We start from the raw sequence: 60,948 nt of genomic DNA, 5'->3' as shown, positions 1-60,948 counted from the left end.
ATAAGAGCATCACTCCTCAGCAATTTATATATAATTTATTTCTGTTACTGTCATGTAATTGAATTTTGAATATGCAAATTGCTCACAAATTTATAAGTAGCATAAATACATAAGTAGTGAATTTTCAGCAATATCTTCTGAAATATATTATGTCTAAGTTAGATATTGTGAGGGAATCATTTATTTTAGTTTAAAGACACTTTTATACATTTCATAAAACATCTTGAGAAGCAAGTGAAAATTTCAACTTTTTACTTTACTAAAGGGTTATTATGAGAAAGACTTAGTATATTTGTCAAAATTATCTGTTTTTCTGGATTGTGTTTTGTTCTTGTAACACTTCAAAGAGTTCTTATCAGGTCTTAGAAGAATTATGTAGCACTTAGGGAAAAAGATGCACCCTAGCAACCCTGCACTGGAGGCCAAGATGGAGAAGACCTCCACAGCCACCATGGCCTTGTCCTTGGTGCTGTGGTAGACAGGGAGAAAGGTGACCCAGACACTGCAGAACATCACCATGCTGAATGTCAGCAATTTGGCTTCATTGAATGTGTCAGGCAGATCCCTACCCAGGAAAGCCACAGTGAAGCTCCCCAGGGCCAGGATCCCCAAGTATGCCAGCACACAATAGAAAGAGGTGACTGAGCCCTTGTTGCACAAAATGATGATGTAACTATATGCAGAGTGTGCATCTGCTTCAACATAGGGAGGTGAGGTTCCCATCCAGACTCCCAGGAGAGTAAGCTGGATCAGGACACACAAGGGGATGACAGAGTTATAGATGCCAGAGACAAACAGTCTTCTCATTGTTCTCCCTGGTTTTACAACGCTAAAGGCCAGAATTACAGTTATACTTTTGGCCAAAACAGTGGAAAGAGCCAGAGTGAAAGCAAGTGCAAATGTGATTTGTTGCAATATGCAGGAGGCTGTGCTTGGCTGGCCAATGAAGAGAAAGGAGCACAGGAAGCAGTGGAGAAGGGAGATGAGCAGGATGAAGCTGAGAGTCCTGTTATTAGCCTTAACGATGGGTGAGTATTGATGCTTGAGGAAGATCCCCAAAACTACAGCTGTGCTGACAGTGAAGCACAAAGCTGTGCAGACCAGAGCCTTTCCCAGAGAATCCTTCAAGGACAGGAATGTCACTGACTTGGGAAGGCAGTTGTTTCTCTCGGTGTTTGGGTACTCTTGAATTGGGCAAGGCATGCATTCTTGCTGATCTATGAGAGAAAATGAACCAACATTTCAGCTTCTACAATTATTTACTCATTCCCTATTCACTGCACTATGAGTGTCTTCCACTGCACTATGAGTGTGTAGCCAGGCACATTCTACTTTACTATAGTGCCAAGGATAATAACTGTTTAGAAATCCCCTTACTAGCCCCCGGCCTGAACTCCCTGGTTTGGCCCCTGATCATGCTGCTCCTGTGTCCTGTCCCCATCGAGAGCATCCTTGGAGCTCTGATATATCCCCACCCATCCCACCGTGAGCCTGCCCCCTCTACCCGTGCCCTACCCTACCCACTGTCCTGCCACTCTGGTTGAGCACTGGGACAGAGGGTGGAGCCTATAGTCCACTCTACTTCAGGGACTTCTCAGAGCAACTCTGAACAAAGGAGACCTGCCTATCCACATAGGACCACCTGTAATTTCCACCTGCTTGGTCTCTGACCCCCACCTACAGTCCTCTGCTGGAGTCCCGGGCCTCTCCCAGAGATCGGCCTATCTCTGTGGGTCCACTCTGAGTTCCCACAGGCAAGAACCTTGACACGCAAAGCAGGGCCTCTGCTAAAGAAAGAGGCCTAAGCCGGAGAGTACCAGTTCCCAGTGAGATCTGACTATCCTTCAGAAACATCCCAAGTATCAGCCCAGCCATTGCCCTCTTCTGCCAGCCATTGGCTAGAGCCATTGGCTAGAATCCACACTACTTCGGGGGACTTCTAGGAGTGAATCTGAACACAGGAGACCTGCCTATCCACTTGGAACCACCCATAATTCCCACCTGCTTGATCTCTGACCCCTACCTGCAGTCCTCTGCTGGAGTCCCGGGCCCCTCCCAGAGACCTGCATATCTCTGCGGGACCACTCTGAGTTTCTGCAGGCATCTTCTACTGGATCCTCATCCTTGACCCCATCCCTGGCCCCTGTCTGTGGAGAGACCTCCTATAGAGCTTGGACCACCCAGAGTTACAGATATTGACCCTCTAACTCACATAAGCCCACCGGGGAAGTACCATAGAGAGAGGGGGAGACCCCACCAACACCTACTGGAAGAAGCTATGGGAAGACGGCAATACAAGAAAACACCTAACAACAGAAAGACAAGCATGACACCACCAAAATCTAGGGAATCTACACCAACTAGAACGGAACACAACAACAAAGCAGAGGAAGCAGAAGGTAATGACTTAAAAATTACCAGCATAAAAATGATAGAGGCCCTCAAAGAAGATGTGAGAAAATCCCTTAAAGAAATGGAGGAAAAAACAAACAAAAAACTGGAAGAAATGAACAAATTCCTTAAGGAAAGTAAAGAAAGTACAGAAAGCCAAGGAAAAACAATTAAGCAGGTGAAGGAAACGGTTCAAGACTTGAAACATGAAATAGAGAAAATAAAGGCAACACAAACCAAAGGAATGCTGGAAATAGAAAAACTGGACAAAAAATCGGGAACTACAGATGCAAGTATAACCAACAGAATTCAAGAGATGGAAGAGAGAATCTCAGGCGCAGAAGATAAGCTAGAAGAAATAGATTCATCGACCAAAGAAAATCATAAATCCAACAAATCCTTAACACAAAACATCCAGGAAATGTGGGACACCATGAAAAGGCCAAACCTAAGAATAATAGGCATATAGGAAGGTGAAGAAGCCCAGCTCAAAGGTGCCGAGAACATATTCAGCAAAATCACCGAGGAAAACTTTCCCAGTCTGAAGAAGGACAATGCCATGAAAGTAAAAGAAGCATACCGAACCCCAAATAGGCTGGACCAAAGAAGAAAGACTCCTCGACATATAATAATGAAAATACCTAGCATACAAGATAAAGAAAGAATATTAAAAGCCCTGATCCTGCTGCTCCTGTCTCTGGTCCCCATCGAGAGCACCCTTGGAGCTCTGATACACCCCCACCCATCCCCACCTCCAGCCTACCCCCCCTACCCTGTGCCCTACCCCACCTATGGTCCTGCCGCTCTGGTTGAGCACTGGGACAGAGGGTGGAGCCAACAGTCCACCCTACTTGGGAGACCTCTCCGAGCAACTCCGAACAAAGGAGACCTGACTATCCACGCAGGACCACCTGTAATTTCCACCAGCTTGGTCTCTGACCCCGCCTCCAGTCCTCTGCTGGAGTCCCGGGCCCCTCCCAGAGATCCGCCTATCTCTGCAGATCCACTTGGAGTTCCTGCGGGCAAGATACTTGACCCCCAAAATCCGGGCCCCTGCCAAAGAATGAGGTCTCAGCGGGAGAGCACCAGTTTCCAGTGAGATCCCACTACCCTACAAAACCTTCTCAAGTTCAAGCTCAGCCCTCTTCTGCCAGTTATTGTCCAGAGGACCACTGTGAGTACCTGCTGGCATCTTCTTCTGGATCCTTGACCCCATCCCTGGATCCCTGTCTGCGGAGAAACCTCCTAGAGAGCTTGGAACACAGAGCTACAGATATTGAATCTCAGATCCATATAAACCCATCAGGGAAGGACCATAGAGAGAGGGAAGAGACACCACCAACACCTACTGGAAGAAACTATGGGAAGAAGGCAAGACAAGAGAACACCTAACAACAAAAAGACAAACATGACACCACCAGAATCTAGGGAATCTACACCAACTAGAATGGAACACAATGACAAAGCAGAGGAAGCAGAAGGGTACGACTTAAAAATCACCATCGTAAAAATGATAGAGGCCCTCAAAGAAGATGTGAGAAAATCCCTTAAAGAAATGGAGGAAAACACAAACAAAAAACTGGAAGAAATGAACAAATTCCTTAAGGAAAGTACAGAAAGCCAAGAAAAAACAATTAACCAGGTGAAGGAAACGGTTAAAGACTTGAAAACTGAAATTGAGAAAATAAAGGCAACACAAACCAAAGGAATGCTGGAAATTGAAAAGCTGGGCAAAAAATCGGAAACCACGGACACAAGCATAACCAATAGAATTCAAGAGATGGAAGAGAGAATCTCAGGTGCAGAAGATAAACTAGAAGAAATAGATTCATCGACCAAAGAAAATCATAAATCCAACAAATCCTTAACACAAAACATCCAGGAAATGTGGGACACTATGAAAAGGCCAAACCTAAGAATAATAGGCATAGAGGAAGGTGAGGAAGCCCAGCTCAAAGGTGCTGAAAACATATTCAACAAAATCATCAAGGAAAACTTTCCAAATCTGAAGAAGGACATGCCCATGAAAGTACAAGAAGCATACCAAACCCCAAATAGGCTGGACCAAAGTAAAAAGACCCCTCGACATATAATAATGAAAACACCTACCATACAGAATAAAGAAAGAATATTAAGAGCAGCGAAGGAAAAAGGACAGGTAACATATAAAGGCAGACCTATCAAAATTACACCTGACTTTTCCATGGATACCCTCAAGGCCAGAAGGTCCTGGATAGATGTTCTAAAAGTATTAAGAGAACACGGATGCCAGCCTAGGCTACTATATCCAGCAAAACTCTCAGTCAATATAGATGGAGAAAACAAGATATTCAATGACAAAACCAGATTTTCCCAATACGTATCTACAAATCCAGCCCTACAGAAAGTATTGGAAGGAAAATTCCAACCCAAGGAAGGTAACTACGCCCACAAAAATGTAGGCAACAGATAATCCAACTACACCAGAAACCTAGGGTGAAGCAGAACAAATATATTGACAACACCACTGCCAACAACAAACCTAAATCAAACAAGCATCAACAATCAATGGTCCTTACTCACCCTCAACATTAATGGTCTTAACTCATCTATAAAAAGACACAGGCTAACAGAATGGATACGAAGACAGAATCCATCCTTCTGCTGCATACAAGAAACACATCTAAGCTTCAAAGATAGATATTACCTCAGGGTAAAGGGTTGGGAAAAGATATTCCAATCAAATGGAAATAAGAAGCAAGCAGGCGTAGCTATCCTAATATCTAACAAGTTAGACTTCAAACCAAAACTAATCAAAAGAGATGAAGACGGTCATTTCATATTCATCTCAGGAGAAATCCATCAACACAAAGTCTCAATTCTGAACATCTATGCCCCTAATACAAAGTCACCCACATTCGTAAAAGAAACACTACTAAAACTCAAAGCTCATATAAAACCTCACACAGTTATAGTGGGAGACTTCAATACACCACTCTCAACACTAGACAGGACCACAAATCAGAAACTCAACAAAGAAACAAAAGAATTAACAGAAGTTATGTCTCAACTGGGGCTAACAGACATCTATAGAACATTCCATCCAAAGACAAAAGAATATACCTTCTTCTCTGCTCCACATGGAACCTTCTCTAAAATCGACCACATACTAGGAGACATAACAAACCTCAACAGATACAAGAGAATAGGAATAGTCCCCTGTATCTTACCAGACCACCATGCTTTAAAATTGGAATTCAACAACAACACAAATAGCAGAAAACCTGCAAACTCATGGAAACTTAACAATGTGCAATTGCACCACCCCTGGGTCAAAGAAGAAATAATGAAAGAAATTAAAGACTTTCTAATGTTCAACGAGAATGAGGATACAACATACCCGAACTTATGGGACACCTTGAAAGCAGTGCTAGGAGGGAAGTTCATTGCACTAAGTGCAATGAAGAAAACAGAGGATAGTCACATAAGAGAATTAACAGCACAACTGAAAACCTTAGAACAGAGAGAAGCAAATTCACCCCGCAGGAGTAGACGCCAGGAAATAATCAACTTGAGGGCTGAAATCAACAAAATAGAAACCAAGAAAACAATACAAAAAAATCAATGCAACAAAGAGTTGGTTTTTTGAGAAAATCAACAAGATAGACAAACCTTTATCCAAATTAACGAAAAAGTAGAGACAGAACAAGCAAATTAACAAAATCAGAAATGAAATGGGGAACATAACAACAGACACAGAGGAAATCCATACAATGTTCAGGTCATACTTTGAAAATCGGTATTCCACAAAAATTGAAAATTCAAAGGAAATGGACAAGTTTCTGGATAACTATAACTTACCATAATTAAATCAAGAACAGACAAACAACTTAAATAGACCTATAAACTGCAATGAAATAGAAGCAGTCATCGAAAGCCTTCCAACGAAAAAAAGTCCAGGGCCAGATGGATTCAGTGCAGAATTCTACCAGACATTCAAGGAAGAACTAATACCACTACTCCTCAAACTGTTCCACAAGATAGAAACAGAAGGTTTATTGCCAAACTCTTTTTATGAGGCCACAATAACTTTGGTACCCAAGCCTCACAAAGACACAACTAAGAAAGAAAACTACAGACCAATATCCCTGATGAACATCGATGCAAAAATACTCAATAAAATACTGGCAAACCGAATTCAAGAATACATCAGAGAAATCATCCACGATGATCAAGTAGGCCTCATACCTGGATTGCAGGGATGGTTTAACATACGAAAATCTATCAATGTGATCCACCGTATAAACAAACTTAAAAAGAAAAACCCATATGATTATCTCCCTAGATGCGAAAAAAGCCTTCGACAAAATTCAACACCCTTTCATGATAAAGGTATTAGAGAGGTCAGGGATAACAGGAACATACCTAAACATAATAAGAGCAATATACAGCAAACCAACTGCCAACATCAAACTGAATGGAGACAAACTTAAGCCAATTCCTCTAAAATCAGGAACAAGACAAGGTTGTCCTCTCTCTCCATATCTCTTCAGTATCGTACTAGAAGTTCTAGCTAATGCTATAAGACAACAAAAGGAGATCAAGGGCATCCAAATTGGAAAGGAAGAAGTCAAACTGTCGCTATTTGCAGATGATATGATAGTTTACATAAGCGACCCAATAAACTCTACCAGGGAACTCCTACAGCTGATAAACACCTTCAGAAAACTAGCAGGATACAAGATAAACTCAAAAAAATCAGTAGCCCTATTTTTTTCAGATGACAAAGAAGCAGAGAAAGAAATCAGAGAAACATCACCCTTTACAATAGCCACAAGCAACATGAAGTATCTTGGTGTAATGCTTACCAAACAAGTAAAAGACCTATATAATAAGAACTTTGTGACTCTAAAGAAAGAAATTAAAGAAGATACCAGGGAATGGAAAGATCTCCCATGCTCTTGGTTAGGTAGGATAAACATAGTAAAAATGGCAATCTTGCCAAAAGCAATCTACAGATTCAATGCAATCCCCATTAAAATCCCACCACAATTCTTCACCTACCTTGAAAGGATAATAATCAACTTTATATGGAAAAACAAAAGATCCAGGATAGCCAAAACAACCCTAAACAATAAAAGAACTTCAGGAGGCAACACCATTCCTGACTTTAAGCTCTACTACAGAGCTATAGTTCTGGTATATATGCCTGGTATTGGCATAAAAATAGACAGGTACACCAATGGAATCGAATTGAAAATCCTGATATTAATCCACGCACCTATGAACACCTGATTTTTGACAAAACAGCTAATATTATACAATGGGGCAAAGACAGCATCTTCAACAAATGGTGCTGGCACAATTGGATGAGTGTGTGTAGAAGACTGCAGATAGACCCATGTCTGTCGCCATGCACAAAACTCAAGTCCAAATGGATCAAAGACCTCAACATCAATCCAGCCACATTGAACCTCTTAGAAGAGAAAGTCGGAGGTACCCTTGAACAAATTTTTATAGGAGACTGCTTCTTGAACATAACTCCAGAGACACAGACACTGAGAGAAACAATTAATAAATGGGACCTCTTCAAACTTAGAAGCTTCTGTAAGGCAAAGGACACAGTTGACAAGACCAAACGGCAGCCCACTGACTGGGAAAAGATTTTCACTAATCCTATATCCGACAAAGGGCTGATCTCCAAAATATACAAAGAACTCAAGAAACTAGTCAACAAAACACCAAATAACCCTATTAAAAAATGGGGTACAGAACTGAAGATAGAATTCTCAATGGAGGAAATCAAAAAGGCTGAAAGACACTTAAGAAAATGCTCCATATCCTTAGCTATCAGGGAAATGCAAATAAAAACAACTTTGAGATACCATCTTACCCCTGCCAGAATGGCTAAAATTAGAAACACCAGTGATGACTTATGTTGCAGAGGATGTGGAGAAAGGGGAACATTCCTCCACTGCTCGTGGGAGTGCAAACTCATACAGCCATTTTGGAGATCAGTATGGCGTTTCCTCAGGAAAATGGGAATTAGTTTACCACAGGACCCGGCAATCCCCCTCTTAGGCATATACCCAAAGGATTCACATCCATGCAACAAAGACATCTGTTCAACTATGTTCATAGCAGCGCTATTTGTAATAGCAAGAACCTGGAAGCAACCTAGATGCCCCTCAATTGAAGAATGGTTAATGAAGATGTGGCACATCTACACAATGGAATACTACTCTGCAGAAAAAAATAATGGTATCTTGAAATTCGCAGGCAAGTGTATGGCACTTGAAGAAACCATCCTGAATGAGGTAACCCAGTCACAAAAAGAGGAACACAGTATGTACTCACTCATATATGGATTTTAGACCTAGATCAAAGGATCACCAGCCTATAATTCACACCACTAGAGGAACTAGGATACAAAGTGTATTCTAAGAGATTCATATAAAGTCCCTCACAGAACCGGGAAGGGACAAGTCCCCCAGAGCTCAGGTGAAGTGGGGGGGCAGCAAATGGAGAGAGAAGTGGGAGAATATGAGGGGGAGGAAAGGAAAACATGTGTGACCAGGAAGATTGAGCCTGGTTAGGAATAGAAGATAGGAGACAGACAGACAGAGAGAGAGAGAGAGAGAGAGAGAGAGAGAGAGAACATAAAAGAGGGAGCCAATATTGGTTTGAAGATAAAATTGAACACAAAGAAAGGTCTAGAGAACTACAAGACTGCTCCCAACTAACAATTTGAGCTTCTGTGGAAAGCCTACCATAAATGCCCTTCCCGGAGAGTGAGATCAACAACTAACTTCTCCATGGAGCCCTCAACTAATGCCTGTTGAAAACAGGAGCAAACACCCATACATAAACACTGAGTCGAACTAGAACCCAGATGCAGATGGAGAGGACAAGACCATCCGGAAGAAACACATACAGACAGCTTACCTGAACAAGGAGGAGCTAAAGGCCACTAGACTGATAGCTGGGAAGCCAGCATGGGACTGACTCAGGCCTCCCTGAATATGGGTCTCAGCCAGAAGGACTGAGCAGTCTGAGAGACCTCAGACAGTGGATCCAGGATGTATCCCTGGTGCATAAAAGGACTCTGCAAACATATCCCCCATGGAGGGATAACTGCCTTAATCTAGAGACAGGAGAGAAGCCCTAGTCCCTACCTCACATGACCTGTCAGATCTACATGACCCCAACTGGATAGCATTCCCCTACATATGGAATTGTGGTGGGGGGATAGGAGGGGAGGGTGGTTAGACTGCATGTGAGAGGGTAGAGAGGGTAAAAGGGAGGAAAGGAGAGAGGGAGGGAAGAAGCGAGGAAGGGAGGGAAGGAGGGAAGAAGGGAGGGAGGGAGGGAGGGAGGGAGAGGGAACTGGGATTGACATGTAAAATAATAAATTAAATTTAAAAAAAAATGCTTTGACTCCAAAATTTAAGTTGAAGGACAAGTTACTGCGGAAAAGATTTCTATTTTTGTTTCCACAGAAAATGAAAATTCCTTCCAGACTAATGTGGTTTGATCATGCCAGACCACCTGAAACAGAGTACAAGCTGATCCTACATTCCAAACAGCTGGACAAAACAGCCCTACAGACTACAGCTAGGATATCTGAATCTTCTTCGAATCCCCCAAGACAGCGCCCCTTATCAGCAGGAAGTAGATTGGAAAGAACGATGCCCAAATTCCTAAATATTGTGTATAAATGTTTGTTTTCATTTAATTGGACTTTGTTATATAAAATTAAATAAAAAAATTATATAAAAAAAGAAAGAATATTAAGAGCAGCGAAGGAAAAGGGACAGGTAACATATAAAAGCAGACCTATCAAAATTACACCTGACTTCTCCATGGAAACCCTCAAGGCTAGAAGGTCCTGGATAGATGTTCTACAAGTATTAAGAGAACACGGATGCCAGCCTAGGCTACTATACCCAGCAAAAGTCTCTATCACTATAGATGAAAAAACAAGATATTTAATGACAAAACCAGATTTTTCCCAATACATATATACAAATCCAGCCCTACAGAAAGTATTGGAAGGAAAATTCCAACCCAAGGAAGGTAACTACGCCCACAAAAATGTAGGCAACAGATAATCCAACTACACCAGAAACCTAGGGTGAAGCAGAACAAATATATTCAAATACCACTGCCAACAACAAACCTAAATCAAACAAGCATCAACAATCAATGGTCCTTACTCACCCTCAACATTAATGGTCTTAACTCATCTATAAAAAGACACAGGCTAACAGAATGGATACGAAGACAGAATCCATCCTTCTGCTGCATACAAGAAACACATCTTAGCTTCAAAGATAGACATTACTTCAGGGTAAAGGGTTGGGAAAAGATATTCCAATCAAATGGAACCAAGAAGCAAGGAGGCGTGGCTATTCTAATATCTAACATGTTAGACTTTAAACCAAAATTAATCAAAAGAGATGAAGACGGTCATTTCGTATTCATCGCAGGAGGAATCCATCAACAGAAAGTCTCAGTTCTGAACATCTATGCCCCTAATACAAAGGCACCCACATTCCTAAAAGAAACGCTACTAAAACTCAAAGCTCATATAAAATCTCACACACTTATAGTGGGAGACTTCAACACACCATTCTCAACACTAGACAAGACCACAAAGAAACAAAAGAACTAACAGAAGTTATGTCTCAACTGGGGTTAACAGACATCTATAGAACATTCCATCCAAAGACAAAAGAATATACCTTCTTCTCTGCTCCACATGGAACTTTCTCAAAATCGACCATATACTAGGTGGAAAAAAGGAAGTATATCCAAATAATGGTGCTGGCATAAATAGATGCTGGTGTGTAGATGTTTGCAGATAGATCCATATACATTGCCATGCAGAAAACTTAAGTTGTAATGGATAAAAGTCCTCAACATAAATCCAGCCACACTGAACCTCTGAGAAAAGACATTGGGAGTTACCATCAAATGAACTGCTACAGGAGACTGCTTCCTGATCATGACACCAGATATACAGACACTGAGATCAACAATTAATGAAAGAGACTGTCTGAAACTGAGAAGCTTCTGTAAGGCAAAGCACACAGTCCATAAGACAAAATGGAAGCCCACAGAATGGGAAAAGGTATTAAGCAACCCTACATCTGACAGAGGGCTGACATCCAAAATATACAAAGAACTCAAGAAGCTAGTTAAAAAACACCAAATATTCTGATTAAAAAGTGGAATACAGAACTAAAATAAGAATTCTAAGTGGAGGAATCAAAAATGGCTGAAAGACACTTAAGAGAGTGCTCATCACTGTTAGCCATCAGGGAAATTCAAAGCAAAACAACTGTGAGATACCATCTTACTCCTTTCAGAATGACTAAAAGTAAGTACATCAGAGACAGTTTATGCTGGAGAGGATGTGGAGAAATGGGAACACTCCTCCACTGCTGGAGTGAGTGAAGACTTGTAGGCCTTTGAAAATCAGTATGGCGGTTTCTCAGGAAAATGGTAATAAATCAACCTCAAGATCCTGTGATTCCACTGAGGCATATACCCAAAAGATGCATATTCAAATAACAAGAACATCTGTTCAACTATGTTCATAGCAGCAGTATTTGTAATTGTCATAATGTGGAAGCAACCTAGATGCCCTCAGATGAAGAGTAGATAGAGAAAATGTGGTTCATAAACAAAATGGAGTACAACTCATTAGAAAAACACAATGGAACCTTGAAATTTGCAGAGAAATGGATGGAACTAGAAGAAACCATCCTGAGTGAGGTAACCCAGTCACAAAGAGACAAACACAGCATCTTATCACTCATATATGTATTTTAGACCTAGAGCCAAGAATTACCAGCCTACATTTCACCCTGCCAGAAAATCTAGGAGACAAGGGGGACCCTAAGAGAGAGATACATGGTCCTCTGGAGAAGGGGAAATGGACAAGATCTCCTGAGCAAATTGGGAGCATTTAGGAAGGGTAGAGGGAGTTAGAAGAAATAGGAGGGTAGAAGAGGAGAGGAGACGAGTATGTGAGGGAGCAGAAAGATTGAGTTGGGAGAAAAATAGACAAGAGCAAGAGAAGAGATACCATAATTGAGGGGAGTCATTATTGATTTAAAGAGAAGTCTGGCACTAGGTAAATACCCAGAGATCTACAAGGATGAACCCAACTGATAATCTAAGCAATAGTGGAAAGGCTACCTTAAATGGTCTTCCATGATAATGAAATTGATAACTACCATATATGGGATCCTAGACCCCTCGTCCATTAGCTAATGGAAGCAGAAGCAGACACCCACAGCTAAATACTAGCTAATCTCCTGGAATCCAGTTACAGAGAAGGAGGAGTAATGAGCAAAGAGCTCAAGACCAGGCTGGAGAAACCTACAGAATCAGATGACCTAAACAAATGTATCCCATGGACCACAGACTGATAGCTGGGAAACCATTACAGGACCAACCCAGACCCCTTGAAATGGGTGTTTATTAGGAGGACATAGCAGTCTATAGTGCCTCTGATAATAGATAAGTATTTATCCCTAGTATATGAATGGATTTTGGGAACCCATCACACAAAGAGGGTTACAGTCTCAGCCTAGACACATGAGGGAGGGCCTGTCCCCTTCCGCAAATGATATGACAGACTTTGAAGGCTCCCCATGGTAGGCTTTACCCCTCCCTGGACAGCAGAAAGGATATGGTCTCAGGTATTCTCTGTGTTATAGGGGAGGATAGGAGGATAGTGAGGGAAATGGGATTGACATGTAAAACAACCTTGTTACAAATTTAAATTTAAAAAAGGGAAAAAATACACATAGCACAAAGAAACTGCTGTGTGAATCCTGATTTAAAGTGGATTTTAAAAAACAGAGCATTCTATCCTAACACAAAGAATATACAGTGTTATCAGCTCCACATGGAACCTTCTCTAAAATCGACCATATAACAAACCTCAACAGATTAATAAATAAATAAATAAATAAATATGGAATAACATCCTGTAGCTTATCAGACCACCATGGTTTAAAGTTAGTATTCAACAACAACACAAATCTCTGAAAGCCTACAAACTCATGTAAACTGAACAATGCACAGTTGAACCCTTCATAGTTCAAGGAAGCAATAAAAAAAAAAAAGAAATTAAGCCTTTCTAGAATTCAACAAGAATGAAGACACAACAAACCCAAACTTATGGGACACTTTGAAAGCAGTACTAAAAGGAAAATTTATTGCATTAAGTGCCACATGGATAAATTGGAAGATAGTCACAATACAGAATAAAAGCACAACTATACACAGTAGAACAAAAAGAAACACACTCACCCAGGAGGAGTCGACAACAGAAAACAATCAAATTGATGGATGAAATCAATAAAGTAGAAACAAAGAGAAAAATTTAAGGAATCAATATAAAGTTATTTCTTCCAGAAAATCAACAAGATGACAAACTTTTATCCAAAGTAACCAACAAGCAGAAAGAGAACAAGAAAATTAACAAAATCAGAAATGAAAAGGGGAACATAACAACAGACACTGAGAAATTTCAGAGAATCTACAGATCATACTTTGAAAAGCTGTACTACAATAAATTTGAAAATTCAAAGAAAATGGATGAATTTCTGGATAGATAATCATTTACCAAAATTAAGTCAAGAACAGATAAGCAATTTAAATACACCTATATCCTCTAGTGAAATAGAAGCAGTCATCAAAAGACTCCCAATCAAAAAAAGCCCAAGGCCAGATTGTTTCTGTAAAGATTTCTACCAGAAATTCAAAGAACTGCTATTAACCATATCCCTCAAATTTTTCCACACAATAGAAGCAGAAGGTCATTGCCAAACTCTTTTTACAAGGCTACAAATACCTTGGTACCCAAGCCACACAAAGACATACGTAAGAAAGAGAACACAGACCAATATCCCTCAAACATTGTTGCAAAAATACTCACTAATAAAATCAAATCCAAGAAAACATTAGAGAAATCATCCCCCAGTACTAAGTAGGAAAAATAATGCAGCTATGAACATAGTTGAACAGCTGTGTTCATTGCATGTATGCGGATCATTTGGATATATGTGTAACAGTGGTATTGCCAGGTTCTGTGGCAGACGGATTCCCATTTTCCAGACTAACTGCTATAATGATCTCCAAAATGGCTGTACAAGTTTACATTGCCACCAGCAATGGAGGAGTGTTTCGCTCTCTCCACATCCTCTCCAATATAAGCTGTTATTGGTGTTTCTCATTTTAACCATTCTGATAGTATCTCAGAGTTGCCTTAATTTGCATTTCCTTAATGGCTAAGGATGTTGAGCACTTTTTTAAGTGTCTCTCATCTATTTTGGATTCCTCCATTGAGAATTCTTTATTCAGTTCTTTGACCCACATTTTAAATGGATTATTTGGTGTTTTGATGACAAGTCTCTTGAGTTCTTGTCAGATGTGGGGTTGGTGAGGATTCTTTTTTTTCTATTCTATAGGCTGCCATTTTGGTTTGTTGACTGTGTCTTTTGCCTTACAGATGCTTCTCAGTTTCAGGAGGTCCCATTTATTAATTGTCCATCTTAGTGTCTGTGTTACTGGAGTTGTGTTCAGGAAGCAGTCTCCTGTTCCCATTTGTTCAAGGGTACTTCCTGCTTTGTCTTCTAAGAGGTTCACTGTGGCTGGATTTGTGTTCAGGTCTTTGATCCATTTGGACTTGACTTTTGTGTGTGGCAATAGTCATGGGTCTATCTGCAGTCTTCTACACACCATCATCTAGTTGTGCCAGCACCATTTGTTGAAAATGCTTTCCTCCTCCCATTGTATACTTTTAGCTGTTTTTTCAAAAAATCAGGTGTTCACAGGTATCTGTTAATATCAGGATTTTCGATTTGATTCCATTGACCTACCTGTCCGTCTTTGTGAGAATATCATGCTGTTTTCAGGACTATAGCTCTATAGTATAGCTTGAAGTCGGGGATGGTGATGCCTCCTGAAGTAAGTTCTTCTATTGTACAGGGTTGTTTTGGCTATCCTGGGTCTTTTGTTTTTCCATATAAAGTTGATTATTATCCTTTCAATGTCAGTGAAAAATTGTGTTGGGATCTTGATGGGGATTGCATTGAATCTGTATATTGTTTTGGCAAGATTGCTATTTTACTATGTTTATCCTACCTAACCAAGAGCATGGGAGATCTTTCCATTTTCTGGTATCTTCTTTAATTTCTTTTTTTAAAGACACAAAGTTCATGCTATATAAGTATTTTACACAGTTGGTAAGTGTTACCCCAAGATACTTTATGTTGTTTGTGGCTATTTCTTTAGCAGTCCCTTTGTCATTTGTATACAGTAGGGATACTAATTATTTTTTTAGTTTATCTTGTATCCTGCTAGTTTCCTGAAGGTGTTTATCAGCTGTAGGAGTTCCCTGATAGAGTTTTTTGGATCGCTTATGTAAACTATCATATCATCTGAAATATTGAAAATTTGACTTCTTCCTTTCCAGTTTGTATCCCCTTGATCTCCTTTTGCTGTCTTATTGCTTTAGCTAGAACTTCAAATACAACATCGAAGAGATAGATAGATAGATAGATAGATAGATAGATAGATAGATAGATAGGTAGATAGATAGAGATAGATAGATAGATAGATAGATAGATAGATAGATAGATAAGCATTATCTTGTTCCTGGATTTAATCAAAGGCTTTTTCAACATCTAGTGAGATGAGCATATGGTTTTTCTTTTTCAGTTTGTTTATATGATGGATCACATTGATAGATTTTCATGTGTTGAACCATCCTTGCAACCCAGGGATGAAGCCTACTTGGTCATGGTGGGTGATTTCTCTGATTCTTAGATTGCATTTGCCAGTATTTTATTGAGTACTTTTGCATGAATGTTCATGAGGGATATTGGTCTGTAGTTCTCTTTCTTAGTTGTGTCTTTGTGTGGCTTGGGTACCAAGGTAATTGTGGTCTCGTAAACAGAGTTTGGTAATGAACCTTCTGCTTATATTGTCTGAAACAATTTGAGGAGTATTAATATTAGCTCTTTTTTGGATTTCTGGTAGAATTCTGCACTGAAGCCATCTGGCTCTAGGATTATTTTTGTTTGGGAGTCTGTTGATGACTGTTTCTATTTCATTAGAAGTTATAAGTCTATTTAGTTGCTTATCTGTTCTTGATTTAATTTTGGTAAATGATAGTTATCCAGAAATTTGTCCATTTCCTTTGAATTTTCAAATTCTCTGGAATACAGGTGTGTATATTCTTGAATATTATTGTTAAGTCCATGCAATATGATATTAGGGCTGAACAAAAACCTAGACCTAGATCTATAGGCAGCTGGACCTTCCTTAACAAAGACTTGTGTTTCATACTAGATTTGCTATTCCAAATGACAACTATAATGTTGTAAACTTAATTATGTGTGTGATATATTTAGGAAACACCCCCACATGTACATGCCCTGAATGTATTTTCAAAAAGAATCATTGGATACATTTATTCAAGGAAGACACATGTACCCTGGACATTGGCACACCACATAATGCCTGGGCAGGCTATAGCATGGGTACTGCAATATCTGTGGGGACAGTGTCATGTAAACAAAGGCAGTTTTTGGAAGTAGTGACACAGGTGACACAACATCATGAGGCTGCCAATCAAATGTCCCCACATTGTGTGCCACAGCAATGATTATTAATGGATACAGAAATGAGTGAAAGAGACATGGACAACAGTGCTGCATTACAACACTTTGGTCACTTCTTGGCTTTCTCCCTCTTCATTCACATGAAGTTTGGGGAAAGGTATTATTTTTCTACCTGTCTGGTTGGAAATGTGCCTCTCTGGACAAAACACACAAGAAAAACAGCAGACAGGTCTTTCTTCTTCTATAAGTTTCCAGAAACCCGGACCACAGCTCTGTGTACATACAGATTGAGGAGTCTGAGGAACACACAGAAATTCTCATCATAATTTTGCACATCCATTACAGGGTGAATATTTTTAAGCTAAACAATTTAAACTTAACTTAGACTATGAGAGCTGTATGAAATTATGTGAGACTGTGAAGACTCTATATGGTGTGTAGAGTGTAGAGTTGAAGTTACCACACTTCCAGATACTAAACTAAAGGTTCAAAGTTTCTTTATGTTGAGTAAACTGTGACTAACTTCTGCTATCTTTATTAAATGTCTTTAATAACTGAATTTTCCCTTCTGGGATAAAAACAACCCAGAATTCCTTCCTTGTATGAACTGTGGAGCAGTTGAAGTCAGACAGAAACCAAGTCACTGTTGCCAATCTCTTTCCCCGGCCTGTAGTCCAACTATTCACTCTGATTCCCTTTCCATAAGAGAGGGTTTGGCCATTGGTGGATGGTCAAGGCTTCTCCTGACTCCTTCATATGTAGATTTTCCTGTGATGTTCACTCTTGACTCCCCATGATGCATATAGGGTTCTAATTTTTCTTCCAAACATTAGTGATGTCATCATTTAAGATTTTCATGAATTGGCTCCTTAGTTAACCACATTAACCACTGTATTCTAACACAACTTCAGTATGCTAATACTTTTAGAATTTGTGAATGCTAAGAAATTTTATTACCTTTCCTTAAATATGCTTCTTGCTATAAGTTAGACTCAGTTTCTGTCTTATAAATATACACATATTAACTGGTATATGGGGTTGGAGAAATGGCTCAGCAATTAAGAGTACATACTGCTCTCACAGAGAAACCCGTGATCACCTCCAGAACACAAATCAGGCAGTTCACAAACATTGGTTATAAAGAAGATTTGTATAAAATCCACAATTCATTTATTTGTTTGAAGGAGTATGGGCTTGTTTGTGTAGGAGTTGTGTTAAATGAGAGCATTAATGTATAATAAACCTGTGTATATGTATACACACATTTATGTGCATATGTATGAACACAGAAACACACACATGCAGACTCCTTTATAAAGTCTTGAACACTGATTTATTCATTCATTGAAGCATGAAAACACACATGAATTCAAATTCAATCAAACTCATTCTATCTAGAGGAATTAGCTAATGATATGTGTTTGCTTTGTTTATATGAATATGTTTAATTATCAAAGTGAAATTTTAAAGATTGATTTATTTCTGAATTAAAGACATCAAAGTAAACTAAAGAGATGGCCCAGTATTTAATGTGCTTGCCCCATAAACATGAGGTCCTAAACTTGATCATGGAGAAGGGAAGTGTAGAAAAGTAAGGGGCAAAACTATATGCCTGTAATCCCAGTATGGTAGTCATGGAGACAGGGAGAATGCCTGGGAATACTGTCCAGTAGGTACAGCTAAACCCAAAGAGAGATTATGTTTATAATAAAATGGACAAAACAAAGGAATGTAAACAGTGCTGACCATTGCCTCAATAGAAACATGCACTCACATGCATGAGCATGCACACACATGCTCACAGCACAGATAAGAACTTAGAATCTATAAATTATTTTAAAATTCAAAGACACATCACACAATGAATTTTCATAACTCTTTTCAGATATTTGATGACATATGAAATGTTTATATTCAACCAGACCTTATTAAAGTTGCTTGGCCACTTGATCAAATCTTCATTGATGAACAAGCCTTGATCTTGTGGACTCTTGGAGACAAACTCTCCTACTTTAACTAGAAATGAATCATTATTAGTATATCCCAAAAAGTTTTGTATATCATAATTTTCCACATGATTCTTGTTCTCATCAAAGCATATTTGATCTCCAGCTGCATTTGCAAATTGTATTTTCCTCAGAAATGGATGAAGCTGTGGAGAGATATCATTTGGGTATGAGCGGTGAATGCAAGTTTCTCACTGGATGTTCCTAAGAGCATCCCTCTTTCTCTCACCTTACTCTGGCTTTCTTGGTAGAGTCTTCATTTGAGTAATTGTCTTCGCTGTTGTTGCAGTTAGATGTAATTTTCTCCCCATTAAATTCACATAGGAGTTACCTATGGGGTGGAACATACCACAATGTGCAGCATGTTCTTAGTGAGAACAATGCCTTGTGTCTCTCCCCAGCAAAAGAAAAATGTCTACAACTAGAAAATATAGATGTTTTCAGAGTGAAACTGGAGTAAAAAATGGAAGCATCCTTATGTCCATGGCTTTATAGGTGCTAAGGTATTTACCTCCCTTATGGCATACAATGAACACATGTGTGTATTGCTATGTAGGTAGATATGTGTACTCTTATATATACAGAGTTTCTTGACACAATAATTTTAGGAGGAGTTTCTCCTAAGCTCTAAATTCATGAAAAATGCATATTAAATATTTGTGTGCCATTTATACTTCAGGAAAATATATAGACACCTTCTGCAGCCATCCATTTTTTCCATTTGCATTGGGTCCTTCTCAACTTCGATATGAACAATATTGGAGAAAAATTAATATACAATGTTCTGCGTTGTAACTAGATATTTAAAAATAATTCTTTATTGTTTAGATTAATTTATTTTTGTTTTGTATATGACTTTCCTTCCTACATGTATATATGTGCACTAAACATTTGTGTTTTGCCAGTGAAGACCAAAGAGGGTTCTGGGTTTCATGGAAGTGGTGTAAAGATAGTTTTAAGCTGCCTTGTAGATACTGGGAACTTAACCTGGGTTTTCTCAAGGGCTTCAAGTACATCTATTTACATAGTCATCCTGGCTCCTATGTTGTTTTATTTATATTAGTGTGTACTGCCTACATAAATGTATGTGGTGTTATTTTTGCCTATGATCTAACAAAGCCTGCCTGAAGATCAGAGTGCAAAGCTAAAAACAGCCATAAAAACCAGGCAGTGGTGTTCACTATCTTTTATTCCAGAAGTCACATTTGTTAACCATAGAAGCTAGACAGTGGTGGTGAACACCTTTAATCCCTGCACTAGAGAAGAATCTTAGGTGCATGGAGATAGGAGTGCAGTATATTCAGTCTGCAATCATGCTAGGAGAGTATTGCCCCAGTCTTGATAGACCTGAGAACTCTAATTTGGTTGGCTGCTGTGCTTTTTGATCTTCAGCTCGAACCCTAATATCTGTCTCTGTTTTTATTAATTGAATAATGTTCTGTGTTCAACTTTTGGTGTAAGAATTCATGAAAAATCCACTTGTCTGTGACTTTGAAACCATCAGTCCAGGATGGAGCTTCACATGATGCACCTATCAGAGTCTCTGCCCAGCTGGCTAGGTTTTCTTTTGTTTTTTTTTCCCCAAGCCTCTGACCAAGTTCAGAATTTACTGACATGGCCTCTCTAAACAGTTTTCAGCTGACACTCAGACTCCAGAAATACCTGGATTCCAAACACCATGGGAGTTACCCCCCCCCCCCCCAGACAGGCTGCCTTTGCATTCAGGCTGCACCCAGCCACACGGTGTATTTTTTCCACACAATTCTGTGTGTATGTGTGTGTGTGGTTTTTTTTTTTTTTTTTTTTTTTTTTTTTAGACAGCCGGCTCTCTCTGTCTCTCCCAATCACACTGTGGGATGCAGGCTTTCCCTATAGTCCTTCCCCTCAGGCAGCCATTCTCAGCTCACAGCCACATGCTATAATTCTCTGATTAAACAAGCTATGGTTCAGACTTCACTGTCACTGTAGGCAGATTTGGAAAGAAAATCAAGAATACTTAAAGGAAGATATTAGCTAAAAGGGAGAGATTTTCCCACATTAAAAAAATAGGAAAGGTCCTCTTCCACCAGCCATTGGCTAGAGGTGAATCTGAGCACAATTGGGGCGGCCTCTACCCTACAACCCCCCCTTAACTCCCTGGGTTGGCCCTGGATCCCCCTGCTCCTATGTCCTGTCCCCATTGAGAGCACCCTTGGAGCTCTGATACACCCTCACCCATCCCCACTGCGAGCCTTTTTCCCCTACCCTGTGCCCTACTCAGCCCACTGTCCTGCTGCTCTGGTTGAGCACTGGGACAGAGGGTGGAGCCAACAGTCCACACTACTTCAGGGACTTCTTGGAGCAACTCTGAACAAAGGAGACCTGCCTATCCACGTGAAAACATCCGTAATTTCAACCTGCTTGGTCTCTGACCCCCACCTCCAGTCCTCTGCTGGAGTCCTGGGCCCCTCCCAGAGATCCGTCTATCTCTGCGGGACCACTGTGAATTCCTGCTGGCATTTTCTACTGGATCTTCATCCCTGACCCCATCCCTGGGTCCCTGTCTGCAGAGAGACCTCCTATAGAGCTTGAACCATCCAGAGTAACAGATATTGAACCTCTGACCCACATAAGCCCACCGGGGAAGTACCATAGAGGGGGGGGAGACCCCACCAACACCTACTGGATGAAGCTATGGGAAGATGGCAATACAAGAAAACACCTAACAACAGAAAGACAAGCATGACACCACCAGAATCTAGGGTATCTACACCAACTAGAACAGAACACAAAAACAAAGCAGAGGGAGCAGAAGGGAATGACTTAAAAATTACCAGCATAAAAATGATAGAGGCCCTCAAAGAAGATGTGAGAAAATCCCATAAAGAAATGGAAGAAAAAACAAACAAAAAAGTAGAAGAAATGAACAAATTCCTTAAGGAAAGTAAAGAAAGTACAGAAAGCCAAGAAAAAACAATTAAGCAGGAGAAGGAAACAGTTTAAGACTTGAAACCTGAAATAGAGAAAATAAAGGCAACACAAACCAAAGGAATGCTGGAAATAGAAAAACTGAACAAAAAATCGGGAACTACAGACACAAACATAACCAATAGAATTCAAGAGATGGAAGAGAGAATCTCAGGCGCAGAAGATAAGCTAGAAGAAATAGATTCATCAACCAAAGAAAATCATAAATCCAACAAATCCTTGACACAAAACATCCAAGAAATGTGGGAGACCATGAAAAGGTCAAACTTAAGAATAATAGGCATAGATGAGGATGAAGAAACCCAGCTCAAAGGTGCCGAGAAAATATTCAACAAAATCATCTAGGAAAACTTTCCCAGACTGAAGAAGGACAATGCCATGAAAGTACAAGAAGCATACCGAACCCCAAATAAGCTGGACCCAAAAAAAAAGACTCCTCAACATATAATAATGAAAACACCTACCATACAGAATAAAGAAAGAATATTAAAAGTAGTGAAGGCAATAGGACAGGTAACATGTAAAGGCAGACCTATCAAAATTACACCTGACTTCTCCATGGAAACCCTCAAGGCTAGAAGGTCCTGGATAGATGTTCTACAAGTATTAAGAGAATACCATGCCAGCCCAGTCTACTATACCCAACAAAACTCTCAATCACTATAGATGGAGAAAACAAGATATTTAATGACAAAACCAGATTTTTCCCAATACATATCTACAAATCCAGCCCTACAGAAAGTATTGGAAGGAAAACTCCAACCCAAGGAAGGTAACTACGCCCACAAAACTGTAGGCAACAGATAATGTAACTATATCAGAAACCAAGGGTAAAGCAGAACAAATATATTGACAACACCACTGCCAACAACAAACTTAAAACAAACAAGCATCAAAAATCAATGATCCTTACTCATCCTCAACATTAATGGTCTTAACTCATCTATAAAAAGACACAGGCTAACAGAATGGATACGAAGACAGAATCCATCCTTCTGCTGCATACAAGAAACACATCTAAGCTTCAAAGATAGATATTACCTCAGGGTAAAGGGTTGGGAAAAGATATTCCAATCAAATGGAACCAAGAAGCAAGCAGGCATGGCTATCCTAATATCTAACAAGTTAAACTTCAAACAAAAATTAATCAAAAGAGATGAAGATGGTCATTTCATATTCATCGCAGGAGAAATCCATCAACACAAAGTCTCAGTTCTGAACATCTATGCCCCTAATAAAAAGGCACCCACATTCGTAAAAGAAACACTACTAAAACTCAAAGCTCATATAAAACCTCACACACGTATAGTGGGAGATTTCAATACACCACTCTCAACACTAGACAGGACCACAAATCAGAAACTCAACAAAGAAACAAAAGAATTAACAGAAGTTATGTCTCAACTGGGGTTAACAGACATCTATAGAACATTCCATCCAAAGACAAAAGAATATACCTTCTTCTCTGCTCCACATGGAACCTTCTCTAAAATCGACCACATACTAAGTGGCATAACAAACCTCAACAGATACAAGAGAATAGAATAGTCCCCTGTACCTTATCAGACCACCATGCTTTAAAATTGGAATTGAACAACAACACAAATAGCAGAAAACCTGCAAACTCATGGAAACTTAACAATGTGCAATTGCACCACCCCTGGGTCAAAGAAGAAATAAAGAAAGAAATTAAGGACTTTCTAATATTCAACGAGAATGAGGACACAGCATACCCGAACTTATGGGACACCCTGAAAGCAGTGCTACGAGAGAAGTCTGTTGTACTAAGTGCCCATATGAAGAAAACAGAGGATAGTCACATAAAAGAATTAACAGCACAACTGAAAACCTTAGAACAGAGAGAAACGAACTCACCCCTTAGGAGTAGACCCCAGGAAATAATCAACTTGAGGGCTGAAATCAACAAAATAGAAACCAGGAAAACAATACAAAAAAATTAAGGCAACTAAGAATTGGTTTTTTGAGAAAATCAACAAGATAGACAAACCTTTACCCAAACTAATGAAAAAGCAGAGACAGAACATGCAAATTAACAAAATCAGAAACGAAAAGGGGAACATAACAACGGACACAGAGGAAATCCAGACAATTTTCAGGTCATACTTTGAAAATCTATATTCCACAAAAATTGAAAATTCAAAGGAAATGGACAAGTTTCTGGATAACCACCACTTACCAAAATTAAATCAAGAACAGACAAACAACTTAAATAGACCTATAACCCGCAATGAAATAGAAGCAGTCATCGAAAGCCTTCCAACGAAAAAAAGTCCAGGGCCAGATGGATTCAGTGCAGAATTTTACCAGACATTAAAAGAATAACTAATACCAATACTCCTCAAACTGTTCCACAAAATAGAAACAGAAGGTTCATTGCCAAACTCTTTTTATGAGGCCACAATAACCTTGATACCCAAGCCTCACAAAGACACAACTAAGAAAGAAATCTACAGACCAATATCCCTGATGAACATCAATGCAAAAATACTCAATAAAATACTGGCAAACCAAATTCAATAATACATCAGAAAAATCATCGACCATGACCAAGTAGGCTTCATCACTGGATTGCAGGGATGGTTTAACATACGAAAATCTATCAATGTGATCCACGATAGAAACAAACTGAAAAAGAAAAACCCATATGATTATCTCCCTAGATGCTGAAAAAGCCTTTGACAAAATTCAACACCCTTTCACGATAAACGTCTTGGAGAGATCAGGGATAACAGGAACATACCTAAACATAATTAGAGCAATATACAGCAAACCAACTGCCAACATCAAACTAAATGGAGACAAACTTAAGCCAATTCCTCTAAAATCAGGAACAAGACAAGGCTACCCTCTCTTTCCATATCTCTTCAATATCGTACTGGAAGTTTTCACTAATGCTATAAAACAACAAAAGGAGATCCCGGAATCCAAATTGGAAAGAAAGAAGTCAAAGTGTCTCTATTTGCACATGATATGTTAGTTTACATAAATGACCCAATAAACTCTACCAGGGAACTCCTACAGCTGATAAACACCTTCAGCAAACTAGCAGAATACAAGATAAACTCAGAAAAATATCAATAGCCCTACTTTTTTCAGACAACAAAGAGATAGAGAAAGAAATCAGAGAAACATCACCCTTTACAACAGCTACAAGCAACAAAAAGTATCTTGGTGTAATGCTTACCAAACAAGTAAAAGACCTATATAACAAGAATTTTGTGGCTCTAAAGAAAGAAATTAAAGAAGATACCAGAAAATGGAAAGAGCGTCCATGCTCTTGGATAGGTAGGATAAACATAGTAAAAATGGCAATCTTGCCAAAAGCAATCTATAGATTCAATGCAATCCCCATTAAAATCCCACCACAATTCTTCACCAACCTTGAAAGGATAATAATCACCTTTATATGGAAAAACAAAAGATCCAGGATAGCCAAAACAACCCTAAACAATAAAAGAACTTCAGGAGGCATCACCATTCCTGACTTTAAGCTCTACTACAGAGCTATAGTTCTGAAATCATCCTGGTATTAGCACAAAAATAGACAGGTAGACCAATGGAATCAAATTGAAAATCCATCTGCACCCACTAAAAGAAGCGATAGGAAGACAGCAATAAAAGAAAACACCCAACAATAGAAATACAAGTATGACACTTACCAGAAAAAAAGGCCCCTCACCAAGTAAGAATCAAAACACCTAACATAGACAATAAAGAAAGAATATTAAGGGCAGCGAAGGAAAAAGGACAGGTAACATATATTGGCAGACCTATCAAAACTACCTGACTTCTCCATAGAAACTCTCAATGCCAGAAGTCCTAGATAGATGTTCTACAAATATTACGAGTCCACAGATGCCAGCCCAGGCTACTATACCAAGCAAAACTCTAAATCACTATAGACAGAGAAAACAAGATATTCAATAACAAAGGCAGATTTTCACAATAAATATCCACAAATCCAGCCCTACAGAAAGTTCTAGAAGGAAAACGCCAACCCACAGAAGTTAACTATACACACAAGGACATAGACAATAGATAAATCCACTTTACCAGAACCCAAAAGAAAAAGCAAGGCAAATATATTCACAATACCACAGTCAACAACAAATCTAAAACAAACAGGAATTAACAAGCCAATGAGCCTTACTTTAGATTATAAAAAGACACAGACTAACAGAAACAAATACAAAGACAGAATCCAACCTTCTGCTGCATTCAAGAAACACATCTAAGCTTCAAAGACAGATATTACCTCAGGGTAAAGGGTTGGGAAACGATCTTCCAATCAAATGAACACAAGAAGCAAGCAGGTGTAGCTATCCTAATATCTAACTAGTTAGATTCAAACCAAATTCAATCAAAAGAGATGAAGACAGTCATTTCATATTCATCACAGGAGAAATTCATCAGTACAAAGTCTCAATTCTGAACATCTATGCCCCTAATACAAAGGCACCCATATTCGTAAAAGAAACACTACTAAAATCAAAGTAAAATAAAGCCTCACACACTGATAGTGGGAGACATCAGCACCCCACAACAGATCGGCTTTTGACTACATACTGATCAGAACAATGTTGAGATGGGTAGCTGAGATGATACAGGCTCACAGACACTGCTCAAAACAGTTCCGAGGTGGTTAACTGAGATGATTCAGTCCACAGACACTGCTCTAAACAATTTCAAGTTAGTTAGTTGAGATGATCAGCCTCATACACTACTCTAGCCAGGACTTGAGACAAGCCCTACAGAGAGTGGACAACAAATAATAGAGCTACCTCTCCAAGGACCTGACAATTAACCCTAATTTTTTCTTTTCAGGATCCCCTAAAAATGCCATCACCCCCCCCAGAGAGCAGGAAGCAATTTAAGATCATGATGTCCACATGCCAAAGGGGAGGAGTGGATAGATTTGATTGTTCATTGGGTCATGGATATTTGCCATTGTTTATGGGGATATTATAAAGTGGTTATTGGTCATGGTCAGAAAAATTTTTAAAAAAGGAGATTAGATAAAAGGTTCTTCTTTTGAAAAGAGAGAAGGGAAATACAGATATGATAGGATAAGACGAAGCTTATTGAATCTACTTCTAAAGAGCAACTAATTGTTTTAAATATTTCACATTGAACTAGACTTTTATATGTTGTATTCAAATTTTGTAATTGATACAAATTTGAGGTTAATTTTGTTAACACGTATTGTACATATATTTCTAAACTTATTGAAGGTTTTGTACCAATACAACTCATTTAAAAATGTAGTAGAAAGTGTTCTTGAAAGTTATTCTTACCAACTGTTTAGGATAACAAGAAAATGTGGGTTAATAATTAGTCAGCTATTACAATTAAACTTGTAGTCATGATTGATATGTTTACAAGGTCAAACAAATATATTTTAAATAGACATGTCATCTTCAAACACTTAGAGATCTACATAATATGCCATTTAAGATGCTATAATAACATTCGTTCTTGGTTTTTGTTTGTTTGTTTTTTGACAGTGAGATTGGTCTTCTCAAGGTAGCACCAATCTACTTAGAGAAGATGATGACCACTGAAGAAACTCCACATGTAGTTTACTTTGTTGCAAAAGTAAGTAACTGGGTCCCCCTCTTAGGTATATACCCAAAGGATTCACATCCATGCAACAAAGACATCTGTTCAACTATGTTCATAGCAGCACTATTTGTAATAGCAAGAACCTGGAAGCAACCTAGATGCCCCTCAATTGAAGAATGGTTAATGAAGATGTGGCACATCTACACAATGGAATACTACTCTGCAGAAAAAAAAATAATGGTATCTTGAAATTTACAGGCAAGTGGATGGCACTTGAAGAAACCATCCTGAATGAGGTAACCCAGTCACAAAAAGAGGAACACAGTATGTACTCACTCATATATGGATTTTAGACCTAGAGCAAAGGATCACCAGCCTATAATTCACATCACCAGAGGAACTAGGATACAAGGTGTATTCTAAGAGATTCATATAAAGTCCCTCACAGAACTGGGAAGGGACAAGTCCTCCAGAGCTCAGGTGAAGTGGGGGGGGGCAGCGAATGGAGAGAGAAGTAGGAGAAAATGAGGGGGAGGAAAGGAAAATATGTGTGACCAGGAAGATTGAGCCTGGTTAGGAATAGAAGATAGGAGAGAGAGAGAGAGAGAGAGAGAGAGAGAGAGAGAGAGAGAGAGAGAGAGAGAGAGAGAACATAAAAGAGGGAGCCAATATTGGTTTGAAGATAAAATTGAACACAAAGAAAGGTCTAGAGAACTACAAGACTGCTCCCAACTAACAATCTCAGCTTCCGTGGAAAGGCTATCATACATGCCCTTCCCGGAGAGTGAGATCAACAACTAACTTCTCCATGGAGCCCTCAACTAATGCCTGTTGAAAACAGGAGCAAATACCCATACATAAACACTGAATTGAACTAGAACCCAGATGCAGATGGAGAGGACAAGACCATCCGGAAGAAACACATACAGACAGCTTACCTGAACAAGGAGGAGCTAACGGCCACTAGACTGATAGCTGGGAAGCCAGCATGGGACTGACTCAGGCCCCCCTGAATATGGGTCTCAGCCAGAAGGACTGAGCAGTCTAAGAGACCTCAGACAGTGGAGCCAGGATGTATCCCTGGTGCACAAAAGGACTTTGGGAACATATCCCCCATGGAGGGATAACTGCCTTAATCTAGAGACAGGAGAGAAGCTCTAGTCCCTACTTCACATGACCTGTCAGATCTACATGACCCCAACTGGATGGCATTCCCCTATATATGGAATTGGGGTGGGGGGGATAGGAGGGGAGGGTGGTTAGAGTGCAGGTGAGAGGGCAGAGAGGGTAAAAGGGAGGGAAGGAGGGAGGGAAGGATGAAGGGAGGGAGGGAAGGAGAGGGAACTGGGATCGACATGTAAAATAATAAATTAAATTAAAAAAATGCTTTGACTCCAAAATGAAACTACCTGAAAGGTGTAAAGTGTAAAAGGTTGACTGACATTACAAGATGATTTGATGACACAAATTAGAATAGAAATTGAATTAGGTACAACCATTTGGACTCACCAAGATAGGATATGTAATTAAGTATTTTCTCTGAATTCTCAAATGCAAATGGAGTGGACATTATTTATGTGCTTATTTATTGCCTATATATTGTATATATGTATTTTACTTATTTAATACAGTTTTTCTTCTATTAGCTATAACCTTCTTTTATATTTTAGACAAATATGGGGAATGTGATGATGTTTTGTTTATGACCTAATAAAGCTTGCCTGGAGATCAGAGTGCAAAGCTAGCCACAGACATAGAGGCCAAAGGTGGCGGTACACACCTTTATTCCCAGCAGCCACACACGTGGGCAGTGGTAGTGCACACCTTTAATCTCAGCACTAGAGAGGAATGTAAGGCGGGTGGAGACAGGAGTACAGCTCATTCAGTCTGCAGTCATGCTGAGCATAGAATTGCCCCAGGCTTGATAGACATCAGAACTCTCTAGTGGCTGGCTGCTTTGCTTTTCTTACCTTCAACTTGAATTTCAATATCTGTCTCTTGGATTTTATTAATTATGTAACATATGCATGTTCACAAACAGCATGACTGAATTATTCAGTGGGCAAAAGATTCTGTCACATTCCTTAGAATAAAGTTATAAAGAGTTGCGAGCCACAATGTGAGTGCTAACAACCAAACCTGACTGTATAGGAAGTGCTCCTATCTGCTGCATCATCCCTCCAGAATTACTTAATTGCATATTTAAATTAATACAATGGGTTTATACTTCAATTTCTGAGATTCAATGTTGCATAGCCTAATTATCAACTCATGATTTAAAGAACTGTTGCTTACGTATTGTGGTATGTACAAGAAAACACTAACTTTTCTTATAGCACATCCCTGGAAATCATATTCACAAACTGTTCCAAAGTCTATGTCAAATATTACTTCTATCCATAATAACAAAAACTACATTAAACAGTAACCATTCAGAGTTCATCTTTTATTTATCTGTGTTTGACTAAATGAAAAATTCACTTGACTTCTTCAGTAACCTTCCTAATCAAAACCTATTTGAAAGTGAACATCAATTCTCATGAGTTAGTGAGTCCTAAATTTATATCAGGATGGTTTAAACACAAACATATCCACTTATCACTAATGTATGGAAATATGGCCTAGGCTCTGGGTACCAAAGTGTATATTAACATTTAAAAATGGAAGCACAGGGGTTCACAATCATTTTATCTTCCAGCTAATTAATTGTTATTGTTAAGTCTTGATTTCCAAAGTCATTTTGTATATGGGAAAGAGCTACATGAATGGGCCAATAAGACATTCCTAGCCTGAGAGAAACTACCTGACTTAACACGTGTTATGAATATGGGTTGGGTCCTGAAAAATGACTTGTAAGGGATGCAGAAGGCAGAGGCAGAGAATGAGGCAGAGGGCAGAGGCAGCAGAGACAACAGACAGGAGTACCAAAAGAAAAGAAAGACAGCAGCAAAAGGCAGCAAAAGAGAGAGAACTAGAGAGGAAAGGAAAGGATAAACTAATAAGGAGAAAGCTGATGAATTGAGAGGAGAGACAGAGTTTTCAGAGAGGATTTTTTTTTAATGAAGTAAAGTGAAAGTTACCCTCAGAAAGCATCTGTGTTTCCTTGTTTTCTCCCAAGCTAAAGGAGTCTAGTAGGCTTCAGAGAAGTATCTTTCCTAGCTTCCCTCCACGTATTTCCTTATTTAAGCTTGTGCTGACTGGGGTAAGACCCTCGAAGTCAGCAATGCTTTGCCTTATTCTTTTAATTATAACATGAAAACGTGTTGTGTGTTTGACCACAGTGAAATACTTACTAATAATATAAGTACTGATTGCCTGCTCTCCTTATGAGGTAGGCTTACCTGCCAAGGTAGAAGCCTGTCCTGGTTTGTATCTTTGTGAGATGCTATTTCTGTTTTTCTCAAAAGCATTTCATGGAGGGCATGGGCCACTGCATACACTGCATTCCATATGGAAATGTTGGACTCAGAAGTGATCATTATATCTTTTTCTTGCTTAGTCTTTAGAGATACATTCAGCGGGCAGGGTATATTATTTCTACATAGTAAAGGAGGAGGTGAACAGAAAAAATTGTCCAGCCAGAATTTATGGAAGTAAAGATCTCCTGGATACTGGGAGGGTGTAAGTGCCTCAAGAAAGTGTTTGAAACCAGGGATATTTCTCGTCTTTGAAAATGAGAAGCTTCCTTCAAAAAAGGACATCATAATATTCCACTCATAAAATACAGTCTCTAAGAAAACAAAGTGGGGCTTTGCCATGATCCACACCTTCTTTCTCTTTGACATAATTCCATTTTTGATGCAGAAAAATAGTACATCATCTCTGTCCCCATAGAATACATACACATTTACTTTTGTATGTTGGTTCAAATTCAGCAAACCACCCCCAGACATCATCTGTAGGTTCCAATTAGTTGGGAGTTTTTCCATAAAAGCCACACAGATATCTACTGATGCAATCTCTGCTTTCAGCTCAGAGAGGAATTCCATTCCTTTCAGATCTTCAGCCACAATGAGCCCCACCCATTTCCAGCCAAAGTGTAGCAATAAAGAGATCACTCTTTTGGTTAGAGCTGTGTGTTTAGGAGACATCTGGTACAGGGATGGGAATGTATCTTTGTCACTTAGAACAGAATCAAATACTCCATATGAGACCTGGAGAAGCAAAGCAAAGAAAAAAAAAAGGTGATGTTGGGTTTCTAGGTTGTCAGGGCTAAGAGAGCATCAGCTCCAGCCCCTAACCAGGGTTCCAAATGTGAAGTGCTTCTCAGAAGTGAATAAGGGGGTCAAATATTTCTATAGTAACTTCACACACACTCTGAGATAGGCTCTTTATTTTTCTGTCATGCTGCATAAGTTTCCAATTTATATACACTTAAAATCATCAGTTCCCTGGCTACAGCTAGGTGGAAGAGTTTTTCAGAGTCGTAGAAACACATAATCAAATAGGTAACTGTCAGACTTAATTTATTGCTCAAATTGGAAGTGGTTTAAGCTTCCAAGGACTTTTTAATCTAAAAGAGTTTAATTAAGCAGTAAAGACTAGGTCATTAAGGAAATTTACTAGAGGAATATGTATCTTTTGCTATTTACTTAAACGTGATTAGGTAAATAATCTAAAAGTTATCATCAGTGAAAATCTGGAGCAAGGAGAGTATCATCTTTTTCTCAGCATGCCACTTTTCTCCAGCCAATGGAGGGAGTTTTGGGTAACTGGGCAACATATGTAAACATGGAAGCATGAGAAGTTTGGTTCCTGTTAGCACTTTCCCCAGATGGTAGCTGGCTGAAAGGAGCCCATTGGTTCTAAGGATTGCATCCTGTGCCATCTCTAAGGATAAATGCAAGCAGCAACTTCTTGCTTCAACAAACTGAGGTGAAAATAGGTACAAAGAGTTAAGGATTGGCTTTAAGGTTACTTCTAGGTTAGCTTTGGAGCGCACTTTTCTATCTTCTGCCAGAGTGAATTCAGGGTATTGACTGCGATTACCTTCTTGATAGAACTTCACATTGCTGCAGGGAGTCATACAATACACCAATTCTTAGGGGAAACTATAACACATTGTAGTGCTGTGGGAAAATCCTCAAGCAGTCAGTAATGTGAGGGAAAGTGCTCATCACACAAGAAGTCGACAATGAGGAAAGCAAATACTCAGAAGGCAGTATTCCTTATTGTCTTAACGATAAAGGCAATGAGAAGTGCATCTCTGGTGATAATATCACTTCACTCATCAACTTGCTAAAAGAGGTCTATCACCATGAGATATTCATCTCTGATGGGTTGACCTCTAATGTATTTTCTGAGATCTCCCTGCATAATTGTGTGGTCCATAGAAATAGGAATTTTGAGTCACCACCATAGATAGGAAGTGAGTTAATTATTCACTTCAGAGAAGCAGGGAACTTAATATTGGTGAGGAGAATGTCTCCTGTAAGATGAGCTTCATTTTTCACTATGTGATAAAATATGGGTTTTGCTAATAATATGGGCTATAAAGTTATTAAGAGATCTGAAGAAGCTAAAAGGTGATGAATATTCTGTTAAGGGTACATTGGAAAGTTACCACAGATTTCTCTTGTTCCAATAGCAATGGGACAGAGCATAAGGTATAGAGAAGAACTACAAGAAATATTACCAAGTGCTTTACTGTGATCATATGACATCATATTTCTTAGCTTTAGGAAGGTAAAACACATTTGTTCTTAGATTTAGCTCCTGTGATTAGGAAAGAGCAAGGCATGAAGATCTGGGAGAACATCACCAAGTACAGTTGCCTCATCCCTCCCTAATGATAGTTTTGATGAAGTCATCACCTAGTATAAAGTATAAAATGCAAGTCTGTGAGAAAGACTGAAATTATCATGTATATCATGATTTCTCACATTTGGATGCAATACATATATGAATTGTTTTACTGGGTAAAAATAATCAGTTACACTGTTTGTTTTTCTAATTTTGATTAATTCCCAAGCATGGGGCTCACCTAATGCTTTCTCTGTTTGTATTGATGCCTTATGATGCTTGTTTTGCCTCAGTAGTGCCTTGTAAGAACCAAATGTGGTTATTCTCTGTGAGTGCTAGTCAGAGATCTGTTTTCTTGAAAGATCATTAATTCCTTCATCATTTTCAGTAGTGAGGATTGTTACACAATTACTTACATGTCTGGACTCTCTCTTCCTCTATCTATCCATCATTGACCACTGGATGAACTATGAGATGTTTATAACGTTGAGCAGTTAGTTATATGACTAGTGAGCAGCACTCATCTAGGAAGCATCCTGGTACATCTTGCCAATAACTGAAGATAGAATGAATACTACTAAGTGATCTTCTTAGGAATCCAAGTACTTACTGCTCATGTTTTCACCACATTCATTTCACTTTTGATCCTAGCAGTATACAGGTAATTCATTAACTTCTATTTTAATTCACAGGCAATAAAAAGACTATTCGTTTTCTTTTGTTCAAGTATCTTACATGGCTATGTATATCAAAATTTTACTAACTTACTTGTGGAATTTTATAGAGCTCCAAAAGTGTTCCTATTGCAGCAGAAAATTCAGGCCTGATTCCTACAATGATTCCAAGAGCTTTATGTTGAGTTCTGCATTTGTAGTTAGGAACAAAGTCACTCCTTCCAGACAGCCACATCAGAGGGCCTTCTAAGGTTTTGCGGTGAGAGTTAAGGGCATTGTAAAGGTGGAATCCCAAAGTCACATTGGGGAGCAGGTTGGCATCCTTATTGATCTCCTCAATGGCAAAGTATAAAGTCAGCAAATATTGATAGTTTTTCCATCTCTCTCTAAACATGAGGGACATAATGATGAGCACAGTCAGGCCATTATTGTCAAACTCCTAGCAAAGTCAGGAAATTAGAGAATTTTAAGCCCTGACTTCTTTACTGACATGTAAGTTTGAATGAGCCCTTAACAGCTCAGGAGCATCATGGAATGGTTGACAAAGTCTCAGAATTTGAGACATAGGAAAACTCATGAGCCACATGTTCTCATGAGTTCTCAGAGCCATGGGTTCTGTTGAAGCATAGATTCTGCTTAGAGAGCTATGGGCAGCAGGAAGATCTGTGTTACATTGAGATTTATGGCTAGATGCCTTGTTAAGAGAGAATCTGTTGTTCAGAAAACTGGCAATTAGCAACCATTAGGAGAGGGAGGAATTACTCTGCCCTGAGAATTCTCAATATCAAGTGTTCAGCAATATAAATTAACATGTATATAAATTTATATGTTTGTTTAAATGTGTACATGTGTATAAATGCATGATCAATACATACACATGGAGTATTATGTACATTGTTTAAATGCATATATAATACATGTATGCATATATATGTATATAAATGCATAATGTGTATAAATGTAAACATGTATATGAATGCATACATAATTTAATGTATAGGTATAAATGCATACATATGTTTTTTTATTTTATTTTATATAACAAAGTCCAATTAAATGGTAACAAACATTTATACATAATATTTGGGAATTTGGGCGTCGTTCTTTCCAAACTACTTCCTGCTGGTATGGGGCGCTGTCATGGGGGATTCGAAGAAGATTCAGAAATCCTGGCTGTATTCTGTAGAATACACATGTATTGATGTATGCATAAGTATAAATGTGTATACTTGTATAATTGCACACATGAGAAGTCCTGGACAAAGTCATGTCTGCTCTTTAAAACTCAGTGGTGCAGAGAAGTTGTAATGTTGCAGTTCTAGAAACTCATTACCTAAATCCAGGTTAACTGTTGCACCATGAACAGCCATTTCTTGGACACCTCTTCAGGTGAGCTAATCCCCTATAATAAAATCTAGTAACTTAGCAGAGCACTGGCTTCCACAACTTAAAATATAAGAATGACATCAGATAATATCTTTGGCCTTTCCCATCTTTCCTGTGACCTCCTCACTCATAATTCCACCAATCTATTTGAATTACATCTTTCTTTATATCTGACTATGAAATCTTCATGAATCTGCCTCCCTAAGTAATCATGGAATCTTGGCTCACCTAAGTTTGTGTTCACTGGCCATGATCACTCAAATTTGATTCCAGAATAAATTATTTCTTTTTCAATTTGAGCTGAGGCTAAAGGTTTTCCAATGACACAAAGCAGTACTGAGCAATATTTGTACATTTATTTATTTATGTATGTATGAATATTTCCTTATAATAATAATAATAATAATAAACAATGGATCTGAGAGGTAATGGGGTTGTGGAGTCAGGATAGAGTTAGAGGTAGGAAAAGAAGGAGGAATTGTAGAATTATCTTTTAAATGTGGATGTATAGGGAAGAGGATATCATCAAAATATGTTGTATGTTGATTTTTTAATTAAAAAGTAAAAATATAAAAAATTCAGTATACAAAAAGTTTTAAAGTTGACAATATAACACATTGAAATCATGAAAATTCCACAGGGTATTTATACTATATTTAGTCTGCCACAAGTTCTGGATGATAGAAAGAACAAAACATAGATTTTAGAGAACAGGAGTATAGGAAAATTATTCACCAGAGGGATCAGGCAACAGGTAATCTCATCTAGGAAGGATTTCAGAAAGAGAGCTAAGCCCTGGGCATCCACAAGCCAAGTGTCTCCCCAGAGGGTTATCCTGAAGTTTGACTGAAACCCCTGAGCCTTAGTCTATGGGGTTGGTTAAAAAAAAAAAAATACGGAATTGTGAATCTGTTGATTATTGCAGAGAGACCCAAGATTGTGAGGTTCCTGCATTCTGCCTGAGACCCACACAGCAGCCCCCTGCCTGGTGATTAATACCCAACAGGTTTTCAATTGTCAGTGTGTGTATTGGTCCCATGCTAACAAGCCACACCAAATCCAGTAGATTCTGTGTGACAAGTTCCACAGACTGAGGTGAAAACTTCAAAAGAAGGAGTTCTCCTTGAAATGGTTGTGAAACTCTTGGCCTAGAAAAAACATTGACTGTAGTTTTCATGGCAATTTCTATTCTTCTATTCTTTTCTCGTATTAATGAAATGTTCCTGAAAGCCTTTGATGACTTTTCAAACAAAAGAAATAAATGAGAAATCATTTCCTGAGATATGGTCACTGACCATGACTGCATTCATCTCCAGGAAAATCAGTGCTTTTGGAATCACTCACATCATTCATACATGTAAATAGTAATAAAATTGATTAAAAAAAACTTTCCCAACAACTTCTTCCCCCCACCATTGGTCCTGCTAGACACAGTGCTCGGGGTGAGTGTTGGGACAGAGTGCAGGTCCAATTGGAACTTCCTGGGTTGGCTCTGAACACAGTGGACCTGCCTATCAATGCAGAACCACCTTGAGCCCACACTCATCTGATCTTTAGGCCCCATAACGGCTCCCTCTGCTTTAGTGCTTGAGACCATCCTGAGCCTGCCTTCCCCACATCATTGACCTTTGTGTGGCTGCTGCTTGAGACCTCCAAGGGAGTTTGGATCATCCAGAGTTATAGATATCCAACTCCTGACCCACCTACACCAACCAGGAGAGCAAGAGAGAGAGAGAGAGAGAGAGAGAGAGAGAGAGAGAGAGAGAGAGAGAGAGAGAGAGAGACTCCATCTGCACACACTGGAAAAGTGATGGGAAGACAGCAATACAAAAAATACCCAATAATAGAAAGACCGGTATGACACCACCATAATCTAAGAACTCTACACAAACAAGAACGGAATATAACACAGCAGATGAAGCAGAAGAGAATGACTAAAAAAATAACTTCATGAAAATGATAGAGGCCCTCAAATATGATATGAGAAAATCCTAAAAAGAAATGGAAGAAAGAACAAACAAAAAATTGAAAGAAATAGAGGAAAAGACCAAACAAAAAATGCAAGAAATGAACAAATATCTTAAGGAAAGCTAGAAGCTTCTGTAAAGCAAAGCACACAGTCGACAAGACCAAATGGAAGCCCACAGACTGGGAAAAGATTTTCACCAATCCTATATCCGACAAAGGGCTGATCTCCAAAATATACAAAGAACTCAATAAACTAGTCAACAAAATACCAAATAACCCTATTAAAAATGGGGTACATAACTGAAGAAAGAATTCTCAATAGAAGAAATCAAAAAGTCTGAAAGACACTTAAGAAAGTGCTCCACATTCTTAGCTATCAGGGAAATGCAAATCAAAACAACTTTGAGATACCATCTTACCCCTGCTAGAATGGCTAAAATTAGAAACACCAATGATGACTTATGTTGGAGAGGATGTGGAGAAATGGGAACACTCCTCCACTGCTCATGGGAGTGCAAACTCATACAGCCATTTTGGAGATCAGTATGTCGGTTCCTCAGGAAAATGGGAATTAGTTTACCACAGGACCCAGAAATCCCCCTCTTAGGCATATACCCAAAGGATCCACATCCATGCAACAAAGACATCTGTTCAACTATGTTCATAGCAGTACTATTTGTAATAGCAAGAACCTGGAAGCAACCTAGATGCCCCTCAATTGAAGAATGGTTAATGAAGATGTGGCACATCTACACAAAAGAATATGACTCTGCAGAAAAAAATAATGGTATCTTGAAATTCGCAGGTAAGTGGATGGCACTTGAAGAAACCATCCTGAATGAGGTAACCCAGTCACAAAAAGAGGAACACAGTATGTACTCACTCATATATGGATTTTAGACCTAGATCAAAGGATCACCAGCCTATAATTCACACCACCAGAGGAACTAGGATATAAGGTGTATTCTAAGAGATTCATATAAAGTCCCTCACAGAACGGGAAGGGACAAGTCCCCCAGAGCTCAGAGGAAGTGGGGGGGCAGAAAATGGAGAGAGAAGTAGGAGAAAAAGAGGAGGAGGAAAACACGTGAGACCAGGAAGATTGAGTCTGGTTAGGAATAGAAGACAGGAAAGAGAGAGAGAGAGAGAGAGAGAGAGAGAGAGAGAGAGAGAGAGATCATAAAAGAGGGAGCCAATATTGGTTTGAAGATAAAATTGAACACAGAGAAAGGTCTAGAGAACTACAAGACTACTGCCAATTAACAATTTGAGCTTCTGTGGAAAGCCTACCATAAATGCCCTTCCCGGAGAGTGAGATCAACAACTAACTTATCCATGGAGCCCTCAATTAATGTCTGTTGGAAACAGGAGCAAACACCCATACATAAACACTGAATTGAACTAGAACCCAGATGCAGATGGAGAGGACAAGACCAGGCGGCAGAAACACATACAGACAGCTTACCTGAACAAGGAGGAGCTATTGGGCCACCAGACTGATAGCTGGGAAGCCAGCATGGGACTGACTCAGGCCCCCTGAATATGGGTCTCAGCCAGAAAGACTGAGCAGTCTAAGGAGCCTCAGACAATGGAGCCAGGATGTATCCCTGGTTCACAAAAAGACCTTGGAGGGATAACTTCCTTAATCTAGAGACAGGAGAGAAGCCCTAGTCCCTACTTCACATGACCTGTCAAATCTACATGACCCCAACTGGATGGCATTCCCCTACATATGGAATTGAGGTGGAGGGATGGGAGGGGAGGGTGGTTAGAGTGCATGTGAGAGGGCAGAGAAAATAAAAAGGAGTGAAGGAGGAAAGTAGGGAGGGAGGGAGGGAGGAAGGAAGGGAGGGAGGGAGGGAGAGGGAATTGGGATCGACATGGAAAATAATAAATTAAATTAAAAAAAAATGCTTTGACTCCAAAATTTAAGTTCAAGGACAAGTTACTGCGGAAAAGGATTTCTATTTTTGTTTCCACAGAAAATGAAAAGATGTGGATTCCTTCCAGACTAATGTGGTTTGATCAAGCCAGACCTCCTGAAACAGAGTACCAGGTGATCCTACATTCAAAACAGCTGGACAAAGCAGCCTTACAGACTACAGCCAGGATTTCTGCATCTTCTTAGAATCCCCCATGACAGCGCCCCTTAGCAGCAGGAAGTAGTTTGGAAAGAACGACGCCCAAATTCCCAAATATTGTCTATAAATGTTTGTTTTCATTTAAATGGACTTGGTTGTATAAAATAAATATATGTAAAAATTAAAAAATCAAATATCTTACCATTTCTAACCTCCAAAAAAAAGAAAGTAAGGAAAGCCACACCCAAAAAAAAAATATATCAAAGAACTGAAAGAAACAATTCGAACAGTTCAAAACCTGAAATAGAGACAATAAAGAAAACAGAAATTGAGGGAATGTGGGAAATAGAAAACCTGGGTAAACAATCAGGAACTACAGATGCAAGCATAAACAACAGAATACAAGAGACCAAAGAGAGAATCTCGGGCACTGAAGATAAATAGAGTAAATAGATTCATGGACCATAGAAAATCTTAAATCCAACTAATCCTTAAAACAAAACATTCAGAAAATGTGGGACACCGTGAAAAGGCCAAACCTAAGCATAAGAGGCATAAAAGAAGGCGAAGAAGCCCAACTCAAATGTGCAGAAAGCATATTCAACAAAATCATTGAAGAAAACTTTCCCAATCTGAAGAAGGACAAGCCTATGAAAGTACAAGAAGCATTCCTAACACCAAATAGATTAGACAAAAAAAAAAAGTCCCCTCACCACATAATAATCAAAACACCTAACATACAGAATAAAGAAAGAATATTAAGAGCAGTGAAGGGAAAAGGCCAGGTAACATAAAGGCAGACCTATCAAAATTACACCTGACTTCTGCATGGAAACTCTCAAGGCCAGAAGGTCCTCCATAGATGTTTTAAGATACTAAGAGAACATGGATGCCAGCCCAGGCTACTATACACAGCAAAACTCTCAATCACTATAGATGGAGAAAACAAGATATTCAATGACAAAGCCAGATTTTCACAATACATGTCCACAAATCCACCACTACAGAAAGTTCTGGAAGGAAACTCTAAACCAATAAAGTTAACTACACTCACAAAGAAATACACAATAGATAATCCCACTTTACCAGGACCGAAAAGAAAAAGTGGGGCAAATATACTCACAAAACCACTGCCATCAACAAATCTAAAACAAACAAGAATTAACAATCAATGGGCCTTACTTTCCCTCAATATTAATGGTTTTAACTCACATATAAAAGACACAGGCTACTTTTCGCCAAGATGGCGCCGAAAGCGAAGAAGGAAGCTCCTGCCCCTCCCAAAGCCGAAGCTAAAGCTAAGGCCTTGAAAGCCAAGAAGGCAGTGCTGAAAGGCGTCCACAGCCACAAAAAGAAGATCTGCACGTCACCCACCTTCCGGCGGCCCAAGACCCTGCGGCTGCGGCTCTGGAGGCAGCCCAAATACCCTCGAAGAGCGCTCCCCCGAGAAACAAGCTTGACCACTATGCCATCATCAAATTCCCTCTGACCACTGAGTCAGCCATGAAGAAGATAGAAGACAACAACACACTTGTGTTCATTGTGGACATCAAGGCCAACAAGCACCAGATCAAACAGACTGTGAAGAAACTCTATGACATTGATGTGGCCAAGGTCAACACCCTCATAAGGCCTGACAAAGAGAAGAAGGTGTATGTTCGGTTGACTCCTGATTATGATGCTCTGGATGTTGCCAACAAAATTGGGATCATTTAAACTGAGTCCAGCTGGCTAATTCCAAATACACACTTTTTCACCATAAAAAAAAAAAAGACACAGGCTAACAGAATGGATACAAAGACAGAATCCATCCTTCTACTGCATACAAGAAACAAATCTATGCTTAAAAGACAGACACCGCCTCAGGGTAAAGGGTTGGGAAATGATCATCCAATTTAATGAACCCAAGAAGCACGCAGGTGTAGCTATCCTAATATCTAACAAGTTAAATTTCAAACCAAAATCAATCAAAAGAGATGAAGAAGGTCATTTCATATTCATCACAGGGGAAGTTCATCAGTACAAAGTCTCAATTCTGAAAATCTATGCCCCAAAAACAAAGCACCCACATTCGTAAAAGAAACATTACTAAATCACAAAGCTCACATAAAACCTCACACACACATAGCGGGAGACTTCAACACACCACTCTCACCAATAGATAGCTTCTGTGAGGCAAAAGAAACATGACCAAACTGCAGCCAAAAGACTGAGAAAGATCTTCACCAACACCATATCTGACAGAGGGCTAATCTCCAAAATATACAAATAACTGAAGAAACTAGTCACCAAAACACCAAAAAAAAAAAAACTATTAAAAAGTGGGTACAGAACTGAAGATAGAAGATAGAGTTCTCAATAGAAGAATCTAAAATAGCAGAAAGACACTCAAGAAATTGCTCAACATCCTTGGTCATCAGGAAAATGCAAATCAAAGCAACTCTGACATGCCATTTTACTCCTGTCAGAGTGGTTAATACAAAAAAAACACCACCAATGACAGCTTATGCTAGAGAGGATGTGGAGAAAGGGGAACACTCCTCCACGACTGTTGGAAGCGCAAACTTGTACAGCCATTATGAAGATTATTCTGGCAGTTCCTCAGGAAATTGAGAATCAGTCTGCCACAGGACTAGACAATTCCACTCTTAGGCATATACCCAAATGATCCATATCCATGCAACAAACACATCTGTTCAACTAAGTTCATAGCAGCATTGCTTGTAATATTAAGAACCTGAAAGCAATCTAGATGTCCCTCAAGTGAAGAATGGATAAAGAAGGTGTGGTACATTTACACAATGGACTACTACTCAGCAGAAAAAAACAATGGAATCTTGAAATTTGCAGGCAAATGAATGGAACTAGAAGAAAGCATTCTAAAAGAGGTAACCCAGTCACAAAAAAAGGAACATGGTATGTACTCACTCATGTATGGATTTTAGACATAGAGCAAAGGATTACCAGCCTATAATTCACACCACCAGAGAAACTAGTATACAAGGAGGGACCTAAGAGATTCATACCAGGTCCATCACAAAAGGGGAAATTAATAAGATCTTCTGGGCATATTGGGAGTGGGGGGAGCAGTGAGTAGAGAGGTAGTTAGGAGAAAGAGAAGAGGAGGAAAAGAGAATATGTAGGACCAGAAAGTTTGAGTCTGTGGACAAATAGACAAGAACAAAAAAAGAGATACCATAATAGAGGGAGCCATTGTAGGTCTGAAGGGAAAACTGGCCCTAGAGAGATTTCCAGAGAACTACAAGGATGACCACAACTAACAATCTTAGCAACAGTGGAGAGGATACCTTAGATACCCTTTCTTGATATTGAAATTGAAAGCTAACTTATATGCCATCATAGAGCCCTCATCTAGTAGTTGATGGAAACAAAAGCAGACACCCACAGGTAAATACTGATCCAAATTCCAAGAATCCAGTTGTAGAGAGGGAGTAGTCATGAGAAAAGGGTTCAAGACCAGGCTACAGAAACCCACAGAGACAGCTGACCTAAACAAAGGGGAGCTCATGGACCCATAGACTGATAGCTGGGAAACCAGCATTGGACCAACTCAGACCCCCTGAACATGGGTCTCAGTTAGAAAGCCTGGGCAGTCTAAGGGACCTCTGACAGTAGAACCAGGATGTATCTCTGGTGCATGAAAGGACTTTGGGACCACATTACCCATGGAGGGTTACTACCTTAGTCTGGAGACAAGAGGGAGGGCCTAGACCCATTCCAAATGATTTGACAGATTTTGATGATCCCTCCTGGAAGGTATCACCCTCTCTGTGGAATGGGATGTGAGGGGGATTCTAGAGGGTGGCATGAGAGGGAGGGAGGTAAGGAGAAGGAACTGGGATCGATATGTAAAATAAGAAAAAATAATAAATTAAAGAAGACTTTCCAACAATAAAATTTCATATGACTGTACATATGTGTATGTATGAGTAATTGAGGGTGAGCTTAAATGTTTGGTAAAGAAAGTTTTTTAATAAGAGTCAAAATAGCTGTTTCAAAATACTAACAGGAGCTAGGCAACAAATGTTAAACAAAAACTGACCATAAACATTTATTAATCTGATCTTACTATAGGCAGTTAGCTGTGATTGGCATTAAATGATTTTCTGATTTATTGTTGGATAAGTTGTGTTTTATTGTGCCTAATAATGATGACGTCATCTGGGTAGTGCTTCACTGAACAAAAACTGAGAAGATATTAGTTTTATTATAAAAGGCTTTGCTTAAAAGCTGCAAAATTCACTCAAATCCAACTTCCTCTGTATTTGTCTCAATTTGTTACTGGCAAATCCTTATCCACCTGATCATCAAGTACCCTAATCCCAGAGATTCCCACACCTGGCTGAGGTAGTCTGTGGCACTAACATGGTTTTCCAATCTCAAGACACAAAGGAGACAACCTCCAGCTAAAGAGCAATCACAGCAGATGTCCTAGGGTGTTCTGGGACAGTGACTATATCTAGCCAGCCCCCAGAATTCATGACTCAGTGTGCCTACAGAGCTCTGATGTTCAAAGGAGCTTGTTGAACACAAGCTAGTCAACATCAGACACTCACCCAATAAAGACTCAGGAGCTATATAAGCCAAAGAAAGGACACAGTTCACACTGTCAGCTGACCTCCCTCCATATGTACAGCTGGAAATCTGAAATTACTCAGTACACGGATATTCCTTTCTGCTATACATCATCTTCATGTCTCTATTTTAAAATTGATTAAAGGTTTTTTCCATTAAATCTAGCAGAGCATGTATATTTTCATTATTTGCTAGTGTCATATATGCATGTAATATGGTTTCATCAAATCAGCACCTGCTCCCACCATCCACTTTGGTTGCTAACAGGTAAGAATACAGTTTCCATGTCAGGCCCACATTGATTCTGCATGTCCTATGGCTCAACTCTGTGATTCTCTTATCAAACAGGTTCTACCATTGAATTTTGGGGGATAGCCAAGCTAATGGAAATAGCTTGTGATGTTTTAATATATATGAACAATATTAACAAACAATTTAAAACAAGCAACTTGTATCTACCACTGAGTTTTTTGCATTTGAGAAAGAATTGGCTTTTTCTTACTGTGTCTGGGTTACTTAATTCAGAACAGAAATTTTAGCTCCATCCATTAAATGCAAATTTCATAATTTTCTTTGAGTTTTCAGCTGAATTAAATTCAATTGTGTACATGTATCACAGGTTCAATATAGACATCAATGATAGACATCTAGGCTGTTTCCATGTCTGTTCTGTGTCTGATTGGCCACCAGGATCAAAGACAGAAGGAGAGCAAAACACAATAGCACAGGAAGAGACACTGTGTGGTTTAAGTATATGAAAAGCAGTATTTCCCATGTAGGGATTTTGCCTACTATTCTACTCCTTATATTCCTAAAACTTTAGTAAATTATAAAATTAATGTTAGATTTGTAAGACTACTTCCTAAAGTTTCTGTAGCTGTGGATTTATAAATTCATTGGATATGGTTTAAAAAACAGGAAAATCTTTTACAGTCAGGTTGAAATTTTTAACAAAAATACTTGACAAGCTAAAAAAATAACTAGAACATGCTTATGTGTAACTTGGAGTCAACTCTTATTGAGGAAAAAAAGATATGTCCCAGCATACTGTACATGTTATTTGGATTTGATTCTTGTTTCTGGAAGATAAAACTTAGATGAAGGTTTATAATTCCTAAGGGTCTAAGAGTCTATTTGGTATAGCAGAAACTGATTTAGAAACCCATGTCTGATCAGTTATGTCATTGCTAACTTGATCAACACTAGGCATGTAGAAAATGTAGATAAAGAACAAAATGTGTTTAATAATTAAGATATGTTTGTTAAATAAAGCGTATAAATTTCTAAAGTCTATCCAGGCCACCACAAACTGACATGAAGATAGACTTACACACTTTCTGTCTTTGCTAACTATGTTAATCATGAGGTATTTTAATAAAATAAGTAATATAAGAAACATATTCTGTAAAATATACTATTATTGACCACAAAATTAATGTTCCCAGAGTTTATCTGAACTGTATTTTTATTTTATGGTTTTATTTTGATGTTAAAATATTTACAATCAACCTTTAATCAAAATTGTAAAGGTCAAAGTTAACATGGATACCTTTGTAAAATTCTAATCTTATAAAAACTACTAACTTGTAAACAGTAGAAAATAATTAAGACATGCAAGTTAATGGTCAGTCACTTTATCAATGATCAGATTCTGTCATGTGTTCAGATGTATATTGTTTACTATGGTGAATACAAATGCAATTCATTTACAGCGAGACAAGATTTAGCCTTTTATATATGTCATCAAGGACAAGTCTGAAGCAAGTCACCAAAAATAAGAAAAAAATTTTCCAAATAAGGTATAGTTAATAAATTATGCCATATCCCTCAAAAACCTCAGAGAGATCAGCTCAATATGGGACTTAAGGAATTTAATATAAAGGCTTCCCCTGGTAGACAAAAATACAAGCTACTGGAATTAGCAGCTGAGGCTATACATAAATGAGATGGGAGAAACAGATTACATCTGGATCTTACATAAACTGTGGTCTTGCTGATCACTGGACCACAAACTGGCATAAGCTTCACCCAACATTAGGTCCTTGCCCAAACTTTGGACACTGTTGTGTTGAATGTCCTACTCTGCCTGGACAAGATAGGTCATTTTCCCAAGTTCCTCTTCCACAGAGACATGGCTCAGGTCTCATGAGTGCCATGGTTGATGGCTGATGCTGCCCTGATGGCAGCCAAAGTCTAATGGTGTCTTATGTATCATCCAAAGACAGACAACCTGTACTCCGAACAGACATACAGGTCACCACAGAGGATCCCAGACTGGCTTCCCTGGTTTCAGGTAGGTCTTGTCAATACAGAGGCAATTTGGATTATGTTTCCTAGTGAGATTTGTCCTCCTTGGGTCTCTGTAGTGTTGATAGCAAGTTGTAGCAGGAGCAAGGATACTTACTCAGCTCCTACCAACAAGGCTGCAACTGCATCATCTGTCCCTATCATATGTGAAAATTATTTTTTCTAAGCTAATAGGCTATGTGTTGAGGAAAGCAGACTCACAGACAGGGTTAATCACTGACAAGATTCACACTGAAAAAGATAATCTCACAAAATTGACTTAAATGAAAATCAAACTGAAGCAATCATTGATCCCATCAAGCAACCATATATGTCTCCTGGTTAAAAATTGAATGGAAAAATGATTTAAAATTGACATGACTTCTGAGGGTCTAGGGGAGTAATTTAAGGTTGGTAAATGCAAGCTGCAAAGGTCTGTTTAAGCTATTTAAGTTATGTGAAATGAGAGTTAATATTTCAAAGGTACAGATTTTTATCTTATTAAGCAGTTGCATTTTGATAGCTATTGATCTAGCTTTGGTAAAACACTGCCTGCTATTTCCATAGCCAAAGAACAAATTTTAAATTTCCTTTCATTATTTTCTAAGTATAGATTTAAAATTGGTACTTATTGTTCTGAATACAATATGATATACATATACAATATCTGGACAGAGGTACAAGGGAAAAATTGTTCATGTGTGTATCCTCCTTTGGGTCCCCAAGGTTTTACAATAGCTCTAAAGGATGAGTTTACCACTATAGATACTGATTAAATGCTTCTTCTACAATGAGGAATTAAGTGTAGATTAAGAGAGAGTGGTCATGATAATATATCTAGAATTTTTATCTCTATCTGTAACTTAAAAACCCTAATTTAAATTCAGGGAGTTAAGACTTGGATCCACCTATGGAAGATCAGACAGATTCCAGACAAGTGCTCTTGTTAGTTAACAGGTCAAGTTTTCCTCCCTACTGCCTATCCTTGAGGATAGGTTTTCTCCTTTTCCTGGTTTTGGGATTTCTTCCACCTCCTGCTGTAGTGGACTACTGGACTACAATCTTTTATCCCATGAAAGCATTCCTAAGAAAATTTTAAGTGCTAAAGAAATCAGGCATCTCGAGACTTATTCTTCACATACTCAGTGACACATCTACCAGGATACAGACCTGGAAGTCTGTTTTGTGATCACACAGCAGGGAATGTGTTGAACTTTCAAGGAGATTTTTCTCAGTAGAAGATCATCCCAATCTAGAGTTGATTTTAAAATGAACAGTGGCACAAAAGATAGCAACGGAAACAAGCAACAGAAAATATAAAAAGCAATGCCAAAATAACTCATTCATATTATCATAACTAAACAAAAAAAAATGAACTCTAGTGTTCTCACAGAGATACAGTGCCAGATGAGTAATCAAAAAGTAAAGACGAATGACCTAAAAGCAGATAGAAACAAACAAGTGAATTCAACTAGGCATTGAGACAAGGTGCAATGCTGTACATGCAAACAAAGGCTGAGGGACAAGTAAGGAGCAATAAAAGTCAAAGACTCAATACCAAGAAAGACAAGTCCTAAAGATAAATTGAAATTCTTGGTGAGGGGATGAACAGGTAAAATTGTTGTAAATGGAAAACACAAAACCGCCAATAAAAATACAGTGGAAAGTGATCCAAGCACCACTGATTAAATAGAAGACAGAATATCGAGCACGATGGATGTGATTTTCAGAACAATGCAGTAAAATATCAATAAAAACTAAATAAGTAATAAACATGTCCACATTGTCCAAACTCTGAGATCCTTTAAAAAGATCAATGCCGAACACATGGGGTAGGAGATGCTGAAATACATTCTAAAGGCATGGGGATTTATCAGAAACCCCGCATCTGTGGAAAGAAACAGACATTCAAACAGAAGACATTTACATTCCCTAGTGAAAAGGGTGGGACCTTTCTTTCCCATATTAGAATCAATAGGTGCCTCATAGAATGGTCAGACACAACAGCTGGTATTTTCCCTTTTGATCTCTACTTGACTAGAAAAAATAAAGAAGAAGAAAACAAATGTCTGTAGATGCATGAGGAAGGAAAGTTTGCAATAATTTTCACACTTCTGTACATACAGTTCATTATTCTCAAAGGAATTACATGCACACACATGAACATGCACTGTCATGTAGCCAGAACAACTTCATCACAGTCACACAAGTACTTACTGAATAAGATCGAAACTTAGATTCAGTTTTGTCTCAAATGGCATCTGGAATTTCTGTTGTACTTCTAGTTTAAAGTAAATGGGGATAAATGCACCTAGGATTATGTCAGCTTTCATGTAGGTGATGGGCTTCCAGTTCTCAAAACAATTATAATGGGTTGTTTTTCCTAATGTAAAAAAATATTGCAGGAGTAGGAAGAGGCAAATCAAAAGGAGGAACATGACAGAATCTGAACTACACAGAGGCAATGCCCTGCAACTATGCTGACCCAAGGAGATTATTGGCTTAGGTCATGCAACAGGCTCAAACCTTAACACGGTCAGAGAAGACAGTAGCTACAGCTGGTTCCTGATGTTGCATCAGGCTTTCAGGCGCATGTAGGCTATGGTTCTCATGCCAGACAAGGTAACAGACAAAAGCACAGACCAGACAAGTGAGGGTAAGACAGGTGCTTAGATTCTCATCTAACTGTAACCTGAGTGACCCTGAATGTGCTGACTTTTCTTGCTTCTGTTTCCATCTCATACATGTATGTGCTCTGGGGATCCCACAGTCCTGGGACTCTGCACCTGCATCCTCTATGCTGGTGAAAACATGTTTGTGTCTTTCCTTCTTCCCCACCTCTATGATTTCATCCTGGTCCACAGTGACTTTGGAGAGCATGATAGCCTGAGACAGAGTTGTAGGTCAGCAACCCAGCTGGTTTGTTTTGGATTGCTGTTTGGGGAGACACATAGGGGAAGTGTGAACAAGTGAGAAAAAGCCATAGTTGACCCCACAAAGCACACACTTCCAATATTTCATACAATTCTTTCACACAAGGATGAAGTGTTGATGTCAGTTTCTAGTGTCTGCCATTTAGAAGCACACTAATCTTGTATCTATTCTGACTCCTTGTCTGTTCTCTCCTTAGAGCTATAATTATGAAGATGTAGAGAGGAGTAAGGACATTTCAGAGAAATATAGACCATCATTTCCCTCCTTACCCATTCACAGTACTGAGGTTCCCAAGCAGTGAACTATGTTCTGCTATTTGTACACTTTGCTACAGCCTCTCCCCAACTACATTTTGTAACAAATCACTACTAAATAGAATAACACTTCATCTCTACACTTCTTCCTCTTTCCTCTAATACTAGTTATCAGAAATACTCTTGATGTCATTTCATCCTTCCATTTTATATTTTTGATAATTAGAGTATAAGACAAATCAAATGTTATTATATGTATGTTACATAAGGAACAAGAATTTATGGATTTTCAAAAGAACAGGTTATGTATACTCAGTCTTTGAGGGAGGAGGGGAAAGGAGAAGTCATATAATTATTCTCAACAGATAAATAAATAAATATATGTTCTTTATATATACTCTTCCAAAATTTTGGTTATTGGAATCCTTAAAATATATAAAAAGCCCTTTTCAATTGATCAATGTGTGTTACTATTAGCTGCTCTGCATATATATGTATATATATGTATATATGTGTATATAACATAAATACATACATACATACATACATACATCCCTCTTTTGTCATTGAAATGTGTTCTTTGACAGGCCATTTCACAACACCGTGATGTGCAGCCTCACACAGTCATCACTGTTAGCTATGAAGGCAAGTGTCCACTTCTCATTTCAGCTCTACAACACCATATGATACAGAACCTTGCGAGCCTTGTGCATGCTGCCTCAGTCTCTGTAGATTCATATATGTGTAAGTCTATGAATTTAGAGGGCTTTGATCTTTGTTGTCCTTCATTCTCTCTGACTCTGAAGTGGTTCTGATTCAACTAACCTGAGCATCGAGAGGTAATTTGATGGAGATATCATATTCAAGGCTGACAATTCTGAGGTCTCTCACTGTCTGCATGCTGCATCTGCTGATCTCTGTATTTGTTCCCATCTCTTGCAGGAAGAAGCACCATTGATGATATCTGACCAAGGCAGTGGTCTATAAATATAGCAGAATGTCATTAGGGGTCCTTTCCTTGCTGCACTCATTTGGTAGAATAGTAGTATTTGCTTTTGTCATGGATACCTAGGCTATCCAGTTTCATATTCTTGGTTACAAAGGCAGTGTCAGATAAGGGTTCCATCTTGTATAGTAGGCCTTAAGTAGACCTTATTGCTTGGTTACACCCACAGCCATTTCACCAGTGTATCTTGCAAGTAGGGCATTAGTAATATTTGAAAGTGTTGTAGCTGGATTGGTGTTTACATTTATCCTTTGGTAGCATGCAGACTACCTTCCTGTATCAAAGTTGTTAGCATGTATGGGTGAAGGTTGTATGTACTCACCAGCTAGCTTTCTCTTGTAGTGAGATCTTTACTTTGTCCACATCTGTGGCACTGACCACGCCCATTTAGGGTGAAGACAGGGGCAGAAGTGACCTGGGGGAACTAGGTCTGAGGAGGAGCCCGGGAGCCCTCTCATGCTTGCAGCATGCAGACAGGAGAGCTTTCCAAGGAACCTGCTGGTGTTCATCTGTCTATGTCGTAAGTTATTCCTCCCTGAATAAACATCTATTTGGCCCATTTGTTTTTCCCGATCCTTATTAAACCAACCATGATATTCTCTATATTCAATGAGGTGTGTGTGTGTGTGTGTGTGTGTGTGTGTGTGTGTGTGTGTGTGTGTGTTTCTTCAGCAATAGGGCCTTGCATTCAATTTGTGAAGAATAACCTACAGTCGTGACAAAAGGCTATGTTGTTTGATATTTGGCCAATATCTCAATTACACATAACCAATTCCCAGTATTGGAAACTTCATTTGGTGACAAGAGATGTCCAATTGGAACTGTATCACTATGTAGTGATTTCATTTAGTTTGATATCATATATGTATAAATTAGGAAGTTTCTACTGTATTAAGTTTCCATAGTAGCACTTAAATAACCCTTAAGTTTAGCTATATCTACTTATATTACCTTCTTCAGTGTACTCTTCTCTCCACACCTGCACTTGACTCTCACTTTCTAGCATATCATCCATCCAAAACTCCCTACTTTCTTTCTCTTTCTTAGGAGATCTATCTGCCCCATTCCTAGGCCCCAGGCCCTCACTATATATGTATCCTTGGCTGTTTAATGTATTGTAACTTGCTCATCATTCACTTCACAACTAATATTCACACATATGCAAATACATGTTTCCTTTTGGGTCTCGGTTACTTCACTCAGAATGAGTTGTCCTTAGTTTGCCTGTGAATATCAATTTACCTGAAATTTTCATGGTTTCATTTTTTAAAATGGCTAACATTACATTGTGTAAGTGTATCATATTTTCTTTATCCATTATTTTGTTGATGGGCATCTAGGTTGTATTCAATTTCCAGTTATGCTGCAATTAATGTTTGAACAAATGTCTCTGTGATTAGTGAAGTATCCCACCACACTTTTGGGTGTATGCCCAAAAGTAATACAGCTGGTTCTTGAGGTATATCAATTTCCACTAGCTGAAGAACAGTCACAATGATTTTCATTGTAGCTATACAGGGTTATACTCCTACCAGCATTAATGAATGTTCATGTTATTACATATTCTTGATAGCATTAACTGTACTTTGTTTTATTGATTGTGACTACTTGGACTTTTGTTGGAGGAAATATCAAAGTTGTTTTGATTTGCATTTCTGTGCTGGCTAAGGATTGTGATATTTTTTAATGTTTCTCAGCCATTTGAATTTCTCCTTGTGAGAATTCTCTGTTTAGAGCTGTACCTGAGTTTCATTTGGGTATATATTTTCTTGATATATAGATGTTTAGTTTTTAGTTTTGTTTTTAACCTCTTTATACATTTGCATTATTAGCCCTTTATTGGAAGTGTAAGTAGTAAAAATCTTTTCCTAGTTTGAAGGTTACCACTTTGTCTGAATAATGGTGTTCTCTTCAGGCTTATAATGCTAGAAAAATCTTCCATGCTCATGTATCAGTAGGTTTAATAAAGTATAATTCACCACTATAACAAAAGCAATCTACAGATTTAATGCAATCCCCATCAAAATTCCAGCACAATTCTTCATGATCCTGAAAAGACAATTTTCAATTACATATGGAAACATAATAACACCATGATAGCTAAATAATAACTTCTTAAGGTATCACTTTCCCAGGGCTTAAAGTAAGCTAAAGAACTAGAGTAATAAAAACAGCATGGTGTTGGCAAGGAAACAGATACTTTGATCAATGATTGAATTGAAGACCAGGATGTAAATCTGCAGACCTATGGATTCCTCATATTTTTTTAAAAATAAGTATACTAGAAATACACACTGGAAAAAAGGACAGCATCTTTAACAAATGGTGATGGTTAAGTTGGATATTAAATGGAGATTAATGCAGTTAGAGCCATAGGTATCATTCTGCACAACACTTCAATGGATTGAAGACTTCAGCAAAATCCAGACAGCAGCAAACATGATAGAAGAGATAGCAAGGAAGAGCATTGAACTCACTCACTCAGAAAAGACTTCAACACTTGAAATTGTCTCTTCAATTTCTTGGACTGTGTTGGGGAGGCTTCCACGTAAGGTTTTTGTCTGACTTCTTACAATTTCTGTTTAATTTTATCTCAGTCTGGATTTTTAGTGACTCTTTTTGTACTACGGGTGTTTTGAACTGTTTTAATCATTGTATTCCCATTTGTTTATGTTTTCTTAGGCTTCATTGATGTTGTCATTCACATCTTCTTCTTGAACATATTTATAGCATCAGCTTTGAAGTCCTTGTCTTTTTCTGTGATTATACTGTATTTCTCAGGGTCTAATCCAGTAGGGTTGCTGAGTTTTGGTGGAGATACATTATGTTGGGTGCTAATGATTTGTGTTTGACACTGGCATCTAGGTATCTGGATTTGGGATGATTGGGATTCTAGCTGTTGATTTCTGTGCTTGTCTTTGTTAGGTTTTTGGTGTTTTATGTCTTGGCTTCTACTTCACTCTCCTGAACTTAAGAAAATGTGTTGCTGTAGGTTGCCTTGTAGGGAGTGTTTCTGAGTCCACATGAGGCAATTGTGGATCCTGGAAAGAAAGTGGTTCTAAGTACCAGTGCTGACACTAAGTAATGGGGATCTTTGAGAAGGGGGGGTTGAGAAGGGTACTCAGGAAGGAGAAATCTGGATCTACCACAAGGTCTGGCAGAGATCCCATTATGTGAAGGTAGTGTGGAAGAACAGACCCTGAAAGAGGTGAGCTGCAAGGTTGTGTACGAAACTGAAGAGATTTTACTGGAGCACAGGAAGGACAGTAGGAATCACTGGCCTTTGCTCAGTTTTGATGTGGTTATCTGGGATCCCAGATAGGGAGTGTTTTCTTTCACTTATTGAAATCACTTAAGGAATGGGAGTAGGCTAGAAGAGGAAACTGATAAGGTCTTCTTCAGGATGGAGTAAAGCTGGATCCACTGCAATATTTGGTTTAGTTTCCAGGAGATGTATGTAAAATCAGAGGTCAGGTCCCTGCAAGTGGTATGCTACAGGTTTGGGGATGAGACTGAGGGATTTCCTAGAGAGGACAAGAAAGGAAAATAAAGATTAACTATCTTATTTCTAGACTTATTTCTAGAGGGTCCCCAGCTAGAGACTCTCCAGGAATTAGTGACTGACACAAAGGAATGGGAATGGGCTAGAGGAAAGGCTGAGAGGGTCCACAGGAAAGAGGAAACCTGAGTCATCCACAAGGTATCCTTTGTATAAAGTAAGGGCATGACCACATCAAGGTATGTTTGAGGGGAATGTTTTAATGTTGAGATGAAGACGAGTACAGCCATAGGCATCTGGTAGAGTCTAGAGGAGGTAAAGAAAGTGGTAGACTAAACATGGTCAGGACACTGAACTGGACCATGAAAGAAGAGACAGGAAGAGAGACAGAAAGACACACACACACACACACACACACACACACACACACACAAACACACACACACAGAGAGAGAGAGAGAGAGAGAGAGAGAGAGAGAGAGAGAGAGAGATGACAGATGACAGATGACAGAAACAGGGACAGAGATGACAGATGAGGAGAGGGGGCCAAGAAAGTGGTAAGGAATGTTGGATAGGAAGCAGGATACCACCATGGAGTCTGTAACAGGTACTTGAGTTGCTGAGAAAGCCTGCATGCCAGCATTGCTTTGTTATGCTAACATTCATCATAGTTAGATATTAGATATTTGTCCCCAGTTTTTTTTAACTTGACACCCTGGAGTTCCCAGGAAAAGTATGCAGGGAGGTAGTACATGCCCCTACAAGGAGATATTGTTTTCTAATTGTTTTGTTTTTTGTCTCTTTGATGTGAAATTGAGTCCAATAATATTGAGTAATTACAAAAATGGGTAATAATTCTTGATATTTTGTTGCATTTTGGTGTGTGATCTATTTAAGGAATCAATAGAATGTACTCCTACTTAATTACACTCATTTAGAGCCATTTAATCTTGTTTTAAATAGAAAATAATAAAATAATAATAAAAAAACAAAATGAAAGAAAAAAGAAAAGAAAAGAAAAGCCCCGAAAGTACAACAAAGAAACTGTAATGGTTTAGATAGGAATATTCCCCATAGTGTTATTTATTTCAATGCTTGGTCATTAGTAAGTGGCCATGATAAACAGAGATTAGAAGGTGAGGCATGTGTAGCCTTGTTGAAGGATATGTTACTGTGGTTCATATCTGTGGTTTTGGAAGCCCAAGCCATGTCCAGTGGATCTTTCTCACTTCCAACTCCCTGTGTATCTGGATATAGAACTTCCAGCTACTTCTCTAGTGCCATGTCTGCCTATATGATACTATATTACTTGCTGTAATGAAAATCTATTAAACCTCTGAAACTGCAATCCAACCCTAATTTAAATTTTTCTTTTATAAGAGTTGCTGTGGCTATAGTGTTTCTTCACAGTAATAGAACACTGATTAAGATAGGAACCAAATTATTACATTTTTCCCAATATAATTTTCATTCAAATTTGTCAACTGCAAATATAAACAAAGTAATATTATTGGTAATATTTTTTTAGATAACAATATAATTACATCATTTCCCTCTGATTTCCCTCTCTGAAACCTCCCATATACCCCTTGCTTTTTCATTCAAATTCACGGCCTATATGATCATTAATCGTTGTTACAAATATATGTTTTAGTATATTCACACACAGGCACACACACACACACACACACACACACACACACAAGTACAATATGTTCAGTCTATATAATGCTACTTGAAATTATGTTTTCAGGTTTGACCACTTGGTAAATGATCAGTGAGTAATCAGTAGTTTTCCTCTTCCACAGGGAAGCCTGTTTCTCCTAATCTTTGTATATATGTTAGTTCTCTCTAGACTTTTAGTAGATTTGAGGTCATGTGGTTTTTTTTCTCATCTAGGTTAGAATGTCTATTGGTGTCATCCTCATTCAGCTCATATTTAGCCAGTAATATCGGTGGGACTTAATGAGTGTATTTTCTGACATTGCTGAGAGACACAGACACAGAACAAACTACCTGTTCCTCTGTTCTTTAAATGTTACCATCCTCTCTACTGTAATTATTCCCAAGTCTTAGGTTCAGGAGTTGTATTGTAGATGTAACTTTGAGACAGGGCTCCACAGCTCTTCATTTTTATTAGTTGTGGTTTTTATATAGTAGTCTCTGTCTATTGCAAAGAGAATTTTCCTTCATAAGGATTGAGTACTACACTTTTCTATGGGTGAAAGGACAAATATTTAGAGTATAGGCAGGGATTATGCTGATTTAATAAAGTGATGTATATATTTTCTCTTCCAGCATCTATAATTTCACTAGCTATGGTTAGTTAGCTAGGTTTTCATTACCAGGGATGGTTTATAACTTGTTGATTGGGCCTTAAGTCGAATTAGACAACTGTGATATACATGACACTTTAGCACTTTTAAGGTTTTGGTGTCATGCTGATCTTTTGTGTAGTTCATAGCTGTGTAAGACTGTTGGTGACTTATCTGCTTTGGAAGCTTACATAGCAGCAAATATAAAACTGTAGTCCCTTCAAAATGGCAGCCTGCAGAATGGGAAAAGACCTTTACCATCCCCAATTATGTCCAAATATACAAAAAAAACTCAAGAAACTAGTCACCAAAACACCAAAAAAATCCAATTAAAAAGTTGGGTACAAAACTAAATAGAGAATTCTCAATAGAGAAATCTAAAATGGCTGAAAAACACTTAGGAAAGTGCTCAACATCCTTAGCTATTAGGGAAATGCAAATCTAAACAGCTCTGAGATACCATCTTACTCTTGTCAGAATGGCTAAAATTAAAAACACCAATGACAGTTTATGCTGGAGAGGATGTGGAGAAAGAGGAACACTCCTCCACTGCTGGTGGGAGTGCAAATTTGTACAGTCACTTTGGAAATCAATGTGGAAATAGGAATTAGCCTACCTTAAGATCCAGTAATTCCACTCTTAGAAATATACCCAAAAGATGCACATTCATACAACAAGGACATCTGTTCAGGTATGTTCATAGCAGCATTATTTGTAATTGGCAGAATGTGGAAGCAATCTAGATGCCCCTCAACTGAACAATGGATAAAAAAAATGTGGTACTTTTACTGGAGTATAACTCAGCAGGGGAAAAAAAATGGAATCTTGAAATTCGAAGGCAAATGGATGGGACTAGAAGAAACCATCCTGAGTGAGGTAACCCAGTCACAAAAGTCAAACATGGTATGTTCTCACTCATATATGGATATTAGATATAGAGAAAAGGATTACCAGCCTACAACCCACATCTCCCAAGAAGCTAGGAAACAAGGAGGACCCTAAGAGAGACATACATGGTCCCCGCACAGGAGGGGAAAGGGACAAGATCTCCTGAGCAAATTGGGAACACAGGGTGGGGGGAGAGGAAGTTAGGAGAAAGATAAAGGGAGCAGAAGATGGGTGAGGAAGACATGAGGGACCAGGAAGATTGAATCAGGAGAAAAATAGAGGAGAGCAAGAAAAGAGATACCTTAATAGAGGGAGCCATTATAGGTTTTAAAAGAAATTTGGCACTAGGGAAATGTCCAGAGATCTATAAGGATGACCCCAACTAACAATCTAAGCAATAGAGGAGAGGCTACTTTGAATGCCCTTCCCTGATAATGAGATTGATGACTACCTTAAATGTCTTCCTAGAGCCTTCATTCAGTAGCTGAAGACCCACAGCTAAGCACTGAGCTGAATTCCTGAAATCCAGCTGTAGAGAGGAAGGAATGATGAGCAAAAGGGTCAATACCAGGCTGGGGAAACCCACAGAAACATCTGACCTGAACAAGAAGGAGCTCATGTACCCCGGTCTGATAGTTCAGAAACCAGCATAGAACAGAACCCGGCCTCCTAAGCATAGGTGTCAGTTAGGTGACCTGGGAAGTCTATGGGGCCTCTGGTAGTGGAACAGCATTTATCCCTAGTGTAGGAATGGGCATTGGGAGCCCATTACCCATACTCTCTGCTTAGACACAGGGGAGGGCGTAGACCCTGGTCCAAATGATATGATACATTTGAAGATCCCCCATAGAAGGCCTCATCCTTTTTATGGGACAGAAGAGGGATGGGATGGGGGTCTGTGGGGACCATGGAAGGATGGGAGGGAGAGGAAACTGGGATTGATATATAAAATAAGATTGTTTCTAATTTAAATAAAAACATATAGTCTCTTGGTTTCTTTAAAATGAATAGCAGAGAGGGATTTATTGGTATTTTTTCCCGTGGGGGTTTTTTTGTGTGTTTTATTTTTATTTTCTTTCTCATACAATATATCAAGACCATACTTTCCCCTACCTCCACTCTTCTGAGCTAATCACTACCTCTCTTCTCCCTCAAATACACTCGCCTTCCATTTCCTGTATAAAGGGGCAGGCCTGTAAAATCAAAACTGTCAACAGGGCAAAATAAGATACAATAAGACAAAACAAAAACCTTTATATATAGGAACACATGTACTAATATTTAGAGCTAGGAGCCTCAGAAGAGAGAGAATGTGTAAAGAAGTTTATATCTCTGGGTCTGGGTCACCTCACTCAATATATTTTTTTCTAGTTCTATCCATTTATCTGAAATTTTCATTTAAAAACAACTCAATAGTCTTTATTTAATTCATTTTTTGAAGTTATAATAAAATTATATCATTTTCTGCTTTCACTTTTCTCCATCAAAACCTTCACAAACAACTTTAATAGCTCTTTGAAAACTCTGTCTTTTTTTCATTAATCACATGCATATAAGTATGCACATGTACTTCTATATGCAGTTTGCTTGGTCTTTATAATGTTATTTGTATGTATGTTATCAGGGCTGATTAGTTGGTGTTGGATAACTGAAAGGTGTGCTTCTGTAGGGAAGACTATTTTTCCCATTCTCAGCCTTTATTCATTCCAGGAAGATTTTCTTGTGCGGTTAAGGACTGATGGTCTCTTCCTGGACCACTTTGTCATATCTATTAGCATTAAGGGATAATGAGAAAAATTACTTAAAGAAGTGGAATAGAAAACAAAAACACAAATTAAAGAAATGGAGGAAAACACAAACCAAAAATTGCAAGAAATAGTTCAAACAATGCAAGGCATGAAAGATAAAATAGAGACAATAAAAAAAACACAGTCTGGATTCCTGTCTTGCACCTCCATCCTCCAGTAGAGAAGGGGGAACCTGGAGGAAGAACAAAGCATCCAGCATCAGTCAACTTTCCTGTCTCTCCCTTGCACCCTCTGGGAGAGAGGAGAGGATAAAGCCTTGAACCCTTACCCACCAGAAGAGGGGGAGAACCATGTACCCACTGGAGGAAGAGATGGGAAGAAGACAGTATAAGAACTCATCCAACAACAGAGGAACTTACATGACACCATCAGAGTCTAGGGATTCTATGCCAGCAAGACCTAAACATTCCAATGCCGATGAAGCAGAAGAGAATGGCCTTAAAATAACTTCATGAAAATGATAGAGGCCCTCAAGGAGGACATGAGAAAATCCATTGAAGAAATGGAAGAAGTGATGTGAGTCTGAGACCAGCCGAGGCCAAATACCTCCACATAATTTCCTTGAAACTCCCTGAATTAGGTCTTTATCTTGACCCCCCTATATCTTTGGCCTGAGTAGCCCAGTCTTGGTACTCCAGATGATTCACCATCCAGAGCCCGCCTTCCCCTCATCCTTGGCCCTGCTGGGCCCACAGATCAGGGTGAGTGTTTGGCAAGAGCACAGGCCCAGCAACCCTCCCCTCCCCTTGGAGTTTTCCTTCCAGGACTTTCCATAGGGCTAGATTTGTGGATATGTATTGTGAAAATCTGGTTTTGTCATGGAATATCATGTTTTATCCTTTTATAGTGATTGAGAGTATAGTAGCCTGGGCTGGTATCCGTGGACTCTTAGTGTTTATAGAATATCTATCCAGGATTTTCTGGCTTTCAGAGTTTCCATGGAGAAGTCAGGTGTAATTTTGGTAGGTCTGCCTGTATATGTTACCTGGCCTTTTTCCTTCACTGCTCTTACTATTCTTTCTTTATTCTGTATGTTTGGTGTTTTGATTATTATGTGGCTATGGAACTTTTTTGTGGTCTAGTCTATTTGGTGTTCAGTATGCTTCTTGTATTTTCATAGGCATGTCCTTTTTCAGATTGGGAAAGTTTTCTTCAATGGTTTTGTTGAATGTTTTCTGCGCCTTTGAGTTGGGCTTCTTCACCGTTTTCTTTGCCTATTATTCTTAGGTTTTGTCTTTTCTTGGTGTCCCACATTTCCTGGATGATTTGTGTTTAGTAATTGTAGGATTTAAGATTTTCTTTGGTCGATGAATCTACTTCCTCTAGTTTATTTTCAGGGCCTGAGATTTTTCTCTTCAATATCTTGTATTCTGTTGGTTATGCTTGTGTCTGTAGTTCCTGATCTTAAACACTCAGGAAGAAAGCAGGTGAAGGGGCCCAAATATCAGGTGAGGGCCAGCTGCAGGTAGTCCCTCATGAAGGTGTGGTTCCAGTACATGCAGAGTTGACCTAGGAAGTTCCTCTTAAAAAGTGGGGTATAGAACTGAATAGAGAATTCTCAATAGAGCGAACTAAAATGGCTGAGAGACACTTCAGAAAGTGCTCAACATCCTTAGCCAGGAGGGAAATGTAAATCAAGGCATCTCTGAGATTCCATCTTACTACTGTCAGAATGGATGAAATAGAAACACCAATGACAGTTTATGCCAGAGAGGATGTGGAGAGAGGGGAACACTCCTCCACTGTCGGTAGGAATGCAAACTTGCACAGCCATTTTGGAGATCACTATGGTGGTTTCTAAGGAAAATGGGAATCAGTCTACCACAAGGACTGATTAGACATATACCCAAAAGATCAACATCCATGCAACAAAGACATCAATCTGTTCAACTATGTTCATAGCAGTGTTATTTGTCATATCAAGGACCTGGAAGCAACCT

At 38.8% G+C, this 60,948-nt stretch overlaps 1 protein-coding gene and 1 pseudogene across 1 annotated transcript; one reads left to right on the top strand and one right to left on the bottom strand.

Annotated features, from left to right (window-relative positions):
* Nucleotides 1-270: 270 nt before the first annotated feature.
* Nucleotides 271-48,742, bottom strand: LOC127237073 (vomeronasal type-2 receptor 116-like). Its single transcript, XM_051205109.1, has 7 exons — nucleotides 48,522-48,742; nucleotides 40,635-40,914; nucleotides 34,082-34,426; nucleotides 30,913-31,725; nucleotides 18,940-19,167; nucleotides 17,188-17,311; nucleotides 271-1,217 (listed from the first exon to the last, which is right to left on the bottom strand). Exons 1-7 carry the CDS (start codon nucleotides 48,740-48,742, stop codon nucleotides 271-273), a joined length of 2,958 nt encoding a protein of 985 aa, XP_051061066.1.
* Nucleotides 40,666-41,190, top strand: LOC127237129 (60S ribosomal protein L23a-like; annotated as a pseudogene).
* Nucleotides 48,743-60,948: the final 12,206 nt, after the last annotated feature.

The sequence above is a fragment of the Phodopus roborovskii genome, unplaced genomic scaffold (genome assembly GCF_943737965.1).
Source record: "Phodopus roborovskii unplaced genomic scaffold, PHOROB, whole genome shotgun sequence".
Classification (NCBI taxonomy): Eukaryota; Metazoa; Chordata; class Mammalia; order Rodentia; family Cricetidae; genus Phodopus; species Phodopus roborovskii.
The sequence above is the reverse complement of the archived record's forward strand: the minus strand, read 5'-3'. Positions and strand labels throughout refer to the sequence as shown.

Bases quoted from the DNA above. Each gene is read 5' to 3' on its own strand.
- LOC127237073 (XM_051205109.1), bottom strand. From the start codon at position 48,742: ATGTTCCTCCTTTTGATTTGCCTCTTCCTACTCCTGCAATATTTTTTT. The intron at 19,168-30,912 runs GTAAGCCTACCT...ATCTCTCCACAG, and splicing joins ACAGGCTTCTACCTTGGCAG to CTTCATCCATTTCTGAGGAA. The intron at 1,218-17,187 runs GTAGAAAAATAA...TTTCTCTCATAG, and splicing joins GCACATTTCCAACCAGACAG to ATCAGCAAGAATGCATGCCT.